Source organism: Pinus tabuliformis, chromosome 5_1 (genome assembly GCF_031772625.1).
Source record: "Pinus tabuliformis cultivar Carrire ecotype Pingquan chromosome 5_1, CPIR1, whole genome shotgun sequence".
Classification (NCBI taxonomy): Eukaryota; Viridiplantae; Streptophyta; class Pinopsida; order Pinales; family Pinaceae; genus Pinus; species Pinus tabuliformis.
Genome location: NC_142305.1, coordinates 469184787 through 469256875, shown reverse-complemented (window position 1 = coordinate 469256875; position 72089 = coordinate 469184787). Strand labels below are relative to the sequence as shown.

Genomic DNA, 72089 nt, shown 5'->3' with positions numbered 1-72089 from the left:
TTCTGTTCAATATTTGACTAAAAAGTCTAAAAGACAACCTCCCAAAACATATAACAGTTAACATATAGCACTTAACACTTAAATTGCAGCCTAAAATAATCAGAAAGAAAAATTCTAAAAATTCTGAAAGATAACAAAAGTCTGGATTCGGATACATTAAGAAAAGAACGAACTCCTAAAACTAAATAAATAAATCAACGGATTGCTGCGCAGATTTCCTGAACTCATGTAGTTGTCCTTTTTATTCCTGTGAAAATTATTACTTCTTATATATATAAAATTATTCGGATTAATTAAGAAAAAAACAAGATCCTAAAAATAAATAAATCAATCAACGGATTGTTGCGCAGATTTCTTGAACTCATGTAGTTGTCCTTTATATTCCTGTGAAAATTTTGTCCTTATTCCTGTGAAAATTATTACTTCTGATAAATAAAATAATGGCACTAAATAACATTGTCGGAAACAATGCGAATAATTCTTTCACAAAAAAGAATAAAATAATAACATGGCAGTTGAATTTCAAAGATGTAATAAGCCCTTACGAAATATATGCAGGGGAAAGTTCAGTCCACAAAAACTAGATCAAAGATTTCTATGATGAAAACTATTTACAGTGAGGCCTCGAAATATCTAATCCAAAGACGGCTCACCAACCGGAGCCCCTTCTTGCCCGTTCTGCCCATCCCTTTCACGTCTCGACAAAAACAGGGACCTGATAAGTGGCCAGGGAAGTGCCAGAGAAAATTCACCTCTCATCTCACTGCCAGCCTGGCCATTCTCTCCGCCCTCCGAATCTGACGTGTTCGCCTGTCTGTCAGACCCGTCCCTTCTGTTCTCCTCTGACGCATTGGCCTCCCCTCTGTTCTCCTCTGACGAATTGGCCTCCTCCGCCTGCCGTTTCTCCGCGTCATCATCCTCGTCATCGACCGGCATCTGGTACCGGCACACGGGGCACGAGCTGTGCAGCTTCAACCACGGCTGAATGCAATCGGAATGGAACATATGCTTACATGGCATCTGACGTGCCTCGCTTCCCAGTTCAAACTCCTCCAAACAAACAGCACATTGCGACAAGTCACAGCTCAGGTGCTCCTCGGAAATTTTCACGGCAGGCATGGCCTCAACGGCAGATCTCGAAGCCGGCGGTGTGCCGTAATGGTTCGCATCGTTCTCTGCCAAGCGTTGGATCAGCCAGTCAAGCCCCGATCCCATGAAATAGTCACCGAAGGCCTCAGGCATGGGCACAAAAAAGCCCCCTTCCTCATCCTCTTCATGCTGCAGAGCAAAGGGGTTCATTACAAGAACTGTTTCACTACCTCCTGATACTCGATTCCTGGCCACAGTACCGCCCAGGGGTTGCAGAAAGTGAAGAATCGGTGACCTTCCAACCACAAACATTGCAGGCCTCCTGCCCTGGGGCTCCCGAGCAGCTTCCTCATTTAATTCGGTAAAGATCCTTTCCCTTGGGGTCGACTCAGAGCCACCAGACCGGGACTGAGCTTCTTGAGTCCGTCCACCTTCGATTTCTTCAACAAACCCTTCATTGCATCTAGGGCAACAGACCTCTTCTCCAATTACATTGCGAATTGTTTCCTTGCATATGTGGCACCAGTATTCAGAGCCCACGATGGCTGCCATTTTCAAATTCCTAGCAAAAGAAAGAAAATGCTCTGCAACTCTTTACCCTAGCACAGCAAAGGAAAACGCCCTATAATTCTTCTTCAAATCTGGCCACGAATCGGCAGCTGGAGAGTGAAAATTCAAGAAATTCAGTAGCAGAGGAGATGAATTCACGGGTCTCTAATGTGATTGTGAATGAAGCCAGAGAACTGGTTATTTGTACAACAGTAAAGAGCGGTGCGGGAACTTCCTAGAAACATCTGGAAACCGAAGTTTGTAGAAGAAGTGAAGAAAATGAATAATATCGGGGTAGGCGGAAGGTGTGGTGGAAAGCAGAAAAAGGAACCATACCCCCGGAAGGTGTGGGGGAAAGCGGAAAAAGGAACTAACGGTTAGCCACCGTGGAAGTTTCGTGAATGATAGAGCATTCCGCGTTTTTTTAGAGATCCGCGTCATGTAAGAATCTATTCACACGTGTATGGAAATCATATCTCCGGCGCTTTCAACGAATTGATTCATTAACTGATACGTACGAAAAAGTTGATGTCGCGTAACTTGTTTGCCACTCATTTCTTGACACGTACGAAAGACAGGCACCAGGAAATGTCGCGGAACTGGCCTCACGCTGAGTGGGCATACGACAAACCCACTTCATCTCGAGGAAAATTCACTCTTAAATTTATCCGTAATTTTGTCGGAGTTCTAAATTTGGTTGAAAGTTATGTTTTTCCAATTACTGAATATTTAGATTTTCACATAATAAAAAACAGAATACGGAAGAATTTTTCTAATTTTTCTAATTAAAAACAATAGTCAAAACCCACTTCATCTAAATGAAAATTCATTTTCAAATTTAGCAGAAATTTTGTCAGAGTTTTAAATTTGGTTGAAATTTTGTTATATGTTATATTTTTTAAAATAATAATAAAAAATAGAATCTCGAGAAATTTGACCTAATTGAAAAAAATAGTCAAAAGCCACTTGATTTGGAGGAAAATTCACTTCTAAATTTACCCCAAATTTTGTCCGAGTTTTAAATTTGGTTGAAATTTGGTTATAGGCTATTAGTTTAGGATTTTCACGATTTTAAAATAAAAATAAAACACAGAATATAGAAAATTATTTCATTAAAAAATAATAATTATTGAGTTTGTTTATTTATTAATTTATTTTTGCTGGTATATCATGTATACATATGTATTATTAGTAAATGGTATACAGTGTAATTAGCACTTGCACCATATGTTATAAAGGAAACGCAGTAACTATTAGTAAATGGTATATAGTGTAATTAGCACTTGCACCATATGTTATAAAGGAAACGCAATAACTATTAGTAAATGGTATACAGTGTAACTAGCAATTGCACCATATGTTGTAAGGGAAACACAGTGACCATAAGACAATAGCATAGGAAACAATAACATAGAAAATCCAACAACTACATGAGATATTGTGATAAATAAATAAGAACAATGTTAATTGAATGTTTTAGAACAATATGAATCATAACTTTTTTAACTAAATTCTCAATTTTCTTTTAAAGTCACCAGCAACAGAGTAAGACTTGTTAGATACTCACTGATTAGTCTTTGACATGTAAGATATCACAAGTTCAATTTATAGGTAAATGAAAATTATGTGTTGAAAAATAAAAAGAAAACTCTCAAATTGAATTATACTATGACCAAGTGTTTTTTGAGCCTTTTCCTAATGCAAATCGAACTCTTACATTCCCGCCTCTTACAAGTCATTTGCCCTTATGAGTTTTTCAACATTAATTTGATGCAACATTGAAATATTGAGAAAACATAGAGAGAAATCTACCTTGGTTACTTCCATATGTAGTTGAAATGATCAATCAGTACTCATGAATGTGATTCCTAAAAATCCATTAATAAACAAAATTATGATCGCAAGATTTGGAATGCATGGGGATGGAATGAAAGGTCTCACACTTTTCTATGAAATTGAATGAGAAGGCATGAACCCAAATCATGGGACCTTCATTGGCATCGTTTTTGCATGCAACCATGCAGGCCTAGTGGAAGGGGACTAGTTGCATTTTAATAGAATGAGAAGGCATTATTGCGTAGCACCCATAGTCGATCATTAAGCATGCATTATTGATCTGCTTGGGCGTGTTGGGCAGCTTAATGAGGCATTCAATCTGATTGAAGCAATTCCATTAAAGCCGAAGATTGGTGTATTTAGGGCTTTGCTTGGTGAATGCATAATTCAATATAATGTAGAGATAGGAGAATGGGCCACAAATCAACTTTTTGATTTAGAACCTGAAAATGTAGGATATTATGTACTAATACCGAATTTATATGTAGATGTTGGAAGATGGTATGGAGTAACAAAGATTAGAACTCAAAGACAGGGGACTAAAAAAGTGGGCAGGACGCAGTTGGATAGAGGTGAAAAACAAATTCCATGCATTATGCGCAGGAGACAAATCACATTTGCATGCAACAAAAGTCTATGCAATGCCAGAAAGGTTGGCTGAGGAGATGAAGAAATTTGGTCATTTCCCCAATACAAGTTTTGTGCTTCATTATGTTTACGGAAGTAGATAAAGTATACATATTTGTGGTAAGAAGGCAAGAAGGTATACAAATATAAAATATACTCTTGTTCAAGCTTGTTATGAGTTTGTGAAACAAAGCATGTTGACCTTACATTCAAAATATTTTTTCTATGTAGGTTGCTTGTTCATTTCAATAATTTGTGATTTCAAAAGAAAAGTGTTTGATGTCATCATTACATTCTTTAACTCATCAAATCTTGTAGGAGCTTCATCAAGATGCCTGGAGACCTCAATTGATTATTTTGGAAGGGCTAAAAAGGACATATTAGCAAGAGTCACTCTTTTGCAAATCATTAATCAGAAGCAATAGACACACAACCTTCTACAAACCCTTACCCATTTGATGCCCTAATTAAGTGGATTATATCAAATTACCGATAACTCTTTGGTTGCATATTCATTTACATAATTTTCAATTTTAGATGAAAAGTGATTAAAGAGTTGTATTTTCAACCCATGACAGGGCTTCCTTAAGACATTTGAAGACTCAACATCATGGTATTCTCAGAATGGGAATCACCATGAAACTTTGAATGCCTTTTATCAGATGAAACTTGCAGGTGTGAAATTGGACTCTGCACCCTTGTGAGCATTATTCATGTATGTCCTAGCTCAGAGGATCTTCAACACAACAAGAGAATTCATGATTTTGTAGTTCGCAATGGATTGAAGTATTGGGTAATGCACTTGTAGACTTTCATATAAATAAGTGTAGAGACAACACTTGTAATTCTACATTCACATTCATATACATGGAAAAGTCTATGAGGCTCAAATAGTCACAATATTTTTACCTTGTTGGTATACAAATCAAATCTCTCTTGCAACCCCACCCTAGATGACCACTAACCCAAGATTAATAATTAACCTAGTGGCTTCCCTTTGTCTTTCCTCCTCCCCCCACTTTGGTCCCAATTGCCTTTGTAAATAAAGTGGTGATTTCACTCCCTTCCTCCCTCCTCATGTTGAGGGCAGGGCCATTTGTGTGGTGGTGTGTTACTTTACTCTAACCGCTACTCTACAACAAAAAATCATATTTTACTATCAAAAATTTAGAACAAAACAAAATATCTTTTTAAAGAAAACATAGCTTCCATCATAAGTGGAAGTACAAAATGATTAAATGAAGTGAAACAAAACAATATGTGACGACTTAAGTTTTACAAGGTAGATATAAAAGATTGATGGCTTGCATGGGTTTGAAGCTATGGAACTTCTTTTGCATGTTCATAATAGAAATTCGTAAGCCCCAAGAAAATGTGTTTCTTGTCTATTATTTGTAAATATTGACAAGTTATGTGAACTAGGAGTTGCTTGAAGAAAGGGACAAACCAATATACAAAGAACTTAGAGCCTGAGCGAAATATGCACAAGACAACAATTGAATTTCCACTCAGACCATGAACGCTACAAAACCATAAATCATGTGTGTCACTTGAATACTATTATTTGAGCAGATTGCTCCCATCAAATATATTTCAGCAAAAGACAACACATATGAAATATGCGAGGAAAAATTATGAAATAGGAAAATACATTCCTAGACTCACTGATATAGTAAAAGGTCTTAAAAACATAACTAGAAATGATGACATAAAGCCACAACATAATTTTTTTCAGAACCTATACATGATATATTAGGCATACTTTGAACGTGTATACTAAGGAAATGAAGGTCCTTTGCTAGTGATGGTTGTGCAATAAGTCGAAGAGTGAGAGTAAGTTGCAAATTATAACTCTCTTCAGTTTATCGTGCCCAATTCTTCTCAGCATCAACACTCTTCCTGGTATCATCATATTTCCATTCTTATTCAAAAAATACGTTGAGGAAGGCAAAATTAATGACATTTAGAGATAAGATGGGATAGTAATTAGTAAAGAGAAATCCCAAGAATAGAGACTTCCAGCAAAGCTGCTTCCACTTGACCCCCATTGTTGTTTTGTGGATGACATATGCATAATTAGCACTCCCACTTCAGTTCCTATCACCAGGCCATGCATTAAACCTATGAAGATTGTACTCACCAAGGATATTCACATGGTCCACAGGCGAAACTCTTTACATATCTCTGTGAGCGTCATTGACGCACAAAATGCTAAGTGGATCATTCGATCTCATGAGAATTTTTTCATCAGTCAATGATACTCTTGGGGGATAGAACATAGATAAATGACATTATATAAACAAATAATCCCAAAAAAACTCTAACATATAGCACTAATTAATGCTTCTTTGATAACTATTGAAAGACAAAAAATTATCAACAAAATGCAAGGACCATGCTACAAAAATTGTTTATGTGTTTCTCTTATAATTGTTGACTCACCTTTGTGTTATTTCCTTCATAAAATATTCAAAAGATCACATTTCTCTTTACCACTAATCTCCTTTGTGTCTTCCATGTTCTTGTTTAAATCAAACATATTATGCTTAAGAAAATCTAACACATGCAATGCAGTTGAAAATAATGTAGATATCACTCAACAACATTTAAACTATTTTATCTTGAAAGTCAAGCAAGTGTGATCCATAAACACCACAATGAAAATACTGTTTTTTACATTGAAAGACCTCACTTTGGTTTTAAAATAATGCCCCCAATATTTATATAACCTATTGTCTATCTGATTGGTAAAAACATGAAAGAGTTATGCAACGTCACATCGTGAATATGAAATGTGGTATATTATTTGTATATACAACATAATTTAGTGCATTTTAGGGCTCACAAGACATTTAGAGTGAATATCAAGTCAAGCACATTTAATCTAAACTCATAATATATAAAAGGTCTCTCGAGAGATTCACATTCATGACTAACTAAGAAGACACTCCAAATGCACAAAACATCAAGAGAAGCCCAAATAGCAATGACCTTCGCCAAATAAAAAAGACAAGATAAACAGGGTTTGCCTTTTCTAAAATAAAAAAAACAAAATGTCAACATTTAAAGAAATTTCTCCAAAGAAAGATGAACAAAGATAAATTTGCAAATCATGGGAGACTTGACTTCCTATCAGTGTGAATATATCAATCACTTTTATGTGCCCCCTGGTTGATTGAACTTGTGGCAACAATCCCTTAGTCCTTGCTAATACAAAATTGGTTTCCCATTAGGAGCTGATGGAATTGAGTCTAGAAACAACTAATACATATCAACCTTGCATGGTGTCGAGAAGATTAGAGGATAAACACTAGCGTTAACAAGCCTTTCTTTATCTGACTGAATCCAGTAAGGGAGTGTTTTGGGACATCTCCAACTTCACCAAGTTACAAATTCTGTAAAGTAACAAGTTCCTATTATAGGAATTTGTTATTTCGATAGATTTCAAAAATTTATAAGTTCCTTGATAATTCTATTCAGTTGGAAAATTTGTGGGAGGTAAGTAAAGTCAAATTTACTCATTTTCATTAGATTTCTAAAACATAAAATATATTAAAATATTCCAATTAATAACTTAATATGATAAGTTTACCCAATTTATTTAAATAAAAACGTGTAACACCAAAATCCAAAATCCCTAATTGTCATATCTTGCAACGTAATTTGTTATTTCGATAGATTTCAAAAGTTTATAAGTTCCTTGATAATTCTATTCATTTAGAAAATTTGTGGGAGGTAAGTAAAGTCAAATTTACCCAATTTATTCAAATAAAAATGTGTAACAACAAAGTCCAAAATCCCTAATTGTCATCTCTTGCAAGTGATACAAGCCATAGGTGGAAATGGAATCTATCTCCTCTTATATTCATTCCAACAACTGCAATGCGGTAAGTCAATCACAAAAGGAAGAATCAATAACAAATGTACTATGACCATTAAAATTTCCATGCCAAAACAATGTCCTTACCAAATGATGCAACCATTATTACGAATCAAACATTAATTTCAATCAAGCAGAGAAACATGTAAGCATAGTGTTCACACAACTAGAACTTTAACGAGGCCAGTGTAAGTCATTAAAGTATCTACATAGACAACTATAGAGTAAATGACAAGAATATCGACATGCAAATATACTTGTGGTGTTCATGTTGGTTCCGGTAGCTAAAGTTATGGAATGAAGGATACAAAATGATAATATAACAAAAAGATGCATTGCATCCATTGATCACTTGGGAGACGAGTCATAACAGTGACAAGAGAAACACAAATAATTTTTGTAGTATGGTCCTTGCATTTTGTTAATAATTTTTTGTCTGTCAATAGTTGTCAAAGAAGCATTAATTAGTGCTCTATGTTAGTGCATGGGAGGGGAGTTCTTCCCAGAGGGAAACACCTTACAATATAATAAGAAGATTTAGTACATTATTCACCAAAACTTAAAAATAATTTTTAATACAATGAGATTGCTAAATAATTTTTCCAATGCTCAAGTTTATATTTTTAAAATAATTTTTATGTTCAAAATTTATATTTAGCAATTACATCTCTTTATGAAGGGCATGTTTGTTTTTCTCATTTGATCGCTTTAATCAATGTATATGTTTTCTAATGGTCAACAATTCTTCCCATAGGGAAATGCGTAAAAATAAGTATTTAATATTTATATATTAAAATATGAAAAATCAAATTTTTATATATTAAAATAAGTGTAGTTTAATTAATAAATGAAATAGGTTTTTAAAAAAATTCCCAATACAATTTTAAGTATTATTGTAATTTTTTTGTTATTTAAAACATTTTTAAATATATAAATAAATTAAACACCCTAAAAAAATAAGTAAAAATTAAAATTTCATAAATTAAACAACTTAGATTTATATTTCTTTAAAATCTCAATTAAATTTTGAAAAAACAAAACCATTAAAATATAACAATTAAATTTAGAACCATTTTAAATCTATAATGCAAACCTCCACTCACCACCACTTTACAGATAAATATTTTATCCATGAATGTTGGTTTATTGCTCCCCAATTTGGTGACAACAAAAAGTTGTCTAGTCGTTGAGATCGGTCAATTTTCGATATTTTATTTATAAATTATGATATTTAATATTATTAATAAATTCAATTACATAGAAAGACATATTCCTTTATTAGAGTGATGATGTGGCAAATGAGACACGATCACTTCACAGTGATTGATGGAGAAGGCCATCACTCAGCGTCATTTGGCCATGGTGGTCCACATTTCATTCATCAAACCTAGTGATGCTTCTTCCTCATCATTGTAGCCCAGAGCCAAGCAAATCCATATGCCCAGACTAGACTCTTACACATCACAATCAAATAATAAATTCCTCAATCCAATCTGGCTTTATCACAAGCCAAATAGGACATAGATGCCCAGGGAATCGATCACAAGACCACCCATCATTAGACCACCGAATGCCCCTGTTCAAGTTATTGGTAAGGATGGAGGAACACAGTGTCCATCTTCCATACTTTCAGGCCCTTGACTTCCATTGTTGTAGTGGCGTTGTTGAACATAAACAATTTAGCAGCACCATTGAGAGCCTGTGTTGGATACACCCTAGAGGTTATGCACTGCTGCCCACCTTGAGCATAGCTCTTCATAATAGAATGGTTGACCTAAAAAAATCAAAACCAGATTGCCCCCATTTCATTCTCAAAATTCTTGGTTTCCCTGAAGAAAACTGGGAATTTTGTTTTTAAACATGGACTTACCAGTGATACGGATTTAAATAGGAATGCAACAAATTATGGATATAACCATAACTATAGAGATGCAACAAAAATAACACTGAAATATGCTTACAAACAGAATGGAAATAAGACTAGCTCGGGCGATGGTAACTTATCTTTGAGAAGAGATGTGGTGCTACATGCCTTTGAACTATGTTACAATGAGGCTTGAAGGCCTATTTATTATTGAGAAACAATGCGAAACCCTAAACATCCAAAAACCTAACCCTAGGAGATGAAACACCACACTATGAGCCCTATTGGGGTAAGTTGGTACATCAACTTCCCGAGGTCGTAACTTTGGCATGTGATCTTTGTTTGACGCACATGGTACTCGTTAGAAATATCTATCTGAGGACTACAACTGCTGATAGAAAAAATCGAGTCGGTAGCATGTGGATGCAAATTGTGGTTTTCCCAAAAAAAAGTCATTTAGAGCCTCAAAACAGCTCCAGAAATTTAGGACCCAAAAAACTACCAAAAATAGTAAATTGTGCTACAATTAAGGAAACTAAAAAACTGAAAGAAACAATGGTGGGGGTCCAAGTGGAATAGGCGGGTGGCCACCATTATCTACCTGGATCATTCCTCCACCCTTAGGAAGCAATGGTCCCCATTGCGTTGAGTTCCTCCATGAGATGAGAAACTTCTGAAGAACTTGGTCCTAGGTGAGTCACTTGCCCTGGTGAAGGAGTTGCCCTGCTTTGAAAACTCGATATAGTTGGATCCTTAACTATCAGGTGTTCTTGATCTGTGTGTCCATGATCTAATTAGTTGTAGCTTGTTCCATGTAGTCTAAATTTAACTCTGGGGGTTTGAGTTGTTTTGCAATGTTGGATGTGTCCAACAATGGTCCACATTGAACACTGGGTGCAAAGTAAGTAATGGTGGAATACTGAGCTCGAAGGCATTATCCCCAATTTCATTAGTGATGGTGTATGACCCATATTAGAGCGGGAAAAGCTTGCGGTGGAGCCCAGCGAGGCACTCCTTCTGTATATGTAGACAAACTTTGTCGCCCACCTTGAACTTGTGTGGCACTCGATGTTGATCATGTCGCTGCTTGTACTTAGCATTGACTTTTTCCAAGATGTCATGGACCTATTGAATGTGCTCAATGAAGTTATTTGCCTTGTTGGCTTCAGACTCGACATGAGTTGAATCTACCTGAGTAGTTGCAAATGGTATGGCCACATCAATGGGACATAGTGGCTGGAATCCCAACCCTACCTGAAAAGGGTTGTGGCCAGTCGAGCTGTGGAGAGCCCAGTTATAGTTGTGTTGGACATAGGGGAGGCTCTCATCCCATGTGTGTGGATGCATTGAGTTGTACATGTGTAGAATGTGTACAATCATCCTATTGATGACCTCTGTTTGGCTATCAATTTGGGGATGGAAAGTTGTGGACTTAGTGAGCTTTGTGTCCAACATCGACCAGAGACTAGACCAAAATGTACTGAGGAACCTTTTGTCCCAATTTGAGATGATAGACTGTGGGATCCCAAAGTGTACCCACACTCGTTCAAAGAAGAGTTTAGCAGTGGTTTCCATTGTGATATTCTTCTTGCAGGCCGCCATAATGGCCATCTTCGAGAATTTATCGAGGACCACAAAAGCACAGTTGTTTCCATGCTTAGTAGAAGGAAGGCTCAACATGTAATCCAGGGAGATGGATTCCCAAGGTCGAATAGGGGTAGGAAATGGAGTGTAGAGGCCTTTCTTCTTGATGGTCGGTTTGGAAATGGCGCAGGCAGTGCAGGATTTGATGTACTTCCTGGCATCTTGTCGAAGATTCGGCTAGTAGAAATACTTCTCTAGTACTGCCACTATTTTCTCCATCCCGAAATGCCCAGCGACCTGACTGTAGTGCACTTCCAAAATCATCTTGGCACACTCGCTTGAAGGAACACAAAGGTGTCCCAGGTGGCATAATAGTGCATCCTAGAGGTGAAAATCTGGCATTTGCTGACCCTACAAGAGCTTTTGGTACGTGTGGCTGAATTCTGGGTCTCTTTTGCAAAGAAGTGGACAACCATAAGTCTCATGCCCACAAGAGTTGAGTACAGTGGTTAACACCATGATCGGGGGTCGACTGAGGCAGTCTGCAACATTATTGGTGCAACCATTCTTGTACTTGATATTCAAATGGAACTGTTGCAGGTATGTGGACCACTTTTGATGGCGATCATTCTGCAACTTCCCTTGCGTCTGTATGAAATGTAGGGTTCGATGGTCTATGTGGATAACCGTTTCCTTCCCCAAAATGTAATGCTTCCATTGTCGGCATGCCTGCATAATGGAATACATCTATTTGTCATAAGTGGGATACTTCTAGACTGTGTTTGAAAGTGTCTCACTATGATATGCCACTGGATGCCCCTGTTGAGTAAGGACTACCCCAATAGCATAGTCAGAGGCATCTGTCTTGATCTCAAATGGTTGTTGCAAGTATGGTAATGTGAGCACTGGTGTAGAGAAGAGACGATGTTTCAACTCTGCGAACTCCTTATGTTGAGATTCAAACCAAAAGAATTTTTCTTTTGCTCCTCCCTTGGTGACTTGACTCAAGGGCCAAGTGATATGAGAGAACCCCAAGACAAACCTGCGATAGAAATTGGCAAGACCCAGAAAGATCCGGAGCTCTATTAGAGTGGTTGGTGCTGGCCAAACCTAAATGACTTGGATCTTGGTTGGATCCACATGCACCCCCCGTTCATCAATAATGTATCCTAGATACTAAACCTGGGTCATGCCAAAAGTGAATTTTTCCAAATTGACACATAGCTTGTGTTGCCACAGTGTTTGGAGAACCTGTCAGATGTGGTGGAGGTGCTCTTCCCAACTCTGGCTGAAGATTAGGATGTCGTCCAAGTATACCACTACAAATGGGTTGGTGAATGGCCACAAGATGTCATCCATCAGCCTCATGAAGGTTGATGCGAAGATCCCTTCCTTGGTGAAGCCACCTGATGGTGTACGGTTGTGCATGTGTTGTGATCGATAAGCCCAACCGCTTCACGACCTCTACTGAAATGAGGTTCTTTTGGCTCCCCCTGTCGACAATGAACTATAGTGGGAAACCCTTTACCCACATGTAGGAGTGGAAGAGGCGCTCTTCCTCCTTTGGATCTTCAGGTTCTTCCTTCTAGATCTTCGTGGTGGTAATAATGGTGTTGGGATTCACATCGATAATCTGCTTCCCTTTGTCATTTCCCTTCTCAGGTTCTAAATCGAAGTCAGAACATGCATTTGATTCATAAGCCTTCATCTCGACCACTAGAGACTGCTTGGCCTGACACTCGCTTGTGTTGTGAGTGGAGCTTTTATGGAACTCACACCACTTTCCCGTGTCCTTCTTCGGCTTCATGGTGTTATTCCTTGCTTGTGGCTTTGGAAGGTTTTCCTGGGCTACCTCACCTTGGATTTGTCCTTTGTTCTGTGGTTTGAGGAAACCTTTCCCTTGCTTTGGATTCACAGATCCAAAGTCTTACATTTTCTGTTTAAGCTTTTGCTAGATCTTGACAATGTATTGGTACATAGAAATAAATAGTATTCAACAGATTTCGAATTTGCTCTCAACAGATTTCGCGACATAGAAATAAATGAGAGTCTATTCTATGAGATTTTTCTCAGCTATAACCAGCAACCCAAACGGTCCCAACACGTCTCTACCGACAGCCCTTATGAAAGAAATGTGACATTGCTCCAACTATGAGAGACAAAATCCAGGAAAACCATTGGAATGTTGCAAATGCAAATGACAAACATAGCTGACTATTCTAGTCGAGGGGTTTTGAAGTTTTTTTTAACTAAATATTTATTTACTGTTTTTTAAACTGTTTTTAATCTGTAATGCCCCACTTAAATCTTATCCTACAAATTGTGTTAATATTTACATTATCTGAAAATATTGAGAAATATTGGTCTAAAATAAATTTATGATTTCCATTATTCAAATTCCCCACTTACCTTCTCAATTTGAATATTGTGTAGGATATGGTCTCCTTCCATTAATTCAAAATATATTTATTCATTCACACACCCCAATGTACCCTCACATTTAATAAGGAGAAGACAAATTCCTCTCCATCTTATCATCAATATATATATTTATTCATTTCACATTCCCCAATGTACCCTCACATTTACTAAGGAGGAGACATGGTCCTCCCCATGTAATTACACTTCACATTCCCAAATGTACTTCCCCATTAAATTCTCAATTTTAAATTCATATCACAATTCCAAATGTACTCTAGCTTGGAAGAGAAGTCAACCAAGGATGGGTGAGAGTTAATGACATTAATGAGAGGTGGTTGAGGAAAGAGGGTATAAAAGGGAAGGAGGAAGGAAGAAGAGGGGGAGTTGGAGTTTTGCTTAGGATTGTGGGGGTTGGTTGTGATTGTTTGGCCTTGTTATGATTTTGGGAGACCTTGGAAACCTGTGGAGGTTTCTTGGGTTTGAGAGGAGGAAATATCATTATCTAGTTTTGCACATTCTTCTTGAGGACACACTATATCTGGTTGGACTTGGGCACGGAGGGCTAGGGAACCTGTGGAGGTTTCCTGGGCTAGGAATTTGTTTCCTAGTTGGCTGGGAGGTAAATCCGGTTGGGTCGGCCAGAAGGAGCGTTCAGCTGGAGCTATCAGACAAAGGTATCGTCATCAACCGCCGGAACATGTATTTTTCCATGGACTACTCTTGTTAAGTTGATATCAATGGAATGCTCACCATAATTTATGTTGATTATAATGTAAATGACAAAATTTTATTTGTTTAAAAGCCGTGTAAGTTATCACCTCTTATCGTATTTAATTCAGAAAAATTAGATCCATTAGCAGACCCTAGGATAGGGCCCTTACACATGGTATCAGAGCTTTGGTTCAAAATCTGGACCAAGGCCCTTTAAACCTACAATTTATACTTTCAACAAGTCTCCACTGCTCATATTGGGCATGAATGTGCAGAGAATCACACGAGCTAGTAGTAGTGAATACCACTACCTGTAGCTAGAGCAGCCCATATGAGAAAGCCCATTTTGTATGCATATAATTTAGTACTTATCTTGTGGTGGAAATCCTACATGTTTTTGAAAACTAACTCTCTTCATTTCACTCACATTGAAAACAATAAGCATAATTTAATAACTCTTCACGCTAAGTATCTTAGCGGTCATAAGATATCCAAGCTTCCCTAAATATCCAACTGAAATTCCAATGGCATTACCATTTTTCCACAGCAGCCGAACGAACAATTTGTCCATCATTTTCTCTTCTAGCCCTGTCTTATGCAGCTTGAGACATCTTTCTCAAAATCAGGTATAAATATCTGTCTCTTGCTTTCGTCATATGGAAGTTCAAAAACTATTTAGCAAAAAGACTTAATCAAAAGAGTTGCATGGCTCAACCTTGGAGGGCCAAGGTCATTCCTTGTCCTCTTCTTTTATCTTTTCTGGGCTTTCTGCTATCGCGCCTCTGGCGGGTTTCCTTCTGCATACATTGCAGATTTGGCGTTCAATTCGCGTCAAAGTAGTCGACTATGTTTCCCCATCGCTTTCTGTTTAGTAGCCATGGTTATATGAAGCAAATTTGAACTGAATCCCAGCATCATGGTAGGAATATCTGTGGCAGACTTCACCTATGTAGTTGCCTAATATAGCAGATACCTTGAATTTCGCCTATATGCAAGTTTAGATTGATACTCGCGGAAACTTCAGTAAGAAAATCTGCACAACTCTTCATTTATTTTAAGAATTTCTCAATTTCTTCAAAGCATCAAAATCAAGATTTAACAGCCGACTTCATGACCGGTGAGTTTGGAGGCAAAATGCTACGAGACAACCACGGCTGAGCTGTTGTGGACGCGAAACCCTTTTGCTCTGCTCCAGGAAAAGGGCGCAGGGAACCAAAGCCTGTCTGCTGAGAGTATAAACCAAGGTGGGTGGAGACATTTTCCTCATTTACCGGTTTCGATCCTTTGACATCCTCTTTCCCGTTACCAAGGTAAACGTTTTTTCCACGGCCTACGGCAGCGTTGCCGATTCTTTTCTCGTTCAAATGTTTGCTAAAAAGGCTAAAAGCCTGCGAAAAATTCATTTTATTACCCTCAGCAGGGGCGGATGCAGTGGAACTAGTCATTCGCTCAATAGTGAGAGGTTCTTGTTTTGCCTGTGCAGTGACGGGATTTTCATCCATTTGAAACTCGTTTTTCACAGAGCCCTTCTCGATCCCCAGGAAATCCATCGCTACGAAGAGGGCTATATATTGGTGGATCCCTGGTGGGAGAAGGGGGCGCTGAGCGAGAACCTGCTATGGTGGTGGCAGTTCTAGCTCCACCAAATTCATCATTATTCGAAGGAAGCAACTCTAGTAACCTTCTTTAATCCTAAGATTTTACGAACACGCCGAGTCGAATAAATGTGTGCTGTGAATTAGTCAATGTTTATCCATAACCAAGCCCGCTAAAGGTATTTTCACTATAACTGAAGTTTGACCTATCATATATTTTGGATGTCTAAAAAGACAGGCGTTAATCACAATTTCCTTTAGTCAAAACCTCCATAGAACTATAAATAAAGCAACAGATTATCTTTACAATCTGTTTAATAGAAGCAATTTGCCGAAATATTCAATCCACTGAAAACAATGACCCTATCTTTTCTCTTGTTTTTACAGCCATACCACGCATACTTATTGACAGGCCACAAAGCAGGATTCTTTCTTGAAAATTGACGGCCCTCTGGGGTACCAAGAGTTGTATTGAAACTTGACCCCAAGAGTTGTATTGAAACTTGCTGTCAGTTTATTTTCAATTCTTTTCGTTATTTGTCAATTTGAAAACCACTGAGCCCCACATTTCCTTGAGAAACTAAAAATGGCCCTCTCAGGTACTCCCGCGTTATGTCACGTCTTCTGAGCCAACATGACTGATTCTGGCAGCAGAACAAAAATTTCTGAACAATGCACTGTATCAGTTACAGACATTTGAGCTAACTATGGACAGAATAGAGATGTTTCACTTGTAGTTGGTTTCAAGACTTAAGCTTCTCTGAGCGTCTATTAGCCATCACGTCAGTTCCTTACAGATCCTAATTATTCCAAGCTATGGCACATTTGCACAATTATCTTTGGGGACAAACCAGCTGAGAGGCAGGCTACACCTCTATCATTGTGAGATTTATGCACAATAAAGAAAGATATAGGGGGTTTGAGAAGTATTTTTGGACAGATTTAGTCCAGCATCCCACACTCGTGTTTCTCATGACTCAGAAGTTAGAACTAGTACTGTACCCTATATATTTAGATTAATGAGGAGACTTAGTCTTACAGATATGGCTTACAATGTTTCCGACATTTTGAGTCAAGACTTTTGTATGTTAAAAACCGATCTGGAAATTATGGCAAGTTGTCTCCAGTGCCCCCACACCGAACAATTTGGATAGATGTTGGAGGGGATGGAGCACCTTTGGCCAATCTGATGTCTGTCCCTGGATGAGTTGTCCAGCAGGTAAAACATTTAAAACTTATCTTTGATCAGTTGTCCATGGAAAATTTAATCCGGTCCCAGGCTACGTAGGTGGTACTTTTATGGTGTCTCCAATTGTCGTTGATGGATACCGTCATATTATTTGTAGGTTATGTTTGTTCTTTCAATTTTGGCAAGAGAGAAATGGCATTTGGCATAGGAGATTCATTGACAGGTCCATCAATATCTGACAGAACTTTAGGCTGTGTAGACATCCATTTGCCAACCATCTCTTCCCGCAGAGCCCCAGTATAATGTTTCCATCTGTGTGAGTAGTTGGTATATTTTGTTTTTATTAGAAATCACTGATCGGTCCACTTGGCGGTCATTCAATAACATTTGTTTAGGAGATGTGTGTAGGAGGTTAGTGGAAAGGTGGCAACTTTATTGATTTGTTTACAATTCCACCAAACCAGTGGCCAATCATTTAATGCCTGGATAATTGGATCTCAAGGAATCAACTTTGTCAAAACAAAAAACTTGGCCCTATTGAATTTTTTTTTCTTGGTCAAAATACCATAATTAACGTGGAAAATTTTTTGTGTCCTTATACACTATTATTTTAAGAAGAACCAGTCCAAGTCTCCACTTGTGTAGCTTGCATAAGACATATTATTTCAGTATGAAGGGCTAGAGGATGAGTAGATACCTCCATGGTGATGGAAAACGCTGGAAAAATTGATACTAATACCACCCATATTGTGCACCTCAAGTTTAAAGCATAGTTCAACATAAAATGCTCATCCCGTCATCGAAGCCGAAAGAATGTGATATAGCATGTCTTTGCACAGTATAAGAAATCCCCTCTAGTTGGTAATTCCTATTGTGAACCATGTCTTTCAGTTTTGTGATAAGCACAAAATTATATATTCCCTTTCTCAAACCCCTTCAACTCCTATGCCACGACTGATAACAAAACTTGTCTCTGTTGACGATGTCAATTCAGTACTCAAACTTGGCATGACTTGGTGAAATTTAGTCAAACTCGCTAGACTTTTGATACTCGCCAGACATGGTCAAGCTTGCTCAAGAATCAGTCAAAACTGTAGTGAGTTTTTTTTATTTATTTTTATTTTTTTTTCTATTTGTAATTTCGATTCTCTTATCTAGTTTGTGCTTGAGTTTATACTGCTTAAGAGCAATTTAAGAATATGGCTATAATTTCAAAAAAGAGAACAGATAAAATACAAAATGAATATTACCACAATTAAAAGATACACATAAAAGATAAAAAATACCAGCGCTAAAAATATTTTGGTAGCATATGAAGGAGAAAATAGAAACGCTGTTGAGACTGTGATACACAATGAAATGGAAATATTCTTCTCATGCAATACGCCACAAATATGGAAACTTTGCTTCGGTGTGATACATTATGAAAATAGAAACTTTAATATATTACAAAACACTGAAGATAGTTTATTTCTTGACATTCAATACGCTACGAAGATAGAAAATTTTGTGGTCATGGCAAAAGTAAGTCCAAGTGCGATATTCACAAGAGGCAAGTTCTTCGGAATACAAAAAAACTAAGGAGGGGGGGCTGGAGTTTATGTTCTAGAATAGAATGCCCTTTAATGTGAATTTGGCCACCAGGAATCAAGACTAGCTGAAGAGGCAGAGCATTGAGATTGGCAGAGTGATGGCAAATTGGAAGATATAGAAGTGAGATTGATTGCATTATTAACCACATCAAAGTTATTCAAGACTAGCATAGATGCATTTTAACTACGAAACTATTAAGGACTGAAGGGGCATCAAAAGACTTGTGGCACAAACTTCAACAGTTTGTGCTCTCACTCAATGTGTAATGAATCCAGGGTAAAGATGAATCTATTCTAATTTATTTAAGGTGTTTAAACATATCATTGTAACCGAAAAGGGAGGGGAGGTCTCTTACACACAACACCTGAATGATGGCAGAGAGTTCGGATTTAAGATAATCAAGAAAGCTAACTTCAAAAATCCCTTGAAAAGAGATCATATATGGGTCCTCAGGTTGTTAATGGTAGTCATTATTTTTTTGTATCTAATGTGTATTGAACCAGGGTCAGTTAGTAGGGAGAATCCTATCTTTTGACAAGGTAGATGTGAGTATTATATATTATTTCTTGGGTTGATAGGCTGGTTCTAGACATAGTTGAAGTGTTAGCATGAATCTGGGTATCCAGGAATGTTGATTCCTATTATTCCTTGCAAAGTAATGATTATGGAATCCACAAAGTAGTTCATATTTTCCCATTACTTAGACTTATGGTGTATTGACCCAAGCGTATTAAAATCTACTATATCCCTTGGGTGGATTGAGAACCATATATCATTTCTTCCTCGAGTGTAACCTGGCCCTTCTATTTAGGGGCGAATTAGTGAGCCTTATAATTTGCTCTCCTCCCCACCTCTAGAGAGTGCCATGGGTCATGAGATAGCTGTGAACACAAAATCATGAACTTGTAAACTATTAGTAACATGGGAAGAACATGGCTTGTTCTGAGCCCTAAACTTTACTAACTCAAAATCAAAACAAAAATCGTGGCCTAACTCGTTTCCATAATTGGTGAAATGGTTTTTAGTATCTGCTGGTTTATCGGTAATTAAAATTTCATATCATAGTATTTATCATCAGTTGTGATCTCTGTTTTAGAAACAGGTTTCAATTTTGTGGCTTTGTTGGTAATAGGATGGAGATGTAGTCACAATTACTATGATGTTGTTTCCTAATGGCGGAAAAACTATTGTCTGACCAATATCCATTAGTCAAACATGCTCATGAAGATGTATAGTGTGGCAGTAGGTTCTGGTTTAATTGTTATGATCATCAATGAATACAGTGGTCATGGCAAATTTTTTTGTAAGCCCAGAAACTTGCAGAAAGCATCACTTTAGACAAACTGAATTCAGAAGCTTATTCTTCAATGGACTTTATTTCCCTGCGTGGTCTGTGTCTGTTTATGACTACCTGCATAAATATCAGGCTACTGTATTTTAATCTTTGGTTGATGTCCATCCTCTGCCTCCGGAATGTCAATAATGTGTGTTCTACTTATGGTGTTGTAGGGTGTTGTTCTCTGCAGCCTGCTTGATCTGTATTGATGTATGGTTTTGGACCCTTTACCTGGTCTTCGTCATATGCTTCATAGCCTCTGATGATTTACCTTACACTGATGTCTGTGTAGATCCTTTCCTCTTTCATTTGCTTATCCTTGCAGGTTATTTAACTGAGATCCATCTTTTGCTTTGTAACTTTGTGGAATGTTTCCCTCTGCAATATGCTTATCCTTTGCTGAAGAACTGCCGAGATTTAGAGTGGGAGCACAGTTCTATCCTCTTTCCTTGGCCTGTTATCAAGCTCAGAGGGCCACATTTGTTCCTCTTTATAACCCCTTTTTTTCAACTTTCTGACATGAGGGATATCAATGATCATTCATATAGATAGTTCATTACCCCCTTTTATGTTGAAGATTAAATCATATTGCAATAGCGACTGTAGAGTGTGCCTTGTTAATGAAAGGGATTCATACACAAACAATTTTCTAGTTTTCTAGAGCAGGAAGAAACTTAATATGCAAAATAGCACTTGGAAACTTGCACGTGATAGACCATAAAAGCTAAATAAAGAACCTGAGTACAACCAAAGCTACATACAAATTGGATGGATATGTAGAGATTCATTGCCAAGCATTTTACCCCAGGAAGCATTATTAGCTGATATAGTTAACGGATGGGACTTCATTTTGTTTCTGCTGTCAGGTCTCTGTTGCTAGTAATAGTCCATGACAAAATAAATTGTTTCTTTGGGTCCAATCGTGCTTTCCAGACTCTAGAGTCTCTCGGTTCTTCTTTCTGTAAGGAAACTGGAGCTAAAAGTAGTTCAATTTCTACTGGACTCTATTAAGTGTTACTATCTATAGGAGCTAGCTCGCATTCTTGCAATTTCGAATATTATTGATTTTTATTGTTTTTGACAAATTCTAGTTCAAACCTCCATCACCATGGGAGCAGTTGTCTTCCAGTTAATTAATCTCATCATTAGACAGTTCTTGCACGGTGACAATATCCTTACAAGATTATATTTATCTTCAAGCTGTTCTCCAAACAACCATCTTCAAGTGATTAACTGTCTTCTTGCCATGAAGATGATTTGGTCTTTTGTTGGCTAGACTAAGACGACTATAGTTAGGGGATATCACCTAGGCTTGGACACATCTTCGGATTCGAGGAGTCTTCTGTATATGGTATGTTATATTGACCCAATTGTCTAAGGCCGATCTTCAAAGAAGTTGGGGAGCCTTTCGTAGTTTTTTTTTTTTTTTTTTCTTTGCAGCTTCTTTACATTTAAAGGCTCCCATATATAGCATGACTTGTTTAGGCTCATCTCCAAAGAAGCTAGTAGTCCTTTGTGATTATCCCAGCGTCATTGCATTTGAATAGTGTTTCCCTCGTACCTTCATGGCTTCAAAAGAGAGAAAGAGGCTTTATATTAAGACAGATCTTCAACATACTTCTATTACAAGTTGGTTCTATGTTGATGTTATGCCTGTGTCAAATATTTTTTTTACAAACAGAGTTAGATTCTCCCTTTGAATAATAATAATAATAATAATAAGTCATGGTCAAGTCAAACACGAAATTTGTTTATGAGACCCCTTGTTTCTGAGACAAGGGATCCGCCTCCTTGCAGTGATTTGACTACTAAAGTCGGTGGAGGTTTACCTTCTCTACTCCCCTCTAGATTTGAATCTATGACATGTTACAAGGAAATACCTGTTCTTAACCATTAAGCCCACCAAGGCCATTATAAGCTTTATCTTTGTACAAATTTCAATCTTAACATTGCATGCATATGATGATATTTATCTACTTCTCCATGAGAAGTGCTAATTTAGGGTTAAATTGTTCATTATCTACCCTTACAATATCTTCTTAGATTAAAACAAAGTTCCTTACTTGTCAACCTGATCTTTGTAAAACATATTGCAGTGGTCGTTGAAGTTTGAAAAATTCACACGATATTAGACGGTAGCAGAAAAAAAGGGGTGTAATTTCTATGTGTTTTAATGCTCAATTAGAAAAAGTACAAGTCGTGAGAATTTCTTTATTTGAAAGGCTTTGAGGGATTAGATTAAAGTTTAACTGGTCATTTGTAATGTACCACTTTAGCTAGATTGAAACTCACAGAACATTCTATGAAAATTTAAACTTCATTAGCTGTGCATTTTAAGAGAAACATAATGCGTAAGTGCTTATGATTTATACGAAACTTGATTAAATGGGAAATAGACTTATGTTGTGCTTCCTGATGCATCGTTACTGTGGAAGTGGTGATGTGATGGTGCAATGGTTTGCTCAATACAATTAAAATACCTGAAATAGTCACTTTTTATCACAAAGTAGCTTTATGAATCTGACAAAACAATATTGTTATTTTAGTTGCACCATCTAAAATCTAAAACCGCATTTTCATCATGATTTTGACTTATAATAGTAGCAAATTTTTACTAAAAGACAGATGAGAACTATCAATTTATAGCTTACTCAAAAATGGGATTGTAACATCCTTTTATCAAGCAATGTGGTTGTTTCCACTGAGTCTACGATTTTATCTGGAAACTTTTGATGATTGCATTATGTGTTTGCCTATGGAAGTTTCAAACCTTTGAACCAAGCTTTGCAGTTTTAAGGAAATATGATAAATAGTCAATCAGGTAAATCAATTTTCACTAGAATGCATCAATCTAGCATGGTGAGATTCAATGTAACGGTTGCTTCTAATCCATACATATTAAGCCTAGTCTTGTAACTAAGTATGCTTTGTCATGTTATTTGTTATTAAGACGAAGAAATCTAGAAAGTAATCAAAAAATTTTTTGTTAATAATGAATAGGTACAGGTAACAAGGAAAAACAATAAAACCAGAAAGCAAACAATCCAAAGAAAAATGGTCTGACATGATGTAATCTAAGGTTGAGGAAAAGAGGATGCCAACAATTATTGCATGGTGCATAACAGATGGAGGCCTTACAAAGATGGTCTAGTGGGGTAGAATTTTCTAGTGAAAATATAGATTGAATACTATGGGCTTGTGTAAGGCTTACTTTGACAGTTGTTTTTAATGATCTTAAATTGAATGAGAAGATCAATTTGTAGAGAATTTGGGATTTTAGAATGGAAGCTTATTTAGTCAATAAAAGACTAGTGAAAATATTAGGATACACTTTTACCCTTATTCTAGTGTTGAATAAAAATATCGTGAAAAGTAATGTGTTGCTAGTTTTGGATAAAAAGACCCTCAACTTTCTTCGCAACTTTGTGGTCACTGGCCACTTATGAAAGGAGTAGGGATCTTTAGAAATGCAGTGCCATTTAGAGGAAATACTAATAGCAACAGGGAAAAGGAAATTATTCCGTTCATTTAATTATTTTTCAATTGTCTGGTCATATTGTGAGCTGCAATATATATCACAAGATTGTTTTAGTACTAGTAAACAATGATTAAATATATAATAAATTTGAACCTTTTGACATTTATAGGACATTCCTCTCAATTTACAAAAAAAAAATAAAGTATGAAAATCATGTTGGAAACAGTTCTGAAGTTTGGAGTTTTTATTTTATTTTCAAGATTAATTAAATGGGTTTGGAAGATTGGGACTTATCTATTCACTAAGGTTTTAAAGAAATTATATGCATAAAACTTATACTAACACCTCCTAGTGGAATTGATAGTGCACTAATTTGTTGCTTGCTATTATCTTGGTTTTGGTACCACCTTATAGCATATACGGGTTCAAATTCTATTTTCCATGATGGACAGTTGAATCTGTTTCAACTCTAATTGTTATTGAGGGGTTCCACGAGGATAACACATGAGCGTTTATGATGCCCATTTTAACATAAATAGCCACATATGTTAAGGTTCTATTGTGCAGTTCCATGTTGTTATTTATGAACATTATATACATTTGATTGGACACTTGAAAATCAATTGATGGATTTGGTATTGATGATGGAAATGTTGGATGTATAACCAAATGTATGACTTACTTGGTTACAATTTATCTAGTGCATGACTTGTCAAAGTTATTATTGCATCATATAGGCTTATATAGATATGATTTATCTAATCGATGACTTAGTGAAATTATGATTTATCTGATGTAAGATTTAATTCCAGTATGAACAACAAAAATTGACAAGTGGACACTGGGCTTAATAAACATGATGTTTAAGATCATGTATCTATATCTATTTTGTGGTTATATATATGCATGGATGAGAACTAAACTACAGATTGGAAAGAACCATATGATAGCCAAGATCTACTATTCCATTGGGGAAGGTCGAGACAACCAATGAGGAAAGGTACGATGTACATTGTTCTATTGCATTTGGTATCTACTTGATATACACTCTTATGACACGAGTAAAATGCAAATGACAGGTGGCAAGACGACCTGACTGGATTATTCGATGACAAGTCCAACCAGCTCTGTAGTGTGGTCCGTGCTCTGAAGGAGGGGTGGAGGTGTTTCCCACCGTGTATCCTCCGAAACCTGGAATCGTGGGGAGGACAACTGAACGCTCCCCCTAGACATGTGATGACGATTGCCAGATGCCTGCTGGGGAAAGTTCGGTCGAGGTATTCGATGCTTCCACCATGTCGGTTTTATCAGTGGTTAGTATGGCCGTTGCCACTGATAGAGCAGCAGAGGATGGATAGGGTGGGAACGGAAGTAGGTCAAGGTGGATAGGAAGCTATAGATCAGTTGGAGACTCTTGATGGGAAGTAATGCCATTATCTGACTCATCGAATTTTAATGCTATAACTCTTTCTGGTTTGCTATGCTTTCAAACTCCTTGTATCTTTTCATTCTAACTTCGGGACGAAGTTTTCTGAAGGAGGGGTGTATGTAATGCCCCACTTAAATCTTATCCTACAAATTGTGTTAATATTTACATTATCTGAAAATATTGAGAAATATTGGTCTAAAATAAATTTATGATTTCCATTATTCAAATTCCCCACTTACCTTCTCAATTTGAATATTGTGTAGGATATGGTCTCCTTCCATTAATTCAAAATATATTTATTCATTCACACACCCCAATGTACCCTCACATTTAATAAGGAGAAGACAAAGTCCTCTCCATCTTATCATCAATATATATATATTTATTCATTTCACATTCCCCAATGTACCCTCACATTTACTAAGGAGGAGACATGGTCCTCCCCATGTAATTACACTTCACATTCCCAAATGTACTTCCCCATTAAATTCTCAATTTTAAATTCATATCACAATTCCAAATGTACTCTAGCTTGGAAGAGAAGTCAACCAAGGATGGGTGAGAGTTAATGACATTAATGAGAGGTAGTTGAGGAAAGAAGGTATAAAAGGGAAGGAGGAAGGAAGAAGAGGGGGAGTTGGAGTTTTGCTTAGGATTGTGGGGGTTGGTTGTGATTGTTTGGCCTTGTTATGATTTTGAGAGACCTTGGAAACCTGTGGAGGTTTCTTGGGTTTGAGAGGAGGAAATATCATTATCTAGTTTTGCACATTCTTCTTGAGGACACACTATATCTGGTTGGACTTGGGCACGGAGGGCTAGGGAACCTGTGGAGGTTTCCTGGGCTAGGAATTTGTTTCCTAGTTGGCTGGGAGGTAAATCCGGTTGGGTCGGCCAGAAGGAGCGTTCAGCTGGAGCTATCAGACAAAGGTATCGTCATCAACCGCCGGAACAGGTATTTTTCCATGGACTACTCTTGTTAAGTTGATATCAATGGAATGCTCACCATAATTTATGTTGATTATAATGTAAATGACAAAATTTTATTTGTTTAAAAGCCGTGTAAGTTATCACCTCTTATCGTATTTAATTCAGAAAAATTAGATCCATTAGCAGACCCTAGGATAGGGCCCTTACATAATCTGACTGCACACCATTGTTCAATCATCTAATAATGGATTTGAGGGTCAACAATAGTACAAAGTGGTAATTGGGGGAGTTCTTCCCAGAGGGAAACACCTTACGACGTAATTAATAGATGAAATATCTTTTGTTTGAACATTTTATCTGATCAATTTTGTCTAAAAGTTGGATAGAGATTTTTAAAAACCATAAGTTTAATTTTTTTAATCTACAAAGATCCAGTGCTTCTGGGTTTTTTTAGGGTGTTTCATCCATTTATACATTCAAAAGTGCATTTTAAATAATAATAAATAGCAATACTACTAAAAAAATATATCAGATTCCATCCAAAAAAACCATTTCGTCTACACGTTTTTTTTTCCATGTCATTTATTTATGTGTATGGATTATTAGTGAATATGTATTTAATTATTACTTTGACATAGTAAAAAGCATACTAAAGTTTAATCAACATTTAATTATGCTCTCTAAATTTTATTGCGCAAAGAGGTGCATTCTACATCACAGGATGAGGGCGATGTGTGATTCCGTCTATGCTCAATGTGGAGTTGACACATGTCCCTTTTAAAATGAAAATGAAATACTATTTAAATATAAAAGCAATGTTGGGATTGATCTTCTTCATCCAAATGAGATTATGGGGAGAAGATGGGATGTCTTTGCCAGGGTTTAGCTTATAGGTCAGGTTTCTCTTTGCAGGAAATCCACATGCCAATCCATTGAATCCCTCTGCTTCTTTACACCATGAATTAACCCGATTTCTCCAAATGTCACTTGATTGGTATGAGGATCTGGTCCACAACAGACCCATTAGAAGGAGTCAATATTTGGATGGTTCCAACACTCATGTAGGCACCCCCTTAGTTGATATTAGTTTTCATCAATCTCAAGTATTGTATTAAGCTGCAAAATCACCTTCTAATGTCGCTTGCCATGCCTAAAAAAAAGGGCCTTATTCTCTTTTTTTTTTTTTTTCTTTTTTAACTTCAGCCTATGTCGTGACCAAAGGAAGAAGGAAACCAAATAAGACTTTTGGTTAATAAGTATTCATGCACCATGGTATGCATACTATGTTTGAAAAAATCAAAATGCAAATGTGAATTGATGGCTTCATTATTATGCATATTTTTTTATATGCAAAACACATGCTAGAAATGGCATGCACAAATAAATCATATGTGAAAAACAAGTGGTATAAAGGATGAATCTTTATGAAATGATTATTGCATGAGTTAAAGGGGCACAATATTAGATAGGTTATATTCATAGGGCCAATGGCTCTCTTGCCTCCACCTTCTTGTTGATTAACGGGAACAAGAGTGGTCTTAGATCTCTGTCCACTCTGCAACTTTCGTTCTAACTTAATGGATCCGAATGAAACCGAGCTCAAAGGAATCTAGACACTGCTAAATCCCTTAATGGACTTCTTCGCAGAAGCCATAGATGTAGAACAACTGGCTTCAGCTGTAGCAGGAGCCTTTACTGGAGGGATATAAGGTACCCTAGAAGGCTCTTGAGTACTGATATTAAGATCCCTCATTTGAGAAGCTAGAACAACTGCAGGAATATTAGACATATGTTCTTGAGGCGGAGGACCTCGGGGTTGATCCATTCTCAACAATCTCGATCCTCACTATACTTGACAACAAAACCATGATGTGTATCAAGAGTTGAGCCACCAACATTTGAGTATCTCCATGGCAGATCTACCTCCTGTAGATCAAGAAAATCAAATCAAGGCCGCAACTGCTATCTGTGTATTAATTGAAAATCGTTTTTTTCTCATGCAATTTTCCAAGTAAGGCTCCATTGAACCCTGATTATCTCCCAATCGATTACGAATTTGAGAAAATCGTCCTTGGGTTTTATAATTGACCTCATTTTGAGAAAACCCATGTTTTATTTTTCTGAGATTAGCTTTCATTTTACCAGAAAACGTGTCTTAAAATGACGTGTAGAAAACTGCTATGCATTTCTGGCAAATGCTCATGTGACCACTGGGTCTTGGAATTAAATAATGGCTATTGCTTCTCCTGCGAGAAAATTTCCAATCTCAAGCTGCTCTGAAGCACAAAGCTTGGCTAACATTTTCCAAGTATTCAATATTAGCATCAAGATCTCTGTCTTTTACCTCAAACTATTTTGTAACAGTTTCCAATTCACCCTCAATAAACCGTAGTTTCTCACAAAGTTCAACCACCTCTTTTGAATCAACCAGATCTTTTGAATCCTAGGAAGGTGATGTGTGTTCCACTTTACTCATTGACATTCCAAAATATTTCTATTCAGCCTTGGATAAAGCATTTGCTTTTAGTCGTATCTCTTCCTCAAGTAATTTTACTTTTCTTTGAGGCTCCTCTCTTTCCTCCTATAGATCTTGAAGCTTGCGTTGAAATTGACTGTTTTTCCTTTTAAGTCTTATTGACTCATTCTTCTATCCAGTTTCATAAGAAATCTATGCTTCCTTCGTATTGATTATTCTCATGACACTGGGGATTCTTCAAGAGAGCATCACGGAGAAAATAATCACAGCTCACCAGTAGTAGAATTGTCTCGGAGAGTTCCTAAGGAATGGCCACGAGATACCTCACGGCGTCGTTGTCTTGTCGCATTAGCAGTCACAGGAATTGCCATAATTATAGGATCATTTGTTTTTCCAAGATGAAATCCTAATCAACAACAATAATACGTATTTTTATTGTATATGCTTATGCTTAATGTGAGTTATTTTGTTCTTACAAATGTGAGGTGAAATAAAATTCCATGCGAATCATTCAGTATGGTTAAGCAGATATCGCAGATCATAAAAGTACAAGTTCCAATCCGAAGAATTAGGTATCATTTGAGATTTATGGATTTAGTTACTCAGGCCTCGAAATATCTAACCCAAAGACGGCTCACCAACCGGAGCCCCTTCTTGCCCGTTCTGCCCATCCCTTTCACGTCTCGACAAAAACAGGGACCTAATAAGTGGCCAGGGAAGTGCCAGAGAAAATTCACTTCTCATCTCACTGCCAGCCTGGCCATTCTGTCCGCCCTCCGAATCTGACGTGTTCGCCTGTCTGTCAGACCCGTCCCTTCTGTTCTCCTCTGACGAATTGGCCTCCCCTCTGTTCTCCTCTGACGAATTGGCCTCCTCCACTTGCCGTTTCTCCGCGTCATCATCCTCGTCATCGACCGGCATCTGGTACCGGCACACGGGGCACGAGCTGTGCAGCTTCAACCACGGCTGAATGCAATCGGAATGGAACATATGCTTACATGGCATCTGACGTGCCTCGCTTCCCAGTTCAAACTCCTCCAAACAAACAGCACATTGCGACAAGTCACAGCTCAGGTGCTCCTCGGAAATTTTCACGGCAGGCATGGCCTCAACGGCAGATATCGAAGCCGGCGGTGTGCCGTAATGGTTCGCATCGTTCTCTGCCAAGCGTTGGATCAGCCAGTCAAGCCCCGATCCCATGAAATAGTCACCGAAGGCCTCAGGCATGGGCACAAAAAAGCCCCCTTCTTCATCCTCTTCATGGTGGAGAGCAAAGGGGTTCATGACAAGAACTGTTTCACTACCTCCTGATACTCGATTCCTGGCCACAGTACCGCCCAGGGGTTGCAGAAAGTGAAGAATCGGTGACCTTCCAACCACAAACATTGCAGGCCTCCTGCCCTGGGGCTCCCGAGCAGCTTCCTCACTTAATTCGGTAAAGATCCTTTCCCTTGGGGTCGACTCAGAGCCACCAGACCGGGACTGAGCTTCTTGAGTCCGTCCACCTTCGATTTCTTCAACAAACCCTTCATTGCATCTAGGGCAACAGACCTCTTCTCCAATTACATTGCGAATTGTTTCCTTGCATATGTGGCACCAGTATTCAGAGCCCACGATGGCTGCCATTTTCAAATTCCTAGCAAAAGAAAGAAAATGCTCTGCAACTCTTTACCCTAGCACAGCAAAGGAAAACGCCCTATAATTCTTCTTCAAATCTGGCCACGAATCGGCAGCTGGAAAGTGAAAATTCAAGAAATTCAATAGCAGAGGAGATGAATTCACGGGTCTCTAATGTGATTGTGGAATGAAGCCAGAGAACTGGTTATTTGTACAACGGTAAAGAGCGGTGCGGGAACTTCCTAGAAACATCTGGAAACCGAAGTTTGTAGAAGAAGTGAAGAAAATGAATAATATCGGGGTAGGCGGAAGGTGTGGTGGAAAGCAGAAAAAGGAACCATACCCCGGGAAGGTGTGGGGGAAAGCGGAAAAAGGAACTAACGGTTAGCCACCGTGGAAGTTTCGTGAATGATAGAGCATTCCGCGTTTTTTTTAGAGATCCGCGTCATGTAAGAATCTATTCACACGTGTATGGAAATCATATCTCCGGTGCTTTCAACGAATTGATTCATTAACTGATACGTACGAAAAAGTTGATGTCGCGTAACTTGTTTGCCACTCATTTCTTGACACGTACGAAAGACAGGCACAAGGAAATGTCGCGGAACTGGCCTCACGCTGAGTGGGCATACGACAAACCCACTTCATCTCCAGGAAAATTCACTTTTAAATTTACCCGAGTCGGAGTTCTAAATTTGGTTGAAAGTTATGTTTTTCCAATTACTGAATATTTAGATTTTCACATAATTAAAAAACAGAATACGGAAGAATTTTTCTAATTAAAAACAATAGTCAAAACCCACTTCATCTAAATGAAAATTCATTTTCAAATTTAGCAGAAATTTCGTTGGAGTTTTAAATTTCCTTGAAATTTTGTTATAGGTTATATTTTTTAAAATAATAATAAAAAATAGAATCTCGAGAAATTTGACCTAATTGAAAAAATAGTCAAAAGCCACTTCATTTAGAGGAAAATTCACTTCTAAATTTACCCCAAATTTTGTCCGAGTTTTAAATTTGGTTGAAATTTTGTTATAGGCTATTAGTTTAGGATTTTCACGATTTTAAAATAAAAATAAAACACAGAATATAGAAAATTATTTCATTAAAAAATAATAATTATTGAGTTTGTTTATTTATTAATTTATTTTTGTTGGTATATCATGTATATATATATGTATTATTAGTAAATGGTATACAGTGTAATTAGTACTTGCACCATATGTTATAAAGGAAACGCAGTAACTATTAGTAAATGGTATATAGTGTAACTAGCAATTGCACCAAATGTTGTAAAGGAAACACAGTAACCATAAGATAGTAGCATAGGAAACAATAGCATAGAAAATCCAACAACTACATGAGATATTGTGATGAATAAATAAGAAAAATGTTAATTGAATGTTTTAGAACAATATGAATCATAACTTTTTTGAACTAAATTCTCAATTTTCTTTTAAAGTTACCAGCAACAGAGTAAGACTTGTTAGATACTCACTGATTCGTCTTTGACATGTAAGATATCACAAGTTCAATTTATAGGTAAATGAAAAATTATGTGTTGAAAAATAAAAAGAAAACTCTCAATTTGAATTATACTATGACCAAGTGTTTGTTGAGCCTTTTCCTAATGCAAATCGAACTCTTACATTCCCACCTCTTACAAGTCATTTTCCCTGATGAGTTTTTCAACATTAATTTGATGCAACATTGAAATATGGAGAAAACATAGAGAGAAATCTACCTTGGTTACTTCCATATGTAGTTGAAATGATCAATTAGTACTCATGAATGTGATTCCTAAAAATCCATTAATAAACAAAAATATGATTGCAAGATATGGAATGCATGGGGATGGAATGGAAGGTCTCACACTTTTCTATGAAATTGAATGAGAAGGCATGAAGCCAGATCACGTCACCTTCATTGGCATCATTTGTGCGTGCAACCATGCAGGCCTGGTGGATGGGGACTAGTTGCATTTTAATAGAATGAGAAGGCATTATTGCGTAGCACCCATGGTCGATCATTAAGCATGCATTATTGATCTGCTTGGGCGTGTTGGGCAACTTAATGAGGCATTCAATCTGATTGAAGCAATTCCATTGAAGTCGAAGATTGGTATATTTAGGGCTTTGCTTGGTGAATGCATAATTCACTATAATGTAGAGATAGGAGAATGGGCCACAAATCAACTTTTTTATTTAGAACCTGAAAATGTAGGATATTATGTACTAATACCAAATTTATATGTAGATGTTGGAAGATGGTATGGAGTAACAAAGATTAGAACTCAAAGACAGGGGACTAAAAAAGTGGGTAGGACGCAGTTGGATAGAGGTGAAAAACAAATTCCATGCATTATGCGCAGGAGACAAATCACATTTGCATGCAACAAAAGTCTATGCAATGCCAGAAAGATTGGCTGAGGAGATGAAGAAATTTGGTCATTTCCCCAATACAAGTTTTGTGCTTAATTATGTTTACGGAAGTAGATAAAGTATACATATTTGTGGTAAGAAGGCAAGAAGGTATACAAATATAAAATATACTCTTGTTCAAGCTTGTTATGAGTTTGTGAAACAAAGCATGTTGACCTTACATTCAAAATATTTTTTCTATCTAGGTTGCTTGTTCATTTCATCAATTTGTGATTTCAAAAGAAAAGTTTGATGTCATCATTACATTCTTTAACTCATCAAATCTTGTAGGAGCTTCATCAAGATGCCTGGAGACCTCAATTGATTATTTTGGAAGGGATAAAAAGGACATATTAGCAAGAGTCACTCTTTTGCAAATCATTAATCAGAAGCAATAGACACACAACCTTCTACAAACCCTTACCCATATGATACCCTAATTAAGTGGATTATATCAAATTACCGATAACACTTTGGTTGCATATTCATTTACATAATTCTCAATTTTAGATGAAAAGTGATTAAAGAGTTGTATTTTCAACCCATGACAGGGCTTCCTTAAGACATTTGAAGACTCAACATCATGGTATTCTCAGAATACCATGAAACTTTGATTGCCTTTTATCAGATGAAACTTGCAAGTGTGAAATTAGACCCTGCACCCTTGTGAGCATTATTCATGTATGTCCTAGCTCAGAGGATCTTCAACACAACAAGAGAATTCATGATTTTGTAGTTCGCAATGGATTGAAGTATTGGGTAATGCACTTGTAGACTTTCATAAAAATAAGTGTAGAGACAACACTTGTAATTCTAAATTCACATTCATATACATGGAAAAGTCTATGAGGCTCAAATAGTCACAATATTTTTACCTTGTTGGTATACAAATCAAATCTCTCTTGCAACCCCACCCTAGATGACCACTAACTCAAGATTAATAATTAACCTAGTGGCTTCCCTTTGTCTTTCCTCCTCCCCCCACTTTGGTCCCAATTGCCTTTGTAAATAAAGTGGTGATTTCACTCCCTTCCTCCCTCCTCATGTTGAGGGCAGGGCCATTTGTGTGGTGGTGTGTTACTTTACACTAACCGCTACTCTACGACAAAAAATCATATTTTACTATCAAAAATTTAGAACAAAACAAAATATCTTTTTAAAGAAAACATAGCTTGCATCATAAGTGGAAGTACAAAATGATTAAATGAAGTGAAACAAAACAATATGTGACGACTTAAGTTTTACAAGGTAGATATAAAAGATTGATGGCTTGCATGGGTTTGAAGCTATGGAACTTCTTTTGCATGTTCATAATAGAAATTTGTAAGCCCCAAGAAAATGTGTTTCTTGTCTATTATTTGTAAATATTGACAAGTTATGTGAACTAGGAGTTGCTTGAAGAAAGGGACAAACCAATATACAAAGAACTTAGAGCCTGAGCGAAACATGCACAAGACAACAATTGAATTTCCACTCAGACCATGAACGCTACAAAACCATAAATCATGTGTGTCACTTGAATACTATTATTTGAGCAGATTGCTCCCATCAAATATATTTCAGCAAAAGACAACACATATGAAATATGCGAGGAAAAATTATAAAATAGGAAAATACATTCCTAGACTCAATGATATAGTAAAAGGTCTTAAAAACATAACTATAAATGATGACATAAAGCCACAACATAATTTTTTTCAGAACCTATACATGATATATTAGGCATACTTTAACGTGTATACTAAGGAAATGAAGGTCCTTTGCTAGTGATGGTTGTGCAATAAGTCGAAGAGTGAGAGTAAGTTGCAAATTATAACTCTCTTCAGTTTATCGTGCCCAGTTCTTCTCAGCATCAACACTCTTCCTGGTATCATCATATTTCCATTCTTATTGAAGGCAAAATTAATGACATTTAGAGATAAGATGGGATAGTAATTAGTAAAGAGAAATCCCAAGAATAGAGACTTCCAGCAAAGCTGCTTCCACTTGACCCCCATTGTTGTTTTGTGGATGACATATGCATAATTATCACTCCCACTTCAGTTCCTATCACCAGGCCATGAATTAAACCTATGAAGATTGTCCTCACCAAGGATATTCACATGGTCCACAGGCGAAACTCTTTACATATCTCTGTGAGCGTCATTGACGCACAAAATGCTAAGTGGATCATTCGATCTCATGAGAATTTTTTCATCAGTCAATGATACTCTTGGGGGATAGAACATAGATAAATGACATTATATAAACAAATAATCCCAAAAAAAACTCTAACATATAGCACTAATTAATGCTTCTATGATAACTATTGAAAGACAAAAAATTATCAACAAAATGCAAGGACCATGCTACAAAAATTGTTTATGTGTTTCTCTTATAATTGTTGACTCACCTTTGTGTTATTTCCTTCATAAAATATTCAAAAGATCACATTGCTCTTTACCACTAATCTCCTTTGTGCCTTCCACGTTCTTGTTTAAATCAAACAAATTATGCTTAAGAAAATCTAACACATGCAATGCAGTTGAAAATAATGTAGATAATCACTCAACAACATTTAAACTATTTTATCTTGAAAGTCAAGCAAGTGTGATCCATAAACACCACAATGAAAATACTGTTTTTTACATTGAAAGACCTCACTTTGGTTTTAAAATTTTGCCCCCAAAATTTATATAACCTATTGTCTATCTGATTGGTAAAAACATGAAAGTGTTATGCAACGTCACATCGTGAATATGAAATGTGGTATATTATTTGTATATACAACATAATTTAGTGCATTTTAGGGCTCACAAGACATTTAGAGTGAATATCAAGTCAAGCACATTTAATCTAAACTCATAATATATAAAAGGTATCTCGAGAGATTCACATTCATCACTAACTAATAAGACACTCCAAATGCACAAAATATCAAGAGAAGCCCAAATACCAATGACCTTCGCCAAATAAAAAAGACAAGATAAACAGGGTTTGCCTTTTCTAAAATAAAAAAGACAAAATGTCAACATTTAAAGAAATTGCTCCAAAGAAAGATGAACAAAGATAAATTTGCAAATCATGGGAGACTTGACTTCCTATCAGTGTGAATATATCAATCGCTTTTATGTGCCCCCTGGTTGATTGAACTTGTGGCAACAATCCCTTAGTCCTTGCTAATACAAAATTGGTTTCCCATTAGGAGCTGATGGAATTGAGTCTGGAAACAACTAATACATATCAACCTTGCATGGTGTCGAGAAGATCAGAGGATAAACACTAGCGTTAACAAGCCTTTCTTTATCTGATTGAATCCAGTAAGGGAGTGTTTTGGGACGTCTCCAACTTCACCAAGTTACAAATTCTGTAAGTAACAAGTTCCTATTATAGTAATTTGTTATTTCGATAGATTTCAAAAGTTTATAAGTTCCTTGATAATTCTATTCATTTGGAAAATTTGTGGGAGGTAAGTAAAGTCAAATTTACTCATTTTCATTAGATTTCTAAAACATAAAATATATTAAAATATTCCAATTAATAACTTAATATAATAAGTTTACCGAATTTATTTAAATAAAAACGTGTAACACCAAAATCCAAAATCCCTAATTGTCATATCTTGCAACGTAATTTGTTATTTCGATAGATTTTAAAAGTTTATAAGTTCCTTGATAATTCTATTCATTTAGAAAATTTGTGGGAGGTAAGTAAAGTCAAATTTACCCAATTTATTCAAATAAAAATGTGTAACAACAAAGTCCAAAATCCCTAATTGTCATCTCTTGCAAGTGATACAAGCCATACGTGGAAATGGAATCTATCTCCTCTTATATTCATTCCAAAAACTGCAATGCGGTAAGTCAATCACAAAAGGAAGAATCAATAACAAATGTACTATGACCATTAAAATTTCCATGCCAAACCAATGTCCTTACCAAATGATGCAACCATTATTACGAATCGAACATTAATTTCAATCAAGCAGAGAAACATGTAAGCATAGTGTTCACACAACTAGAACTTTAACCAGGCTAGTGTAAGCCATTAAAGTATCTACATAGACAACTATAGAGTAAATGACAAGAATATCTACATGCAAATATACTTGTGGTGTTCATGTTGGTTCCGGTAGCTAAAGTGATGGAATGAAGGATACAAAATGATAATATAACAAAAAGATGCATTGCATCCATTGATCACTTGGGAGACGAGTCATAATAGTGACAAGAGAAACACAAACAATTTTTGTAGTATGGTCCTTGCATTTTGTTAATAATTTTTTGTCTGTCAATAGTTTTCAAAGAAGCATTAATTAGTGCTCTATGTTAGTGCATGGGAGGGGAGTTCTTCCCAGAGGGAAACACCTTACGATATAATAAGAAGATTTAGTACATTATTCACCAAAACTTAAAAATAATTTTTAATACAATGAGATTGCTAAATAATTTTTCCAATGCTCAAGTTTATATTTTTAAAATAATTTTTATGTTCAAAATTTATATTTAGCAATTACATCTCTTTATGAAGGGCATGTTTGTTTTTCTCATTTGATCGCTTTAATCAATGTATATGTTTTCTAATGGTCAACAATTCTTCCCAGAGGGAAATGCGTAAAAATAAATATTTAATATTTATATATTAAAATATGAAAAATCAAATTTTTATATATTAAAATAGGTGTAGTTTAATTAATAAATGAAATAGGTTTTTAAAAAAATTCCCAATACAATTTTAAGTATGATTGTAATTTTTTTGTTATTTAAAACATTTTTAAATATATAAATAAATTAAACACCCTTAAAAAATTAGTAAAAATTAAAATTTCATAAATTAAACAACTTAGATTTATATTTCTTTAAAATCTCAATTAAATTTTGAAAAAACAAAACCATTAAAATATAACAATCAAATTTAGAACCATTTTAAATCTATAATGCAAACCTCCACTCACCACCACTTTACAGATAAATATTTTATCCATGAATGTTGGTTTATTGCTCCCCAATTTGGTGACAACAAAAAGTTGTCTAGTCGCTGAGATCGGTCAATTTTCGATATTTTATTTATAAATTATGATATTTAATATTATTAATAAATTCAATTACATTGAAAGACATATTCCTTTATTAGAGTGATGATGTGGCAAATGAGACACGATCACTTCATAGTGATTGATGGAGAAGGCCATCACTCAGCGTCATTTGGCCATGATGGTCCACATTTCATTCATCAAACCTAGTGATGCTTCTTCCTCATCATTGTAGCCCAGAGCCAAGCAAATCCATATGCCCAGAGTAGACTCTTACACATCACAATCAAATAATAAATTCCTCAATCCAATCCGGCTTTATCACAAGCCAAATAGGACATAGATGCCTAGGGAATCGATCACAAGACCACCCATCATTAGACCACCGAATGCCCCTGTTCAAGTTATTGGTAAGGATGGAGGAACACAGTGTCCATCTTCCATACTTTCAGGCCCTTGACTTTCATTGTTGTAGTGGCGTTGTTGAACATAAACAATTTAGCAGCACCATTGAGAGCCTGTGTTGGATACACCCTAGAGGTTATGCATTGTCGCCCACCTTGAGCATAGATCTTCATAATAGAATGGTTGACCTAAAAAAACCAAAACCAGATTGCCCCCATTTCATTCTCAAAATTCTTGGTTTCCCTGAAGAAAACTGGGAATTTTGTTTTTAAACATGGAATTACCAGTGATACGGATTTAAATAGGAATGCAAAAAATTATAGATATAACCATAACTATAGAGATGCAACAAAAATAACACTTCATTCCATTAATATCAAATACTGAAATATGCTTACAAACAGAATGGAAATAAGACTAGCTCGGGCGATGGTAACTTATCTTTGAGAAGAGATGTGGTGCTACATGCCTTTGAACTATGTTACAATGAGGCTTGAAGGCCTATTTATTATTGAGAAACAATGCAAAACCCTATACATCCAAAAACCTAACCCTAGGAGATGAAACACCACACTATGGGCCCTGTTGGGGTAAGTTGGTACATCAACTTCCCGAGGTCGTAACTTTGGCATGTGATCTTTGTATGACGCACATGGTACCTCGTTAGAAATATATATCTGAGGAATACAACTGTTGATAGAAAAAATCGAGTCGGTAACATGTGGATGCAAATTGTGGTTTTCCCAAAAAAAAGTCATTTAGAGCCTCAAAACAGCTCCAGAAATTTAGGACCCAAAAAACTGCCAAAAATAGTAAATTGTGCTACAATTAAGGAAACTAAAAAGCTGAAAGAAACAATGGTGGGGGTCCAAGTGGAATAGGCGGGTAGCCACCATTATCTACCTGGATCATTCCTCCACCCTTAGGAAGCAATGGTCCCCATTGCGTGGAGTTCCTCCATGAGATGAGAAACTTCTGAAGAACTTGGTCCTAGGTGAGTCACTTGCCCTGGTGAAGGAGTTGGCCTGCTTTGACAACTAGATATAGTTGGATCCTTAACTATCAGGTGTTCTTGATCTGTGTGTCCATGATCTGATTAGTTGTAGCTTGTTCCATGTAGTCTAAATTTAACTCTGGGGGTTTGAGTTGTTCTGCAATGTTGGATGTGTCGAACAATGGTGGAAAGTAGGGTCGAAGGCGGTCCACATTGAACACTGGGTGTAGAGTAAGTAATGGTGGAATACTGAGCTCGTAGGCATTATCCCCAATTGCATTAGTGATGGTGTATGACCCATATTAGAGCGGGAAAAGCTTGCGGTGGGGCCTAGCGAGGCACTCCTTCTGTATATGTAGCCAAACTTTGTCGCCCACCTTGAACTTGTGTGGCACTCGATGTTGATCATGTCGCTGCTTGTACTTAGCATTGACTTTTTCCAAGATGTCATGGACCTATTGAATGTGCTCAATGAAGTTATTTGCCTTGTTGGCTTCAGACTCGACATGAGTTGAATCTATCTGAGTAGTTGCAAATGGTATGGCCACATCAATGGGACATAGTGGCTGGAATCCCAACCTTGCCTGAAAAGGGTTGTGGCCAGTCGAGTTGTGGAGAGCCCAGTTATAGTTATGTTGGACATAGGGGAGGCTCTCATCCCATGTGTGTGGATGCATTGAGTTGCACATGCGTAGAATGTGTACGATCATCCTATTGATGACCTTTGTTTGGCTATCAGTTTGGGGATGGAAAGATGTGGACTTAGTGAGCTTTGTGTCCAACATCGACCAGAGACTAGACCAAAATGTACTGAGGAACCTTCTGTCCCAATTTGAGATGATAGACTGTGGGATCCCAAAGTGTACCTACACTCGTTCAAAGAAGAGTTTAGCGGTGGTTTCCATTGTGATATTCTTCTTGCAGGCCGCAATGGCCATCTTCGAGAATCTATTGAGGACCACAAAAGCATAGTTGTTTCCATGCTTAGTAGAAGGAAGGCTCAACATGTAATCCAGGGAGATGGATTCCCAAGGTGGAATAGGGGTAGGAAATGGAGTGTAGAGGCCTTTCTTCTTGATGGTAGGTTTGGAAATGGCGCAGGCAGTGCAGGATTTGATGTACTTCCTGGCATCTTGTCGAAGATTCGGCTAGTAGAAATACTTCTCTACTATTGCCACTATTTTCTCCATCCCGAAATGCCCAATGACCTGACTGTCGTGCACTTCCAAAATCATCTTGGCACACTCGCTTGAAGGAACAAAAAGGTGTCTCAGGTGGCATAATAGTGCATCCTAGAGGTGAAAATCTGGCATTTGCTGACCCTCCAAGAGCTTTTGGTACGTGTGGCTGAATTCTGGGTCTCTTTTGCAGAGGAGTGGACAACCATAAGTCTCATGCCCACAAGAGTTGAGTATAGTGGTTAACACCATGATCGGGGGTCGACTGAGGCAGTCTGCAACATTATTGGTGTAGCCATTCTTGTACTTGATATTCAAATGGAACTGTTGCAGGTATGTGGACCACTTTTGATGGCGATCATTCTGCAACTTCCCTTGCGTCTATATGAAATGTAGGGTTCGGTGGTCTGTGTGGATAACCGTTTCCTTCCCCAAAATGTAATGATTCCATTGTCGACATGCCTGCATAATGGAATACATCTATTTGTCATAAGTGGGATACTTCCGGACTGTGTTTGAAAGTGTCTCACTATGATATGCCACTGGATGCCCCTGTTGAGTAAGGACTACCCCAATAACATAGTCAGAGGCATTTGTCTTGATCTCAAATGGTTGTTGCAAGTATGGTAATGTGAGCACTGGTGCAGAGCAGAGACGATGTTTCAACTCTGCGAACTCCTTATGTTGAGATTCAAACCAAAAGAATTTTTCTTTTGCTCCTCCCTTGGTGACTTGACTCAAGGGCCAAGTGATATGAGAGAACCCCAACACAAACCCGCGATAGAAATTGGCAAGACCCAGAAAGATCCGGAGCTCTATTAGAGTGGTTGGTGCTGGCCAAACCTAAATGACTTGGATCTTGGTTGGATCCACATGCACCCCCCTTTCATCAATAATGTATCCTAGATACTAAACCTGGGTCATGCCAAAAGTGAATTTTTCCAAATTGACACATAGCTTGTGTTGCCACAGTGTTTGGAGAACCTGCCAGATGTGGTGGAGGTGCTCTTCCCAACTCTGGCTGAAGATCAGGATGTCGTCCAAGTATACCACTACAAATGGGTTGGTGAATGGCCGCAAGATGTCATCCATCAGCCTCATGAAGGTTGACGCGAAGATCCCTTCCTTGGTGAAGCCACCTGATGGTGTACGGTTGTGCATGTGTTGTGATCGGTAAGCCCAACCGCTTCACGACCTCTACTGAAATGAGGTTCTTTTGGCTCCCCCTGTCGACAATGAACTATAGTGGGAAACCCTTTACCCACATCTAGGAGTTGAAGAGGCGCTCTTCCTCCTTTGGATCTTCAGGTTCCTCCTTCTGGATCTTCGTGGTGGTAATAATGGTGTTGGGATTCACATCGATAATCTGCTTCCCTTTGTCATTTCCCTTCTGAGGTTCTAAATCGAAGTCGGAACATGCATTTGATTCATAAGCCTTCATCTCGACCACTAGAGACTGCTTGGCCTGACACTCACTTGTGTTGTGAGTGGAGCTTTTATGGAACTCACACCACTTTCTCGTGTCCTTCTTCGGCTTCATGGTGTTATTCCTTGCTTGTGGCTTTGGAAGGTTTTCCTGGGCTACCCCACCTTGGATTTGTCCTTTGTTCTGTGGTTTTAGGAAACCTTTCCCTTGCTTCGTATTCACAGATCCAAAGTCTCACTTTTTCTGTTTAAGATTTTGCTAGATCTTGACAGTGTATTGGTACATTGTGTCGAGCAAGGAGATGTCCAGGAACTCCATCTCATCCTGGATGTACCTGTTTAGGCAACCATGGTACTTGAGTACCAAATATTTCTTAGAATCCTTGATACCCAACTTTATGCGAAGGGTATGAAAAACATTGGATACCCAACTTTATGCGAAGGGTATGAAAAACATTGGTAAACTCCAACACGTCTTGGTCCCTTCCCTGCCGTAGCGTGGTCCACTTTATGTATTTATCCTCATAGCTCTCGATAGGGTAGTACTACTCCTTGATGGCATCTCGGAACGAATTCCAAGTGGGTGTGGCTAAAAATAGTGAGGGCGTACTTTCATCCTTCTGCTCACAGTAGGTTTCCCATCAGTCCTTGACGTCGAGGGTGGCTTTGAGAAGAGAAAAAGTAATCTTTTCCCTATTGGAAAAATCATGAACAGAAAAATATCCTTCTAACAGATTTACCATTTATTTACGATGTCTGTATCTATTTGGCCCTCAAATATGAGAATGTCAAAGTTTACTTGTACCTTAAAAGGAGTGACGCCTCCAGAGTGGTTGTTGGATGTAGATGCGTCATTGGTGGGTAACCGTTGAAGGATTTTAGCAAAGTTATCCATCATAGCATTCCTTTGTTTCTCGACGGCCTCCTTGAGCAATATTTTGATAGGACCTTCTTCTCCTTCATCTTTCTTTTCTTCCCCCAAGGGCGGTGGCCACCGGGGTTTGCAACACTGATCTTGCAAAGGTTCAACAAGATAGAGCCCTAACTCTTTATACCTTGACCTTGTTGGGGACATGCAAAGAAAAACAGAGAAATAGTAGACCACTCTGATACCATTGATCCAGATTTAAACAGGAATGAAACAAATTACATATATAACCATAAATACAGAGATGCAACAAAAATAGCACTTCATTTCATTAATATCAAATACTGAAATATGATTACAAACAAAATGGAAATAAGACTAGCTCGGGCGATGGTAGCTTATCTATGAGAAGAGATGTGGTGACTACATGCCTCTAAACTATGTTATAATGAGGCTTGAAGGCCTATTTATTATTAAGAAACAACGGAAAACCATAAACATCCAAAAACCTAACCCTAGGAGATGAAACACCAAACTATGGGCCTTGTTGGGGTAAGTTGGTACATCAACTTCCTGGGGTCATAACTTTGGCATACGATCTTCGTTTGACGCGCACAGTACCTCATTAGAAAGATCTATCTGAGGACTACAACTGCCGATAGAATATACCAAATTGGTAACATGTGGTCTCAAACTGTGGTTTTCCCAAAAAAACGTCATTTAGGGCCTCAAAATGACTCTGGAAGTTCAAGACCCAAAAAACTGCCAAAAATAGTAAACTCTGCTACAATTAAGGAAACTGAAAAGCTGAAAGAAACAATGGTGGGGGTCCAAGTGTAATAGGCGGGTGGCCACCAATCCACCTGGATCAACCAGAGTTTGAACTGAGGTGCTTTTGTTCGCAAGAACCGAGATGGAGCTCACGTGGACTCCCAGGATGACATTAGTCACCAGAGAGGACCTGCACCTTATCATATACTTCAATTAAATTAACATCATACACATTTCAGTTTCCGATTCCCAAACACTTCTGACCATATGACATAAATATTCAAACCCTGACAAAAATTTTGACCCAGAGAAGATTTTAGGGTTTTGCTACGACGATTTAATTACCTCAACTCATCATGGCAGAAGAAGGTTTGCAATTTGCTCTCAACAGATTTCGCGACATAGAAATAAATGAGAGTCTATTCTGTGAGATTTTTCTCAGCTATAACCAGCAACCCAAACGTCCCAACACGTCTCTACCGACAGCCCTTATGAAAAAAATGTGACATTGCTCCAACTATGAGAGACAAAATCCAGGAAAACCATCTGAATGTTGCAAATGCAAATGACAAACATAGCTGACTATTCCAGTCGAGGGGTTTTGAAGTTTTTTTAAACTAAATCTTTATTTACTGTTTTTTAAACTGTTTTTAATCTGATTGCACACCATTGTTCAATCGTCTAATAATATATTTGAGGGTCAACAATAGTACAAAGTGGTAATTGGGGGAGTTCTTCCCAAAGGGAAACGCCTTACGACGTAATTAATAGATGAAATATCTTTTGTTTGAACATTTTATCTGATCAATTTTGTCTAAAAGTTGGATAGTGATTTTTAAAAACCATAAGTTTAATTTTTTTAATCTACAAAGATCCAGTGCTTCCGGGTTTTTTTAGGGTGTTTCATCCATTTATACATTCAAAAGTGCATTTTAAATAATAATAAATAACAATACTACTAAAAAAATATATCAGATTCCATCCAAAAAAACCATTTCGTCTACACGTTTTTTTCCATGTCATTTATTTATGTGTATGGATTATTAGTGAATATGTATTTAATTATTACTTTGACATAGTAAAAAGCATACTAAAGTTTAATCAACATTTAATTATGCTCTCTAAATTTTATTGCACAAAGAGGTGCATTCTACATCACAGGATGAGGGCGATGTGTGATTCCGTCTATGCTCAATGTGGAGTTGACACATGTCCCTTTTAAAATGAAAATGAAATACTATTTAAATATAAAAGCAATGTTGGGATTGATCTTCTTCATCCAAATGAGATTATGGGGAGAAGATGGGATGTCTTTGCCAGGGTTTAGCTTATAGGTCAGGTTTCTCTCTGCAGGAAATCCACATGCCAATCCATTGAATCCCTCTGCTTCTTTACACCATGAATTAACCGATTTCTCCAAATGTCGCTTGATTGGTATGAGGATCTGGTCCACAACAGACCCATTAGAAGGATTCAATATTTGGATGGTTCCAACACTCATGTAGGCACCCCCTTAGTTGATATTAGTTTTCATCAATCTCAAGTATTGTATTAAGCTGCAAAATCACCTTCAATGTCGCTTGCCATGCCTAAAAAAAAGGCCTCTTTTTTATTTATTTATTTATTTTATTTTTAACTTTGGCCTATGTCGTGACCAAAGGAAGAAGGAAACCAAATAATACTTTTGGTTAATAAGTATTCATGCACCATGGTATGCATACTATGTTTGAAAAAATCAAAATGCAAATGTGAATTGATGGCTTCATTATTATGCATATTTTTTTATATGCAAAACACGTGCTAGAAATGGCATTCACAAATAAATCATATGTGCAAAACAAGTGGTATAAAGGATGAATCTTTATGAAATGATTATTGCATGAGTTAAAGGGGCACAATATTAGATAGGTTATATTCATAGGGCCAATGGCTCTCTTGCTTCCACCTTCTGGTTGATTAACGGGAACAAGAGTGGTCTTAGATCTTTGTCCACTCTGCAACTTTCTTTCTAACTTAATGGATCCGAATGAAACCGAGCTCAAAGGAATCTAGACACTGCTAAATCCCTTAATGGACTTCTTCGCAGAAGCCATAAATGTAGAACAACTGGCTTCAGCTGTAGCAGGAGCCTTTACTGGAGGGATATAAGGTACCCTAGCAGGCTCTTGAGTACTGATATTAAGATCCCTCATTTGAGAAGCTAGAACAACTGCAGGAATATTAGACATATTTTCTTGAGGCGGAGGACCTCGGGGTTGATCCATTCTCAACAATCTCGATCCTCATTATACTTGACAACAAAACCATGATGTGTATCAAGAGTTGAGCCACCAACATTTGAGTATCTCCATGGCAGATCTACCTCCTGTAGATAAGGAAAATCAAATCAAGGCCGCAACTGCTATCTGTGTATTAATTGAATTTTTTTTTTTTCTCATGCAATTTTCCAAGTAAGGCTCCATTGAACCGTGATTATCTCCCAATCGATTACGAATTTGAGAAAATCGTTCTTGGGTTTTATAATTGACCTCATTTTCAGAAAATCCATGTTTTATTTTTCTGAGATTAGCTTTAATTTTACTAGAAAACGTGTCTTAAAATGACGTGTAGAAAACTGCTACGCATTTCTGGCAAATGCTCAGGTGACTACTGGGTCTTGGAATTAAATAATGGCTATTGCTTCTCCTACGAGAAAATTTCCAATCTCAAGCTGCTCTGAAGCACAAAGCTTGGCTAACATTTTCCAAGTATTCAATATTAGCATCAAGATCTCTGTCTTTTACCTCAAACTATTTTGTAACAGTTTCCAATTCACCCTCAATAAACCGTAGTTTCTCACAGAGTTCAACCACCTCTTTTGAATCAACCAGATCTTTTGAATCCTAGGAAGGTGATGTGTGTTCCACTTTATTCATTGACATTCCAAAATATTTCTATTCAGCCTTGGATAAAGCATCTGCTTTTAGTCGTATCTCTTCCTCAAGTAATTTTACTTTTCTTTGAGACTCCTCTCTTTCCTCCTATAGATCCTGAAGCTTGCGTTGAAATTGACTGTTTTTCCTTTTAAGTCTTATTGACTCATTCTTCTGTCCAGTTTCATAAGAAATCTATGCTTCCTTCGTATTGATTATTCTCATGACACTGGGGATTCTTCAAGAGAGCATCACGAAGAAAATAATCACAGCTCACTAGTAGTAGAATTGTCTCGGAGAGTTCCTAAGGAATGGCCATGAGATACCTCACGGCGTAGTTGTCTTGTCGCATTAGCAATCACAGGAATTGCCATAATTATAGGATCATTTGTTTTTCCAAGATGAATCCTAACCAACAACAATAATATGTATTTTTATTGTATATGCTTATGCTTAATGTGAGTTGTTTTGTTCTTACAGATGTGAGGTGAAATAAAATTCCATGCGAATCATTCAGTATGGTTAAGCAGATATCGCAGATCATAAAGGTACAAGTTCCAATCCGAAGAATTAGGTATCGTTTGAGATTTATGGATTTAGTTACTCAATGTAAATTCAAGAACGAAGTGAATGAAGGTCTGCACAAGTGGAGAACATTGGAGATCAATTATGAGATTTCTAGCAGATCAAGTTCACCACAGCTTTTTCGCCAAATATGTAGCCATTCAAGCAAGAATTTTTTTATTTTTTTTAATTATTTAAAATCAAAACATGAATTTTTTTTTATTGAAAATATTTGTGATGTTAATGAGAAAATTCAAGAAAGTAAATAAAAATCTAAATATTTTAAAGTCTAAAAATAAAAATAAAAACGCAATCAGGAACTTAAAAAAATGCAATAAAGCTTGATTTTATTTTGCTATTTTATCTATTTGAAAGAAATAAATTTATTTATTTTTTAAGTATATGAATATTTCCAATGGAGCCATTTACAAATTAAAATTTCTAAAATGTTCATATCCAAATTTGCGAAATGTACATGATTGTGTATGAGGACATGAGAAGTCATTTTGACCTTTAGATTTGTCTCAAAAATCTATTGAAGAATGGATGAATGCCCTGGTGCAATTGCGTTTCGATACTATTCTTCAACATAGTCCTTGTACTCCAAAGAGTGTTTGATCTGCATTCTAGATCCTTTTTCCATAAATGGTTAATATCATTTTTTTTAATGATATGCAGCTAAATGATTCATGCATCTACATGCTTTAATCATGCATCTAGACAAAATATGAAAAATGAACTCTGGATTGAAAGCTAGTTCCTATGCACACTTCCCTAACAACGATGCCAAAATGTTGAGGCAAATTAATTACCTATCATTTAATTGTCAACCTAGGGGTTTTGTAAAACTTGCGAAGCGTGTGTGCACTGTATATGCTAGAAATTAACTTCCAATTTAGATCAACCTAACTACAAAACCAAATAAGGACAAACCAAATTCTCCTATTCTAATTCAACAATCAACTCAAAAGAAATTATAGTACAATTATAGTACAATGCGCGGAATTGAGATTACATGAAATGAAAGAAAAAAATCATTCTTAACCTCTCACACAGGAGAATATATGAAAGAAAATAAAAACAAATGCTCTTAACTTCTCGGTAGAAAGCAAATAAAAACAATCGCCCTTAACCTCTAGGTAGAAAGCAAATAGAAACAATCACTCTTAACCTCTCACACAGGAAAAGATATGAAAGCAAATAAAAATTATTGCTCTTAACTTCTAGGTCGAAAACAAATAGAAACAATCACTCTTAACCTCTAGGTAGAAAGAAAATAGAAACAATCACTCTTAACCTCTCACACATGAAAAGATATGAAATAAATAAATCTTAATCTATGAAAAAAAAAAATCTCACATATTGTAGGTGGCCAATCCAAAAGTATGAGAGATGGAAAGTTAAGAGGCTCCAAATGCAATCATAACCAAATTAAGGCCAACATCACTCATGAGCATGGTGCCAATCCAAATTCTATATTCAAAACATGCGCATTTCCCCAACTTTACACATGCCTTTGAAAGGGGGAGGCTCTCCTATTTATATAAAAACATAAGAAGCTACCTCATTAATGGAGGTCCATTATTTTCTCCCTAGATCCCTATAAAATCTCATAGAGTTACAACTTAAATAGGTAATGATGATACACATATCCTCTTTGACCTTTATTTAAATCTTCTTCCATATCTTGAAGGGAATTCGAATTTGAGCATTGGAGGCCACATAAGGGTGCCTTGGAAGTTTCCATATGACCTACACATGTCATGAAACTCAAGCCACTTTTAAGTATTAGCAAATATATGTCATTTTTCTAAGTTTTAACCATTTAATTTACTTATAATGCTAGAAATCATTAGCTTTTGGAAAACACAAATGGAACCCATATAATTATGAAAATGGAGACTAATGAAAGATTATATGGCTATGGAGTTGCGACATGTGAGTGAAATGGTGGTGATAAAGGTGAAAGTGGATGATATTTTGAAGACATTTTGGAGACTATTCAATCACCACCCTCTTCCCTTAATTTTTTGTAACATCAATTAGGTCTTGCATCCATCATTCTTTCAGTTACAAGTAAATACATGAATAACTATGAATATAACCAGTCATATAACGATTCTTATAACTATCATTAAACCATGTAAATAACAATGAGATAAAACCATTAAGGCCACATAATGACAAGTGCAAAAGAAAGAGAACTTAGATTTTATTAAACATAGGCAAGAGTTGACTAGGTCCGGAGCTTCCACGTACCACCCGACCAAAGACATGGATGAACCAAATATTTCTTTTATCCAATCACCCTTGCTCCATATTCCATCATTAATGTGGTATCTCATGGATAAACAGATCCAAAAGCAACCAAGGGAATCCATTGGTTAAACCACCTCCACCCTCACCAAGCAATGATCTCACCAAAACCAACATCGAGACCAGAGAACCAAATTGAGCTTGGGATGCCTCTGGAATCCATCACTATCCTTGAGGAATTTTCCATCTCCATGTTTCTCAAGCTTTACTTCAATCCATCACTAGACCCTAAACCAAGACTCCACCCTCAAGCTTTAACGAGTATCCCACCAAAAGGGATTCCTAGGATTTTGAGAATTGTCTTGAGACCACCTCCGCCCCGGATTCCAAAACCATCTAGAAACTCCAAAGCTCAAAGCTAAGAAACAATCCCATTATACCATGGCTATCCGGAAAAGGTCAAGGCAAGGCTGAAAACGATTTTCATAACCCAACAATACCATGCCACTAAAAGCCATAGAACCAAATACCAACATGCTAAGCCATGCATGTCAAAACCAACTAGGAAATCACACATGCAATATGTTACCTGCAAGTATTCCTGTTGAAGCTTCTTGATCTTTTTTTTCCTTGCTTGCTCTTTGCTTTCCTTTATTTCTCTTATCCTTCATTTTATTTCTTTTCCCTTCCTTGCTTCAAAGCTAGAATGCTCCAAGAAATCTCTAAGTGTCCAAGAGTGTGAGAGAGAGAATAATGAGAGAGTGCAAAAACTAAACTGACCAAAAGCTAGAAATTGATCCTTAGAAGCCTTTTTATCAATGAGGCCTCTATTTTCTTCATTTTCCATTATTTTCCTTCAATTTCCTCCTCACATGCAACCTGTGACCTTTCACCTTCCATTTCTCCCATTTTCCTTTATTTTCATAAATAAATGTGCCAAAATACCTTTTTACCTTTTTTAATGCTTTAGTCATTCCATTTGCCAATTTCCCTTAGCCATAAACACATTCAGTGATGCCCACTAGGATATATTATTCCAACATTCAACTTGGAATATGTGTCCCTTAACCGTGGTCTTATTTTTCCTTTATTAAATTTTATTACATGAAATTTTAACTAGGAGCTGTTACAGACCCCTCGCCTTGGGGAACATCATCCTTAGTGTTAAGCCACACCAAGACTTTAGAAAAATCACTGAAAAGCAAACATTCTTCCCATGAAACTTTATAACTTAGCTCATTGGAGTATTTACAATGAATGACCTTCTCAAAAGAAAAATATCATGACAACATGACAAGATAACAATGATACTGCTTATTGAAGCTTTATAACTTTTCTCATGGTGATATTTACATCCATACACATATGTACATATACCAAAAAATAAAATAAAACAAATGCCAACATATACCAATTATCATACCAAAATTGCTTTTCCCCCACCGGAAAACAAAGAAGGATACATGGCCCGCATCTGATCCACGATCACCCATGTATCTTATTTATGCCCAAAGTGCTTCCACTACACTTTAACTTTCTCTATGGCTCTGTTCTTTAGCATGAGATGATTTTATTGAAATATTCACTGAGGCTTTGGCTTGAATTCTCCTTCTTGCTCCACCCAAAATACAGACCAATCAATAACATGATCAACATTCTTTATATACCTCTTTGATCCAGGTGGATATTGGTGGCCACCTGCCTACTCCACCTAGACCCCCCAATTAGTTTCATTTGTTTCCTTGTTCATTTCAACATTTAATATTTTTAGTAGTTTTTCGGGTCCTGAACTTTCGGAGCAGTTTTGACCCCCTAAATGATGTTTTTTTGGAGTCTGTGGCATGCTCATAGCCATAGGCAGGGGCATGCAGTGAAACTTATAGTACTCAGATAGACCCTTCCAACAAGGTATCATATGCGCCAAATGGAGATAATATGACCAAGTTACGACCCCAAGAAGTTGGTTGTCTAACTAACCCTAATGGGGCCCACAAACTCTTGGTGTTACATCTCCTGGGGTCAGGGTTTTGGTTGTTTATTTCCATTATGTTTGTAAGCATAGTTCAATATTTTTCTATTAATGAAATGAAGTGTTTTTTTGCTACATCTATGTATTTATGATTTTATCTATAAGTTGTTGCATTCATGTTTAAGTTTGGATTAGTGGTATCAGAGTGGTCTCCTCTTTCTTAGTTTTTCTTTGCATGTCCCCAATGAGGTCAGGGTATAAGGAGTTAGGGCTTGATCTAGTTGAACCATTGCAAGATTAGCCTCACAAAACATGATGAACTCCCATGGTGGAAGAAAAGAAAGACGAGGGGGCATGAGATCCTTTCAAAGTTTTGCTTGAGGAAGCCCTCGAGCGACAAAGGGATGCGATGATGGATACATTTTTCTACATCCTTCAATAGCTACTCCCAGGCGATGCATCTTCATCCAGCAACCACTCCGGAGGCACCACTCCTTTTAAGGTATAGGTTAACTTCGATATTCCCATATTCAAAGGACTGATAGATGTAGACGACATATATAAATGGTTAAATCTATTGGAAGGATGTTTTTCAGTTCATGACTTTTCCAATCGGGAAACGATTACTTTTTCACTTCTTAAAGCCACCCCACATGTCAAGGATTTGTGGGAAGCCTACTGTGAACAAAAGGACGAGAGTGAACCCTCACTGTTTTCAATTGCACCCACTTGGAATTATTTCTGAGATGCCATCAACGAACAATATTACCCTATCGGGAGCTATGAAGACAAATACATAAAGTGGACCACGCAACGACAGGGAGGGGACCAAGATGTGCCAGAGTTCACAAATACTTTCCATACCCTTTGCACAAAGCTGGTTATCAAGGATACTGAGAGACATTTGGTGCTCAAGTACCACGATTGTCTACATAAGTACAACCAGGAAGAGATGGAGTTCGTGGAAATTTCCTCGCTTGGCATGGCATATCAGTATGCTATCAAGATTGAGCAGAAGATTAAATAGAAGAAGCGAGACTTTGGATTTGTGAATACAAAGCAAGGAAAAGTCACCCCCAAACCATAGAACAAAGGACCAAGCCAAGGTGGCACTACCCAGGATAGACTGCTGAAGCCGCAAGAAAGGAACAACACCTTGAATATGAAGAAGGACACGGGAAAATGGTGTGAGTTCCATAAGAGCTCCACTCATAATACAAGTGACTGTTGGGCCAAGAAGTCACTAGTGGCCGAGCTGAAGGCTTCAGAATAATATACAAGTTCCGGCTCTGAATCAAAACCTAATAAGGGAATTGACAAAGGGAAGAAGATCATTGATACAGATCCCAGTTCCACCGTGGCCACCACCAAGAACCATAAGACTGATCTTGAAGATCTAGAGGAGGGGGAATACCTCTTCCACTCATATATGTGGGTGAAGGGTTCTTCGCTGCAGTTCATTGTTGATAGCGGGAGCCAAAATAACCTCATTTCAGCAAAGGTCGTGAAGCGGCTTGTCCTAAAGACTATAGCATATCCATAACCGTACACCATCGGTTGGTTTCACCAAGGACGAGACCTTCGTGTTAGCCAGTAGTGTCACCTTCCCTACAACATCAAGCCCTTCACGGATGAGGTATTGTGTCATGTTTCTCGTCTTGAAGTTTGTGATGTATTTTTAGGACAACCATACTTGTGGAAGCGACATGCTATATATGAGTCTAGACCTTGCTCTATGATTATTAATTTTCCTAATAAGTTGTATAGGATACCGGAGGTAGCCCTGCCTACCACCATCTGTTTTATCACTACAAAGCAATGCAGTAAGATCATTTCCCAGACCATGAATTTTTTTTCCTTATGATTCGCCCCCTGGGCAAGAAGAAGGTTGCGGCCATAACTTTTAGGGAGGGCACAACAACATCAAATGGACAAGGTCGTGGAGGAGTACAAGGATATTTTTTGCCTCACCCACAGGGGTACATCTCCACTGTCAAGTCAAGCACTGCATCGATCTGACCCTAGGTGCGCCACTGCCCAATGGACCGATCTATCGACGCTCTTTTCTAGAGAACGATGAGATCAAGAGGAAATTTAGGAACTATTTTAGAAAGGGCACATCAGGCAAGCTCATCACCTTGTGGGAGACCGACGGTACTGGAATAGAAGAAGGATGGGGCCGGGAGGCTCTATATTTACTATCGGGCGTTCAAAAAGATCACTGTCCGGAATAGGTACCCAATCTCATGGATTGATGACCTTTTGGACCGGATCAAGGGGGAAAAATATTTTAGCAATATTGACTTGAAGTCAGGTTATCACCAGGTGCCTATCAATCCCTATGATGTGTGGAAGATTGCCTTCAAATCTAAGAAGGGCATTTTCGAATGGTTGGTCATGCCATTTGAATTGACGAACACCCTTGAAAATTTCATGTTACTGATGGACGACATCTTCCAAACCTTCACCATTGAATTCGTGGTGGTGTATTTAGATTACATCTTGATCTTCAACTAGAGTTGGGAAGAGCACCTCCACCATATTTGACAGGTCTTTCAGACCCTGTGCCAACACAAGATGTGTGCTAACTTGGAGAAATGCACCTTTGTGCTGACCTAGGTTCAATATTTGGGGTACATCATTGATGAGCAGGGTGTACATGTGGACCCATCCAAGATACAACTCATTCGGGATTGGCCATCCCCAACCACTCTCATAGAGCTCTGCAACTTTTTGGGTCTTGCCAATTTCTACCATAGGTTCGTGTTGGGGTTCTCTCATATCACTTAGCTTTTAAGTCAAGTCACCAAGGGCGGAGCTAAAGATTTTTTTTTTTTTGGTCGGAAACCCAACAAAAAGCATTCTTTGTGTTGAAGAATGACCTCTGTTCTACACCAGTGCTCACATTACCAAACCTGCAACAACCATTTGAGATTGAGACAAATGCCTACAACTATGCTATTGGTGCAGTTCTTACTCAGCATGGGCATCCAATGGCTTACCATAGTGAGAAACTTTTAGACATAATCCAAAAGTACCCCACTTATGACAAAGAAATTTATTCCATTGTGTAGGCTTGTTGTCAATGGAAGAATTACATTCTAGTGAAGGAAACGATCATCCACACAGACCATCGACCTCTACAGTTCATACAGACACAAGGGAAGCTGCAGAATGATCACCATCAGAGATGGTCCACCTATTCGCAACAGTTCCATTTGAACATTAAGTATAAGAAGGGCAACACCAATAATGTTGTTGATTGCCTCAGTCGACCACTGGTCATGGCGCTGATCACTGTGCTAGACTCCTATGGGAACGAGACATCGGGGTGGCCGCATCTTCACAAGAGCAATCCAGAATTCGATAGCATATACAAGATGCTCCTAGAAGGGAAGAAAGTTCCAAATTCTAACCTTCAGGATGCACTGTTATGCCACCTATGACACATCTGTGTTCCTTCAAGTGAGCATGCCAAGATGATTTGGGAGGCACACTACAGTCAGGTCACTGGACATTTCACAGTAGAGAAAAAAGTGGCAGTATTGCAGAAGTATTTTTATTGGCCGAAACTTCATCAGGATGTTGGGAAGTACATTAGACCCTACACCGCCTGCACCATTACCAAACCAACCATTGAGAAAGAAGGCCTGTATACTCATCTACCTACTCCTAGCTGACCTTGGGAATCTGTCTCCATGGATCACATGTGAGGCCTTCCTTCTACTAAGCATGACAATGATTTCATTTTCGTGGTTGTCGACAGATTCTATAAGATGATCATAATGTCAGCGTATAGCAAAAGTATCATAGTAGAGGTCACTGCGAAGCTCTTATTTGAGCGAGTATGCGTACAATTTGGGATCCCACAATCGATAGTCTCAAATCGGGACAATAGATTCTTGAGTGCATTTTGGTCAAGTCTTTGGTAGATGCTGGATACAAAACTTACTAAGTCCACGGCTTTCCATCACCAAACTCATGGCCAAACAGAGGTTGTCAACAGGATGATTGTACACATTCTGTGCATGTACAACTCGAATTATCCACGCATGTGGGTTGAAAGTCTCCCCTATGTCCAACACAGCTACAATAGAGTTCTCTATAGCTCAATAGGCCACAACCACTTTCAAGTAGGGTTGGGATTTCAACCATTATTCCCCATTGATGTGGCCATACCGTTTGTAGCCACTTAGGTAGATTCGACTCACGTGTAGTCCAAAGCTAAAAGGGCTAACAACTTCATTGAGCACATTCAACACATCCACTAACAGGTTTGTGATATATTGGACAGAGCCAATGCTAAGTACAAGTTGTGCCATGATCAACATCGAGTGCCGCACAAGTTCTAGGTGGACGATAAAGTTTGGTGACATTTGCAAAAGGAGCGCCTTGCTAGACCCCACCATAAGCTTCACCCACTCCGATATGGGCCATACACCATCACCAAGGCTATCGGTGACAATGCCTTCGAGCTTAGCATCCCACTGTTCCTTGGTTTACACCCAATGTTCAATGTAGATCGCCTTCGACCATACTTTCCACCATTGTTGGACACATCTAACATTGTAGAACAAATCACACCAATAGATCTCAACCTAGACTACATGGAATAGGCCAGAACTAATCAGATCATGGACACACATAGCAAGAACACTTGCCAATAGAGGATACAACTATATCGATTTGTCAATGTAGACCAACTCTTTCGCCAGGGCAAGTGGTTCACTAGGGACTAGGTTTAATAGAAATTTCCTCACCTCATGGAGGCTCTGTACGCAATGGGGACCATTGCTTCCTAAGGGGGGAGAAATGATCTAGGTGGATATTGGTGGCCACTCGCATATTCCACCTAGACCCCCCAATAAGTTTCATCTATTTCCTTGTTCATTTCAACATTTACTATTTTTAGAAGTTTTTCGGGTCCTAAACTTTTGGAGCCGTTTTGACCCCATAAACGACGTTTTTTTGGGGTCCGCGGTAGGCCCATAATCATTGGTAGGGGTTGGTGGTAAAACTTGTAGTACTCAGAGAGGCCTTTCCAATAAGGTATCATATGTGCCAAACGAAGATAATATGACCAAGTTACGACCTCGATAAGTTGGTTGCCTAACTAACCCCAACGAGGCCCACAAACTCTTGGTGTTACATCTCCTGGGGTTAGGGTTTTCTCATGTTTTCCAATAATACATAGGCCCTTGAGCCTCATTCTCACATATTTTAGAGGCATGTAGCTGTTATCACCCCAAGAAACTCTCCTAGGTTGTATCTCAGAGATGCTCGGGAACATTACAAACTCAACAAAAATGTTGGAAAATGGTGGATTAATGGAAGGAATGATGCATATTCAAGCCAGATAACCACTTCTACTATGCTTAACCCGAGACATGGGTGAACAACCCCAGACTACAAGGCTTTAGACCACCAATCACTCACAGTTTGAGGATAAGGTGATGATGGAGAATACTGACCACACTAGCAAATGCACAAGACCATGTGATGGCCGGCTGCAACCAGTAGAAAGGTCTGTAAATCTATTTCCTAATGCACAGATAGGATGATATCTATCTAGCACCAAGAAAACAGAAACCTGCATACACCTTCAATAATACATGCTAGATTCTAACACAGAGGTGGGATGAAAGCCCCTCTAATGCTAAACATCAAGAGTACATGAAAAATGCATAACAGGCACAACCTGGAACAAAGAAGAAGTGGAAAGTGAGCAATTAACAACAAAAGAAGCCTACATTAGCTGAAAATGAAAACCAGAAGCTGCAGGTATCACAGTAGTTACAGTCTCCAGAAGTTGAACTTTACATCAAAAAATTATCCATCAACCTTCATTACATCTTGTTTCTGGGTATATATGGAGGTTGATTACAAAATATCTGCTATCCTATGCGTGGAGGGGTCATAATGGACCACCAACCACATTAACTGTTTGATATGGGTCTCTGATACACTCTGATCATTTTAATGAAAAAAATGACCCTGTCTGGTACTCTGTTGTACTTCACGAACTAGTGGAGTGCTAGATTGAAGGAGTTCCATAACTGATAAATGTGTTTATCTGCTCAAGGTTGTCCTTCTCGTCCTTCAGATGTACAGTGTGTTGAATGCAGTAGTTGAAGTTTAACTGCACAGAGCTGGTAGATGATTGCCTTCATCCCTTGGAAGCACGGGACAGGCCAAAAACACAAAAATTGCATGGAAAATGAATGAAGGGCTGGGAATGAATGCTAGCCATTGGATGGAACTGACGGATGGCTGAGATCTCATGGCGGGAGGTGATGGGAAGACATGGAGCAGAGTGACTACGAGCCGTCAGATCACATATATGGACAACGAAGATCAGTCTATAGAGGATATCGAAAGATAAGGGAGCAGGGAGATCGCGGGCCGTTAGATCTCGGGCGGGGAGATCCAACGGTCGATGGGCGCGGAAGCTACAGGGAATTTAACGGCTGGGAAAGTGGTTTTGGGCGGATGGCGGTAATTATTGCATCGCTTTTGGTGTGCGGTGGTAAACATACAATGGGCTTGCGATCCAGTCTTTACACGACATGTGGCGGAGGAAAACCGTTTTCCCCACAGATTAATGAGCGCGCAGGTTGCGGTATCGGGTGGAGCGACTACTGTCAGATCTGGAGATGGACGATCAGACGGCGAGGAGATGAACGATGTTTAACGTGTAAGGGGAAAAGGCGCAGACCGTTGGATCAGGATGATCAACGACAACAAACGAAGGATGTTATATGGGCGCGGTTTCTTGGGTTAAGCGCCCGGGCTTAAGGAAATGCATGTTTATGGGAGAAATATGGATTCGCGCTGAATTTTGAAAGAAAACAAGGCTAGCTGAGAAAGAAGAGGTTTTAAGAGACAAAACAAAGAAAATGGGGCTCATGCGAGCATATGAAAAATGAATGAGAAGGAGGAAGCGAATTGCTGCGGGCTCCCCTCTGAGCATAACACACGGCCAGACCTGTCTTTTACCCAATAAATACTGAATTATATAGCAGAGCTAACACTGGTTCCTTCTAGGGATGAGATCCTCCCTGTGAGGTCTCAAGAACCTGTAGATCAATGCCTTTCCAATGAAAACCAGTTAGCCAAAATTCCTAGTGTCCCATTGGGCATGGAGTATGACTGAACCTATACTAAAACTGATAAGGAAAATATTTACAATTTTAAGGCCAAAATACCTTAAATCACATAAATTTTAAGAAAACGCCCATTAACTGGGCCATCAAAAACTGCCTCTCCTCCCATACTTTTCAGTATGAAGGTGTTGTTCCCTTGAATCTGTGAAATAATAAAAGGGTCTGTCGAGAAAGCATCAAACTTCCCATGATTGCCTTTCTTTCCTTTTAGTGCATCCCACTTCAAAACCAAGTCTCCAACCTGAAAATTATCTATCTTTGTCTTCCTGTCAAAAGCATCCTTGATCTTTTTCTGATGTACTGTAGCCTTTTCAACCAGTTGTTCTCTAATCTGATGTAACTTTGCCAAATCAGTGATCCTTTTTACCATGTCTTCTTCTTTATCCTTCTCTTCTTGAAGGAATTTTGCCACAGGGAGAGTTAATTGAATTGGGAATACAACTTCAATGCCATATACCAGTTTGAATGGAGAATTCCCTATGTATTTATTAATGGTTACTTTGTCAGCCCACAGTGCATACTTGAGCTTGGAATCCCAATTCTTTTTATTGTCTTCCAACAGCTTCTTAAGTATCCTTTTCAGGCTTTTGTCAGAGGATTCTACCAGACCATTTCCTTGAGGATAATATGAGGTGGAATGAACAAGTTTAATACCCATTGAATCAAAAATTTCCACCAATTATTTTGCCCTGAAGGTTGTTGCATTGTCTGTGACTAATTTGTGTGGACAACCAAATTTGGTAAAGATATTTTCAATTAAAAACTTCATGACCACATTATGATCAGCCTTCCTGGTAGGGATTGCTTCAATCCACTTAGTGAAATAATTAGTGGCTACTAATATCCATCTGTGCTGGCCACTGGAATGTGGATTGATTTCTCCAATAAAATCCAAGCCCCACTGCTAAAAGGGTCCTTTTGCAAGTATTGGTTTTAAGGGCAGGGACTTCAACTGTTGTTTTCCTTCAAATCTTTGGCACCTGTCACAAGATTTAACAGATGAAAATACATTAGAAAATAAAGTGGGCCAATATTACCCAACTCTAAGAATCTTATGGGCAGTGGTTTTCCGATAATGGTACCCTCCACACATGCTGGAATGAAATTGCTGCATAACTTCTATTGACTGTTCTTTGTCCAGACACCTCAAAAGCACTCCAGATGGATCCCTCCAGTAGAGAAGATTTTCATTAATGCAATATTTAGCTGCCCTAAGCTTTATAGTTCTGGCTTGACTTTGAGTAAAGATTGAAGGGATTTCTAGCTTGAGCAGGAATTTAAGTATTGCAGAATACCATTCAAAAGAAGCTAGATTTTCTGCCACCGTCTGCTTTCTTTCTGGTTCAGTTGTTTTCTCTTCTTTTGTTTGACCGATTTCTGCAATTGTGCACAGGAAATCTATATCCAATGATCTGCAATTTTCTTCAGCTAACAACTTGGCAAGACCCTGACCTCTGACCAGCGTGGTGGGCTACAGCTCTATATTAAATTCAATTAGCTTTGCAATCCATTTAGCCCTTCTTTCATCAACATCAGGTTGTGTTAATACATCTTTTATTACAGCAGAGGGTACATATGCAATTATCTTGGAGTGCAAGATATAAAATCTGAAAGCTTTCAAAGATTTAATAAGAGCATATGCTTGTTTTTCAATAATGTCATACCTTAGTTCAACATCCCTCAAATTTTTGCTAAAAAATTCCACCGGATGCTTTGAACCTTCTTCATTTGCCTGCTTTAAAATCCTGCGATGGTGTCTTCAGAGGAAAATGAAAATATATGGAACTCCTTGCTGTAATATGGGCTTATTAAAGTGGGAGCCTCCATAATATCTTTTTTAATGGACTCAAAAGATCCTCTTGCTGCATCAGTCCATCTGACCTCTGATCCTTTCTTCAACATGGAGGTAATATGCTTTATAAGTTCTACAAAATTTGGTATAAACCTCCTCACAAAATTAATTTTGCCCAGAAAGGACTGGATATCTTTCTTTGATCTAGGGACAGACAAAGTCTGTATTTCGTTTACTCTTTTTGGATCTATCCGGACACATGCAGTAGAAACAACATGTCCTAACAGCTTGCCTTCTTCTAAAGCAAATTGTGACTTCTGAGGATTGACTGAAATCCCAAACCTTCTGCACTTCAGAAACACTTTTTTCAAATGCTGCAAATGATTTTGATGGATGTTGGAGTATACTATTGTGTCATCAAGGTAGATAAGGACAAATTTATCCTTCTCTCCCACAAATGCTATATCCATAGCTTTCTGAAATGTTGCTCCAACATTCATCAATCCAAAAGGCATCTTGGCATACATAAAAGTGCCCCAAGGAGTGGTAAATGCAGTGTTCTCTTGGTCATCTGGGTGCACATCAATCTGATTAAAGCCTGAAAATCCATCCAGGAAAGACATTACTTTGGCTCCTGAGACCTTTTGCAGCAAATGCTCCATCTTGGGTAGAGGATAGTTGTCTTTCTTAGAGCATTTGTTTAAGTTTATGAAATCAACACACAGTCTGATTTCTCCACTTTTCTTCCTCACCACTACTAGATTGGCTACCCATTTGGAATATCTAAGAGGAACTATAATCTTGGCAGCCAACAATTTTTTAATTTCTTTTTCAATAAGAGGAAGAAGCATAGGATTTATTGGTCTTAGCTTCTGTTTGAAAGGAATGGTGTCTTTCTCCAAAGAGATTTTATGCTGGATTATCTTCTTATCATAAGTTTTCAGGTCACTATATTCCCAGGCAAACACATCAGCAAATTGCTTCATTAAAATGCAATATTCAGAACTTTGGTCAGCAGACAGATGAGTGGACAAAATTATGTATCTAGGCTGACCTTGACTCCATATATCATGCTTACAAACTGCAGATTGGTCTTCTTTTTGGGCAGCCTTATAAGGCACATCATTTTGATCAAACAGTCTTTCTAAAGGAATTAAACCCTTAGGAATATGATTGCTGGGAAGCTGGACAATGTTATCTTTGCCAATTTTGTCTCTAAGCTGGGATTTGGGACTTTCTAACAAGGCTTCATTTTCTTGGTCAATTTGCATTTCAGAAAATTCATCAATGACTTGCAGAAACCTGTTTATCTCATCATCATCATCATCAAAAACTTTCCAATCCTGGACATTATCAGGCAAGGATGGTCTATATTTCATTTTCACTTCATAAACTAGCCTGGGAGGCATGGGATGGATAAATAGACTAGCAGACACAACAAGGGAATCAACAAGCTAATTCTTGGCTCTAGGGATATATGAAATACAAAAATAATCAAAAAAATCTTTGATTCTCCATACCTCATCTTTGTATGCTTTCAGCCTTGGGTGCTTTACCTCAAATGTTTTATTTACTTGCTGAATGATCAAATCAACATCTCCAAACACTTTTATATACCTAATTCCTCTGTCTTTTGTTGCGTTAAGGCCCAATAGCAGAGCCTCATACTCTGCTATATTGTTTGTGACTTGAAAAGCCAGCTTGAAAGACAACTGTGTGCTCTTCTTTTGTGGAGATATTAGCACCACCCCTGCTCCTGCAGTCTCCCTGGAACATGCTCCATCAAAGAACATCTCCCAAACTCGATTTCCTTGCTCTTCCTCAGCCTGAACTGTTGGTTTCCTGAGCTGCATTAAGGCCTTCTGAGATTCTTCTATTTGGAGAATACATGCTCCAAAATTAGTGTCCATAACATATATGGGATGATTATTAGGATTCTTCTCATCACTAATGATGTATGCTAATTGTGCTTCTCTGTACAATCTCCTGCTTTCCCCTCCAAAAACTAGGATAGTGGCATAAGATAGATCATTCTGTAATGTCCCACCTAGTCTTTAATCCATCCTCTGGACAACAACATGCCAAACTTAGGAGGGACATCTGCTACCACAATATCCATCATCATACTCTTCATGGGCAGCTGAGTCAGGGTAATGGCTAGATCTTTGATCAATCCTAGACATTTCACTTTTCTTGAATCAAAAGAGAACAAATCATGATAGGGTCTAGTGATATCAAGGCCTAACTCTCCCATGACAACTTTAGGCATTAAATTGTGGGTAGCCCCTGTGTCTAGTAGGCAATTGTGGAGGATTTTGTCATGAATGGTCAAGGAGACATAAAAGGATGGAAAATTATTATTAGCAGGTTCAATCATGGGACTAAGCACAATGGCGGGCTTGTCATCTTGCAAATTGACAGAGTCAGTGGAGGTTTGTGTGGTTTCCAGCATAAGGCCCTCAAGGATACGCTTTCTAAACACTTCACTCTTGACCAACTCTATCAGAGGCACAGATATTTTTAACTTCTGGACTTATGACTCAAGGCTGAAAGAGGATGGTAACTTATCAGAACCTCTTACCTCTTGAACTGGTGCTTTTAGGATGACTGGATCAGCTGCTGGTCTTCTTTGTCTGATATTCTGTGACTCTGTTTGGACAACAACTCTTTGGGCAGTATTCTCCTTGACATTTTTTGCATTTGACCTCAGATTATATCTTCGCTGCTCCTCAGCTTGTAGGACAACTTCTCTATCCCATTCTTGACTGTCTTGTTCCAACAACAATGATTCTTCATAATTAGTCAAAGTAAAAAATGCAGCGCTGCCTTTATCTTCCATGCAGTGAATTTCATCCTCATCTTCAAATTGTTCCTCCTCCATGACTACATTTTTGAAAGGAGCTTTAAATTTCTGTTATTCTTTTGATTCTTCACCCCTCTGAATAATTTGCAACTATTCATTTGCTCTTCTGAAAGGATTTGGGTTTCTTGGAGCAAATGCGTTCTGCTGCCTTGTTTTTCCTAAATTCTGCTCAACCTTCAGCTTCGATATTTCAGCAGCCAATGACTCTATCGTCTTAGTCATTTTGTCTAATTTAGGTTCTGAAGATGAAGCAGAGGAAGAAGAGGCCTCACCTCTCTGCCTCCTTCTATCAGCATGACTTTTTAGCTTTTTTGTGGCCATAATATTAGACTCTACTTCTAGAGCTGCATCCTGCATGTCTGCCAGAGTAGCACATCTCCTTTCTCTCAACTATAGGCAGAAATCAGAGTCAAAAGCATTGGCATAAGTTAGCTTGGCAGAGGTGGGGGTAGGATTTACCTTAGCTAGTATCTTACTATACATAAGATTGAATCTTTTATTGAACTCAGGTAATGATTCCCCATTTTCCCTCTTCAGGTTACCAAACTCAGTATGGTAATACAACAAGTCTTTTTTATCTCCCTAGTGCTTCAAAAATGCATCATCTGAGGTTTCAATATTAGCAATAGATCTAGGGGCTAGTTCTCTGAACCACTTTCTAGCCTCTCCATCATGGCTCTGGACAAAACTCTCATCCATATATCATTTTCACTTATATCTAAGTTATCAACATAACTGTAAAAGGCCTCAAGGTGTTCTTCTGCTGTTACTCCCTCTATTATGCCTAAGGTGAACTTAGGCATATATTTTTGATATTCTCCCACAGGGATAGGATTCAAAGGAACAGGCAAGACCAAAGGTCCATATCTAGCAGCAACAATTCTTTCTATCTTCGTGGGTGCTTGCTGGCCTGCCATGATTGGGATATATGTTAGCTCTGATATATAATTTGGTATTTGTTGGGTAAAATACAGGTCTGGCCATGTGTTATGCTCAGAGGGGAGCCCGCAGTAGTTCGCTTCCTCCTTCTCATTCATTTTTCCTACGCTCGCATGAGCCCCGCTTTCTCTGTTTTGTCTCCTAAAACCTATTCTTTCTTCGCTAGCCCTGTTTTCTTTCAAAACTCAATGCGAATCCATATTTCTCCCATAAACCTACATTTCCTTAAGCCCGGGCGCTTAACCCAAGAAACCACGCCCATATAACATCCTTCGTTCGTAGCCGTTGATCATCCTGATCTAATGGTTTGCGCCTTTTCCCCTCACACGTTAAACGTCGTTCATCTCCCCGCCGTCCGATCGTCCATCTCCAGATCTAATGGTAGTTGCTCCACCTGACACTGCAACCTGCACGCTCGTTAATCCGCGGGGAAAACGGTTTTCCTCCGCCACGTGTCGCGCAAATACTGGATCACAAGCCCATTGTACGTTTACCACCGCACACCAAAATCGGTGCGATAATTACCGCCATCTACCCAAAACCACTTTCCCCACCGTTAAATTCCCCGCAGCTTCTGCGCCCGTTAACCGTTGGATCTCCCCGCCCGAGATCCAATGGCCCGCGATCTCCCTGATCCCCTATCTTTTGATAGCCTTCGTAGACTGATCTCTGTCGTCCATATATGTGATTCGACGGCTCGTAGTCACTTCGCTCCGCGTCTTCCCATCGCCTCCTGCCATGAGATCTCAGCCATCCGTCAGTTCCATCCAACGACTAGCATTCATTCCCAGCCCTTCATTCATTTTCCATGAAATTTTCATGTTTTTGGCCTGTCCCATGCTTCCAAGGGATGAAGGTGGTCATCTACCAGCTTTGTGCAGTTAAGCTTCAACTACTGCATTCAACACATTATACATCCAAAGGACGAGAAGGACAACCTTGAGCAGATAAACACATTTATCAGTTATGGAACTCCTTCAATCTAGCACTCCACCGGTTCGTGAAGTACAACAGAGTACCAGACAGGGTCATTTTGTTCATTAAAACGATCGGAGTGTATCAGAGACTCATATCAAACAGTTAATGTGGTTGGTGGTCCATTATGACCCCTCCACGCATAGGATAGCAGATATTTTGTAATCAACCTCCATATATACCCAGAAACAAGATGTAATGAAGGTTGATGGATATTGTTCTGATGTAAAGTTCAACTTCTGGAGACTGTAACTATTGTGATACCTACAGCTTCTGGTATTCATTTTTAGCTAATGCAAGCTTCTTTTGCTATTAATTGCTCACTTTCCACTTCTTCTTTGTTCCAGGCTGTGCCTGTTATGCATTTTTCATGTACTCTTGATGTTTAGCATTAGAGGGGCTGTCATCCCACCTCTGTGTTAGAATCTAGTATGTATTATTGAAGGTGTATGCAGGTTTCTGTTTTCTTGGTGCCAGATACCTGTCATCCTGTCTATGCATTAGGAAATAGATTTACAGACCTTTTTACTGGTTGCAGCCGACCATCACATGGTCTTTTGCATCTGCTTGTGTGGTCAATATTCTCCATCATCACCTTATCCTCAAACTGTGAGTAATTGGTGGTCTAAAGCCTTGTATTCTGGGGGTGTTCACCCATGTCTAGGGTTATGCATAGTAGAAGTGGTTATCTGGCTTGAATATGCATCATTCCTTCCATTCATCCACCATTTTCCAACATTTTTGTTGAGTTTGTAATGTTCCCGAGCATCTCTGAGATACAACCTAGGAGAGTTTCTTGGGGTGATAACAGTAGCAACCACATCTCTTATAAGAGATAAGCTACCATCACCCAAGTTATCTTATTTCTATTCTGTTTGTAAGCATAGTTCAATATTTTTCTATTAATGAAATGAAGTGTTTTTCTACTGCATCTCTGCGTTTATGACTATATCTGTAATTTGTAGCATTCTTGTTTAAGTTCGGATCACTCTTAAGCAATGAAACATGGAAAACATCATGGACTTTCACTGTTGAAGGCAGTGCAAGTCAATAGGCTACTGGTCCAATCCTCTCAAAGATCTCAAAAGGCCCGCAATACCATGGTGCCAACTTGGCACATGGTCTAATCCTCAAAAAGCTCTTCTTGGGCTTGATGCGCAAATACATATGCTCCCCAACCTGAAACTCCTTGAATACCTGATGATGGTCCACATAACTCTTTTGTCTATGCTGTGCTTTTTTTAGATTCTTCTTTATAACCTACATTTCCTATTCCATGTCTTCCAACAAATCCACTCCAATTAGTACCCTATTCACTATATCACTCCCACTGATGGGAGTATTACAACTTCGCCCATAAAGTGCCTCGAAAGGGCTCATCCTCAATGAATCCTCATAACCATTGTTGTATGAAAACTCCACTAATGGAAGATACTCCTCCCATATTCTCTACTGGTGCATCATGTATATCCTAAACATATCTTCAAAGATCATGTTGACCCTCTTTATCTGTCCATCTATTTGTGAATGATAGGTTGTACTAAAGGCCAACTCTATACTGAGATCTTCAAATAGATCCTTCTAAAACTTGGAAGTGAACTTTGCATCACTATCAGACGGAATACTCTTCAGAATGCCACGTAATCTCATGATCTCCCTCATGAAAATTTGTGCCACCTCACTCGCTGAATATGTAGTCTTTACTAGAATGAAGTGAGCTACATTGCTCATCCTGTTGATCATGACCATAATAGAATCATGTTGTTTCACTGTCCTCGGAAGACCTATAATGAAATCCATGGAAATGACCTCATATTTCCATTTTGCAATTTGAATAGGTTGTAGTATACCAACTAGATGCTTACATTCTACCTTACCTGCTAGCAATCCAAACATTTAGCCACGAACTCTACCACTTCCTTCTTCAAATTTGGCCAATATTAGAACTTCTTCACTACCATCAATGTATTCTTATATCCTGGGTGACCTGAGTATTTCTTGATTTGAAACGCCCTCAAGATAAGCTTCTTGAGCTCACTGTAATCAGACACATAGATCCTGTCCTTAAATCTCATCAAACCATTTGCCGTGAGACGATAATAGGGATCCCGATCACATGTACTTGTACCTGTACCTATACATGTACCTTTACCCTACTGGAACCTGTGCATAATCTCCATATACCTGTCATCTCGCTATCCTGCCTGCAAGATCCTATGTGATTCATTTGTACCTTCCTACTAAGAGCATCTGTAACCTAGTTCTCCTTTCCCTTAATGTATCTAATCTCGAAGTCAAACTCACTAAGGGTAGCCAACCATCTAGCTTTCCTAGAATTTAGATTCGGTTGGGCAAACAAGTATCTTAGCCCATTGTAATCACTCATCAATACAAATCTCTTGCCAAGAAGATAATGCCTCCACATCTTCAAGGTGTGAATAATAGTTTCCAACTCAAGATCATGAGTCACGTAGTTCTTCTCATGTTCATTCAACTTCATGGATTCATAGCACACTACCTGTCCCTCTTGGATAAAGACTCCACCAAGTACTCTTTTGCATGCATCTGTACACACTACAAACTCTTTATCTGGATCTGCAATATTAAGGACTAGAGCATTGGTCAACAACTTCTTCAGCTACTCAAAACTAGTTGCACATTATTTTGTCCATTCAAAATTCTTACCTTTCCTCTGCAAGGATGTCATAGGATATGTAATGCATGAGAATTCCTAATGAACCTTCTGTAGTAACTTGCCAATCCCATGAATTATCTCACCTCATCCACATTCTTAGGAGCTGCCCACTCCATGATGGCCCTTATCTTTTCTGGATCTATTGCTATGCCTTCCTTGGAAAAGACATGTCCCAAGTAATGCACCTTTGTCTAAAATAATCTGCACTTGCTAAGCTTGACATACAATTGATGATCTCTTAGTAATCTCAAAACTATTGCTAAATGCTCGACATGCTCTTTTTTTTTCTTGGAGATATCATGATGTCATCAATGAATACAATAACAAACTTGTCCAGATAAGGATGCAAAACTATTCATCAAAAACATAAATGTAGCTGGGGCATTAGTCAAACCGAATGGAACTACAATAAACTCATAATACCCATACCTGGTCCTCAAGGTAGTCTTATATATACCCTCTTCCTTGATGCGTACCTGATGGTATCCCAATCACAAGTCGATCTTAGAGAACATTATTACTTCTTTCAACTAATTGAACAAGTCATCAATCCTTGGGAATGGATACTTTTTCTTGATCATCACCTTGTTTAGCTGCTTGTAATCAATGCATAATCTGAGAGTAATATCTTTCTTCTTTCCAAAAAACACTGGTGCACCCCAAGGTGATACACTTGGCCTAATGCATCCCTTGTCAAGCATCTCCTTTAACTACAATTTAACCTCTACTAGCTTTGGGGTACTCATCTTGTAAGGTACCTTCGATGTTGGTGTTGCCCCTAGCACCAACCCAATATAGAAATCTACTTCCATGTGAGGATGTAACTCCTGAATCTCTATTGGAAACACATCTTGATATTTCTACAAAACAGGGTACCTCTTGAAGATTTCTGCATCCTCAACACCTTAACCCTTGTCACTAGATATATGCATTGCAAAAATCACACAACCTTTTCTACAACTATGCTTAGCCTGCATAGTGGTAACCATCCTCACTAATGTAGGATTCTTCTTTCCTTGTAAAATTCTCTTTTTCGTATTATCACGTAGGCACTCAATGGCGTTGTTAAAGAAATCCACTTTGGTCCTGTGAAGGTACAACCAATCTATACCCAAAAGCATGCTATACGCTCCCAATGGTGGTACATTCAAATGTGTTGTTGTAGGCATACCCTTTAACTCAAATGTACAAGTTCTTACCCAATGGTGAACTCTCTTCTTTGTACTTGTATCCAACTGTACCAAACAAGATTTTTCATGCACTTATTTTCTCAAACCACACTTATCCACTAGGTCAAGATTAATATAAATATAATTAGATCTAGGATCAATCAAAATAGAAACAACTTGATCACAAATATTACTATCATTCTCAATGATAGATGTCTGATGATTTGCTTGCCTGTTGTCTACAACTGCATAAATCCAAGGAATTCTATGACCAACATCCCCAATTGTATGCATCTCCTGAGCACTATAGATCTGGGGTCTACCACCCTGATACTGCGAAAAATCCCTCTTATGATGAGCCTTGCCACATATCTAACATTGCAATGGTGCTCTATCATCGCCTCTAGTCTTATTATCTCCATGTCCCTTCTCAACTATATTGAAATTCTTGTAAGGGACCACATTTTCTTTCTCACCTGTATCTTGAGGTCTTCCCAACTTTGATGGCCATTTTCCTTTAACTTTCTCATTTCCTTTCAAGTCACGCTTAGGCTCAACTTTACGCTTCGACTACTCATAAGAATGTTTCAGCTTTTGGATGGCCTCCTCCAATGATCTTGGTTCATTGAACTCAATACAATTTCTACTTGATATTGGCAGTTCATTGATGAATATCTGAACCTTGGCCTTCTCCTCCTTGAGGTAAGGCACATACATCAAGAAATCCAAGAACCTACTAGTATACTCACCATCTCTCATGGAACCCATCTGCAACTCATGAAACTCCTTAGCTCTGTCATCATAGTACCTTTCTAATGAATACTTCTTCTTGAAGAGCCTCTCAAACTCATTCTAAGTCAAGTTATCCTCCCAAATACCTTTAACATTCTTCACATCCTCCCACTAGATATTTGATTCCCTTTAAGACTGGAAGTTGCTATCTTTAATTTTATGTTCTCTGTATAGTTATGAAATTTGAAGAATTTATTCAATCCAAGCAACCATACCTCAACATCTTCTAACTTCTTCATCTCTCCATCGAATGTAAGTAGCTTGAATTTCTTAAAGTCCTCAAGCAAGTACTCACCCTTCCTGTAAGGATGATGATGGTGATGACTATGGTAATGTTTCCTGGAAGAGAAACCAAAATGATACCAATACATACCAGTCCTCCTGTCAGGTGTGTCCAATGATCTTCCACCTCTAATTGTGTCCCCTCTATCCAACGCATGTCCGAACAGAGACCTACTATCGTAGGCTCCATTGGTATTTTCTTCCTGTTCCTTACTGATCCTCATTTGTCCCTGTTTTTGAGACTATGAAAAACTTTGAAGGATAGTTGCATTAACCTATATCTTATTTTCTTGAGCCCTTGCAGGTCTTTCTTGAGCCTCAACCAACCTATCATTATATATCTTGCAACTTCTGAATTCATCCCTCAAGCTCCTCAATTTATCTTCCATACCAGGAGAAGGCTCATCCTTTTGTTGCCCAATTGATTTGTAATGAAAGTCACGGGAGTTATAGTCTACCATTTTACTCGTCCTCCTTGATTCTCTTCTTCCTGCAATAATATCATGTCAAAAAAACCAAATAGATACCAAAATAAAATCCATACCTTATTGTTGTTCTTGGGAGGCTTATCTCATCTGCAAGATCAGTCCACATTAACATGTACATGTATAAACATAATCATATATGGATATGTAAACTTATCAATGATAACATTATGCATGACCATACCAACAATATACCATGATCCCATGCACGACGACAATGACCTTGACAATGTCAGATTTTTCCCATAGAGAAAGCAACCCATTGTGATACCACCCTGTAATGACACCTCCCCTCACATCTACCCACTTTCACCAACTTACCTGGGGTAAACATGATATGAGGGGCTACTATGACAAGACTCAACCTCCTAGGTGACCTTAAAAAAGTGGAATCATTGCAAACCCACAATAAAGGCCTTCTATACATACTACAAGACTCCCAGAAGTCTTCCGAGTCATCCCCATGACCAGTCCATGTGTCCCACTAAGTTTTAGACCATTAAACCCTTGTATGCTCCCTTGATATTTACAAGGGTGCACCTAGGAGGCTCCAATCGCTCCCACAATAAGGCATGGGTGCGTTTGGGGTCTTTTCTCCTCAAACCTGTGCCTGCGACTCTGGATTTGTGCCACTTTTCAAGCCTAGAATCTAGGTCACTTCCCAGAAACCCCTATAGCTTTCAAAATCCATAATTTACATGACAACAAGACTTGTAAGGAAAAAATGGCTCCAAGACTAGGCTTGACCATCCCCAACCGGGACTGACATTCTATCAAACACTCGACATCAATGCAATCTAAAGGACATGAATACAAGAAAAAGCATAAATAACTGATAAATCATATGAGACTTGATAAGAAGAATTACCACCCTCTTCTGCTAACTGTTTTGACATCAATTAGGTCTTTCATCCATTATTCAATTACAAGTAAATACATGAAATAACCATGACTATAGCCAGTCATATAACCATGCTTATAACCAGCATTAAACCATGCAAACAAAAATGAGATAACAACCATTAAGGCCACATAATAATAAGTACAAAAGCAAGAGAACTTAGCTTTTATTAAACATAGGAAAGAGCCAACTAGGTTCAGGACTTCCATGTACCACCTGACCATAGACATGGCCGAGCCAAATATTTCTTTCAGTCAGTCACCCTTGTGCTAGATTCCAAGCATGAATGTGGGATCTCATGTATAAACAAATCCAAAAACAACCCAGGGAATCCAGAGGTTAAACCACCTCCACCCTCACCAAATCGTGATCTCACCAAAACCAACATCGAGATCACAAAACCAAATCGAACTTGGAATGCCTCTAGACTCCATCACTATCCTTGAGGAATTTTCCATCTCCTTGTGTGTCAGGCTTTACCGCAATCCACACCAGATCACTAGGCCCTAAACCGATACTCCACCCTTAGGCTTTACCATGTATCCTGCCAAAATCGGTCAAGGGATTCCTAGGCCTTTGGGAATTTCTTGAGACCACCTCTGCCCCAGATTCTGAAACCATCCGGCAATTCTAAAGCTCAAAATCGATAAATAATCCTATCACACCATGGCTATCAGGAAAAAGGAAAGGCAAGGCTGAAAACCACTGTCATAACTGTTAGCCTCCTGCTGCAGCAGGTATTCATCTTTCATGATTGACATTTTTACATGCCAAATATGTCATACTTTGCAAGCTGCAGTGTTCCATATTTCCACAAGAAGCCATGAAAGTGTGCTGGTCTAAATGCCACTGCTATATTCCATTTTTGATGAGCTTTTCAGTTAAGGGAGGTCCAAACAGTCTAATCTTGGTCTCCCTAGGTTTCAATTTCCTGTTTTAGAATATAGAGAATGATATCTGTCCAAACAGTTTAATCTTGGCAGATTTGTAGATAGGTAGAGAATCAAAGGGACTCAATTGTTTAATCTGGGCCCTGGCAGAAATAAGTGTAGATTTAGA

General features: G+C 38.1%; 2 protein-coding genes across 2 annotated transcripts; both read right to left on the bottom strand.

Annotated features, from left to right (window-relative positions):
• Window positions 1-496: 496 nt before the first annotated feature.
• LOC149165537 (E3 ubiquitin-protein ligase RING1-like) lies at window positions 497-1900 on the bottom strand. Its single transcript, XM_089432319.1, has one exon. The coding sequence runs from the start codon at window positions 1639-1641 to the stop codon at window positions 634-636; it is 1008 nt and encodes a 335-aa protein (XP_089288445.1). The 5' UTR covers window positions 1642-1900; the 3' UTR covers window positions 497-633.
• Window positions 1901-28994: 27094 nt separating this feature from the next.
• On the bottom strand, window positions 28995-30508 carry LOC149165536 (E3 ubiquitin-protein ligase RING1-like). The gene has a single exon (XM_089432318.1). The coding sequence runs from the start codon at window positions 30208-30210 to the stop codon at window positions 29203-29205; it is 1008 nt and encodes a 335-aa protein (XP_089288444.1). The 5' UTR covers window positions 30211-30508; the 3' UTR covers window positions 28995-29202.
• Window positions 30509-72089: the final 41581 nt, after the last annotated feature.

Excerpts from the sequence above, each read along its gene's own strand:
- LOC149165537 (XM_089432319.1), bottom strand. The coding sequence starts at position 1,641 with ATGGCAGCCATCGTGGGCTCTGAATACTGGTGCCACATATGCAAGGAA.
- LOC149165536 (XM_089432318.1), bottom strand. The coding sequence starts at position 30,210 with ATGGCAGCCATCGTGGGCTCTGAATACTGGTGCCACATATGCAAGGAA.